Source organism: Empidonax traillii, unplaced genomic scaffold (genome assembly GCF_003031625.1).
Source record: "Empidonax traillii isolate 1590-97213 ecotype Southwest subspecies unplaced genomic scaffold, ASM303162v1 scaffold259:size690984, whole genome shotgun sequence".
Taxonomy (NCBI): Eukaryota; Metazoa; Chordata; class Aves; order Passeriformes; family Tyrannidae; genus Empidonax; species Empidonax traillii.
Genome location: NW_020955452.1, coordinates 417,603 through 486,484, shown reverse-complemented (window position 1 = coordinate 486,484; position 68,882 = coordinate 417,603). Strand labels below are relative to the sequence as shown.

Below are 68,882 nucleotides of genomic sequence, written 5' to 3'. Positions count from 1 at the left end.
ATGGCCTTTCTCCCTTCCCCTCCAGAATGCTCTGGCAAATCCTTCTGGACTCCCCTCATTGTTCCCTCGTGCCGGGTGTTTGTTTGTCAGCACCAGGAAACAGCAGCAGCCAAAGCCTTCGGCAGCTCACAGGGACATCAGCCATAATTTTAAGGTCTGTTAAATATGATTTAAATTTTTTTTTTTTACTCATTAACAACAATTTAGACTGATTCTCCCTTTTCTTTTCTTTTTTTTTTCTTTTTTTTTTCCGGAAACTTGAAGTATGACTGTAATAGCTTTGTAATTTTGGGCTCTATCATTAAAATTAATGATATCCTAATGCTCTGTGTGCACTAGAAAAGTCTGATCAGTTTTTTCCCCTTTATATATCATTACTAATAGAACATTTTAATGGCTGTAATTTCCAGCCCTGTAGATGGAAACCTAAAAATAGGAAGAAAGCCTATTTCATCACACCATGCCAGCCCCTAAATAATTCAATTACATAGACTGGAATATCTGACGCTGGGTGTGTTCCCAGCTGCAGATAACCAAAAGTACTTGATATTGCTTTCAGAATGGGGCTGGTTATTGCAGGGTCTCATTCTCTGCCCCTGGCCAGGCCCCTGCCGGGGATGCCGCTGTGCAGCCCGTGGGGATGCCAGATGCAGCTCTTGGCTGCAGAGCTTCAGCAGCCTCCCCTCCCAGAGCCGGGGCTGGGGGTGGATCCAGGGCAGTAGTGGGGCTTCAAGACTCAGCCCAACTTGCAGTAAGTACAGCCCACCCGTCAGCAGCAGTGCTGCCTGCAGCCAGCACTGGTGAAGGCTTCTCTGCAGATACCTCCGGCTCAGTATTGAACTCTCAGATCCCTCTCGCTGTGTTTTCCCTGCAAGCAAAGTCTGTCTCTCCTGGCTCTGCCTCCCCATGGGGAAAGGCAAGAGCATCCCCGAGACCGAAGCCTAAAGCTCCTCTAAACCTGTGCTAAGCACCCAGTTTATTACTCCCCACGGTTTTTCTCCTGCTGTAGGTACTTCCAAAGCCTTTCATCATCCCACACACTCCCACATGCAGCCAACACATCTCTCATCTTCACCTCACAGAGTTTATCAGAGGCATTTCTGCCATTTATTGGTTTATGCTTCACCCCCACCAGCAAGAGTTCACTATTTAATTCTCACTCTGGGTTTTTTTCTCATCTCCCTTTTGTCTTTGCCTAAGGCTGAGGGATGGTTCTGGTGTGCTTGTTACAGAGCTGGTGTCTCTCTGTGGTGGCTGGAGCCAGCCGTGGGCGGGAGGGGAGGGGTGTCGTGGGTCAGCTTCCTGCCCACACATTTCTCACCTCAATAACTCCCCGTTTGGCTCCAGAGCAGCAGGGTTTCGCTTGGCTCCAAGCAAACAAGACACAGCCATATCATCTGCTGCTTGTTAAATACAAAGCTGAGATTTTCTCTTTTCTAGGTTAGCATCACCTGGGCTCTCCATCCCAGTGGAACTGCGTGGGCAGCCCCAGCCAGGCAGGACTGCACCAAGACCAAGGTGAGATGCTGAATATATTGACTGTTAGATTGCTGATGTTGAATACCTGTTTTATAATCATGGCATGGTCTGAGCTTTTCAGTGGTTCCCCCCAGTTGCCATATCTGGAACATCACCTTCTCCCACTGCACAGGGAGGGACAGCCAGGCTTGGAGGGGACAGGGCAGCGCTGGCACCAGCTCTCCTGGGCCAGCAGGGTTGTCTCCTTTGGTCATTTGAATGACATAGGTCTGAAAATGTGGTGTTGTGGCAGTGGGAGGGGAAGGATTTTCCTTCCTCATGTTCACACTGGGGTGTCCTGATCCTCTTGTCTACCTGCTCCAGTGTCAGCTGCACTCCTTCCCACAGGAGGGTTATCCCACAGAACCAGGATGCCCTTCTTCCCCTCAGGTGCTGCCCATGCATCTCACCCAGGCCCTGGTGCCTGGGCTGCCCATCCTTGTGCTGTCCTGCCCATGGCCAGCAGCCACTGTAAGAGAATCACCCTCAGCACTTCCACTGGCACGTGGCAAACCCTTCAGACACGTGGGCTCTCCTGAGGCTCAGAGGGGCTGAGCTGCCCATTGCTGAAGTAGGTCCAGATTTACTTCCTTAGAACATAGGAATTTCTCATCACACATTCCCCCTCCTTTTGCAGTGGGAGGTTTTCCTACCTGGCATGGAAAAGACATGTGAAGGGGTGCTGTGGACCTGCTGAGCTCTGCAGGTTCTGGGACAGGCACAGGATGGTCGAGCTGGGAGTGTAACACTTCTCCACAGCAATATATCCAGCGTCTGTGTTCAGAATTGATGTGCTCTTCTATCTTAAAAATCCTAATCGTTTTTTATCAGTGGCATCACGCTTCTTGCTGTGAGAGCTGCTCCACTATCAGCTGGAGGAGTGCTACAGTGCAGTAAAAGATACTAGAACATGTTCAAAGGTATGTTTGGCTGCTCCTTTCCTCTTTGGAAGTTCCATTCCCAGTGGGTTGTTGCCTGCAGTTGTTGTCCGCAGGCACTGTGACACGGAGCCAGACACAGATCAGGAAAAGATCTGTTCCCTTCAGAAGATTCCCAGCTCTCAGCCAAGCTCTGTGAAGGTGATTCCCAGGTGCAGGGGAAGGCACTGACTGTGACCCGCAGCAGCCATCCCTGTGCTCACTGTAACTCTCCAAAATTTCTCCCTCGCAAGGGGAAAAAGCTCCCAGGGCGGTGATTAAAGTGTGATCAATCAGTGTCAAATAAAAGTCATCAGAATATGGCTGCGAGGCTGATTGCCTGTAACCAGCATAATTAGACAGCGAGGATTTTCTTTATTTTCTGCTCCTTCAAGAGGGCTAAAAGCCTCCCAAACCGGAGCTCCTGTGACAGCAGCGAGGTGAATTCACATTTGACCTATTGTTCAAGTAAAAAAACTTCCTCAAATCCAACCCAAGACCTCTCCAAAGAACACCAGAGAACCTTAATCCCTAAAATTTGTTGCCATATTTAAGTATGTGTGGTCAGGCTGATTTCAGGGTTGATGGGCAGCAGAGCAGGTCTATGTCTCACCCACCCCATTGTGGTGCTGGCACCACTGGTCCCCAGCCTGGGTGTCCCCAGCATCCCATATCAAAGCTGTCTTCTTCACATCTCCATTAACTCTGTCCTGATTTCCTCAGGCTGACAAAAGTCAGCTGTTTCCATATTCCCTGTCACTGCTGATCTGCCTCCTCTCGCTCTCCAAATCCTCTTTCCATCTCTATTGGCATCAATGAAGCTCTGTTCCCCAGTGCTGCCACCCCCTCGCCCACCCAGTGCTGCCTCACGTTCGAGACAGCTTCACCAGGTCCTCGGGCCTTGGCATCGCCCCAGAAAGTCCTTGGCATCAGCAGAAGGTCCCTGGCATTGCCCACTGCAGGGCCCTGCCTGTGCTGGGATCACCAGACTGCCACAGCCAGCAGCCAGCCCATCCACTGAGTTACGTTCCTAAGCGCTGGGTAATTAAAAAAAACAGCGAATGGAAGTAATTCCCACTTAGGAGGAAGGACCTGCTGGAATTCATGCTGGGAAGGAGGATTCAACAGCTGTGCATTAGCATAATGTAGAAATGGCATGGAGTAGGATGCTATTTTCTCCCCAAGCCACTCAGTGAGCGGAGCTGACTGGAGCTGCCCCCCTCTGCCTCAGGTTTCCCAGTCAGAGGGAAAGGCAGGATAGAGCCCAGGACTGGGGGGTGGCTGGAACCCCCTCAAGCAAGCACCAGCCTTCCTCCAAGGACTCTCCAGTTCGGTGTGCACTGGGAGAGGTTTCCTTCAGAAAGGTGAGCTGGGATGTGGGAGCCCTCTCCAGGGCACCCAGCCCCCCACTCCCCCTGTCCCTGCCAGCTGCTGACATTTCTCCTCAGGCTCTGGCATTTATTTTAATCCATCTCGGGTTTGTTCTTCTCTCTCAGGATTAATGGACAAAGTGGTGAGATATTGCTACAGAAAGGTGAATTCACCCGAAGTGGGAGCCCCTGTGTCAGCCACCACCCATGGGGTGAGAGGGAAGCTGAGACGGCTTTGGCAATGACATGTGAGGGATGTGAAGCCCAAAGCTACTGCAGGACAGCTTTCCATGCCCTCTGAGTGCAGGCAGAAGTTGCCATGCCTGGCACTGGCTTACCTTGAGATGGCATCCCTGGCCTCGGGGCTGCCAGGTCCCCTCTCTCCGCTGCTGCCTGGCACCACCTGGGAGACAGACAGATGGACAGACAGACAGACAGACCGCTCTGTATTGCTCTCCGGGCACCGCCTGGGAGACGAACAGATGGACAGACAGACCATTCTGCATGACTCTCCGGGCATCACCTGGGTGACAGATGGACGGACAGAGCCCTGTGTGTCGAGGCGGCTGGACGCACAGACACCGCTCGCCGGCCGGTGTCCTCCCGGCCACACATCGTTTGCCCACAGGCTCCATCTTGTGGAAGATGTTCCCTCAAGGAGCCGGAGTGGGAAGCCATCCTCTGGCGTGAGAGTCAGTGTTCGTGGGTCCTCTCGGCACTGCCAGCGTGGGGGGTCCGCGTGGAGTGGCCGTGCTGGCACCCACTGACACCCCGGTTACCCTGCTCTGCCTCCGTGGACTCAATACCACGTTCTGCCCTGGTGCGGCTGATAAGAGAAGTAAATGTGGTGGAATTTATTTCAACAGATGGAGGACAATTTTCTTCTCATCATTTATCTGACACCATGACGTTCCAGCTTGCGAAGCCTCGGGCTGTGATGTGGAGCCACCGGGGCTCTGCCAGCAGCGGCACCAGCAGCTCCCGTCATCCAGGAAGAGCAGCCTTTCCCCATTGTACCTCTCAGCTGTGGGATAAAACCGAGTGGTTTTCAGCCTGCTGGATGTGCTGCCTTCATGAGGTTTATTTACCATATAATGTGACACAGCGATTTCACTGTATGTAATTTAGGGACACATTAGGAAGGAATCAATCACGGAAAGCAACGCTTGTGCTGAGTGCTTGGCCAAGGTCCGGCAAGAGGAGCCCTGCTCCCAGCCCTCGCTCCCTGGCCTGGGGTGGTACAGACCCTCAGGAGTGAGGGTTCAGCAGGTGGAAGTGCTGCTGGCTTCATCATTTCTGGCATTCTGTCCCCAGGTGGCCCTTGGCAATCGGGCTGTGCCTGCAGGCTGGGGACATGGCTGGAGGAACACGCTTGGAGACTCAAACTTGTAGGAAAACAAGATATGCAAAACTCTCAAGAGCACATCCAATTTCCACTCATTAAGCCATAATTTCCATCATTTTAATTACATAAAAGGCAGATAAATGGTGAGTGTGCTCCTACTTGTGCCTTTTCTCTTAATTATTGGTCCTTTGCATGGGCCAGTTTGCAATGAATCAGCCTTCAAGCAGCGTTCACTCGGAACATGCTCGGCTTTATTTGAATTATCTTGTTGGCCGATCATTCCCCAGAACATAATAAAACAAACATTAATTACTACTTCAGCGGGTGTAATCTTCTTGAAAGCACTCGACGCTACTCGAATGCCACTGTAGCCTCACTCCCCGCACTTCGAGGCGCGCGGCGAAACGAACTCATCCGGCAGGTCTGAGCGCACCGGCAGAGCCCAGACTGCGGCTTCGGGAGAGGAGGCTTGGAAAACGTGCAGGTGTGCAAAGGGAAAAGCCAAACCTGCTGTCCAGAGAGGATGGAAGGTCCGGTGTCTCAGTGGGATGCAGCAGTGTCAGACCAAGCCTCACTGGACCGTGCCAGGTGCTGCAGCACTCGGAACGTTTTGTGTATGTGAAGTGGCAACTCCAAACCTCCCCTCCATTTCTGGTGGCGTTTCCAGCACTGTCACTGGAACACCCCGGGTGTCGTGGGATGGATGCTGCCCTGGAGGGTGCTGATCCACCTACCGTCAGGATTGGCATTGCTGCTGGTGTTTGTGTTTGTCCACAGGCAAGGAGTTACTTAGCTGGATGGAACGCTGGGAGAGGGAAGAGACACAGCTGCAGCCGGGCAGCAGTATGACATTCTTCCTTTTGGTTGAAGTTCAACATCATTAGACATTCCTCATACATGTGTCATGTGTGGAAATGCCTGTTGAGATCTTTTCCTGGCAGATCTCCCTCCTGCTCCTCCACCCGCACAAACCTGGCCCTGGAGCTTGCTCCTGGGGTTACCCAAAGCTTTAGAGACAAGGGCTGTTTTCCTTGCCCGTGGCCCTGCTGTCTCCATGGTGCATTTCCAAAAGCATCCCTGCGTTTCACTAAATGCAGAGCTGCTGTCAGGGAGAAGGCAGCTGCAGCCTGAATCTTAAAGTCAAAAATTAATTGCAGCTCCCCTTTCCAAGCACAGGCCCGTGACTGTAGCATACATCCAGCAATCCTGGCTCCAGAGGGCCCCTATTCAGGGGTACAACTCAATTGGGTACCAATTCCAGGTATAACTCAAAAAGAAAACAGTTTTCTGTATCTTAAATATTCACTACTGGTACTTTTGAAGTCTCATTTTGCATTTGTGCAAGACAGAGGAATTAAAATATGCTTTAAATAAGAGCATTGCTTCATGTCCTTTAATTACCATCCCAACCATCCCCAAATGGCTGTTTCCCTGAGCAGAGTGCCCTCATCCAAGGTGAAGGGCACAGGGAGCCAGGGAGAGCTCTGGTCCAGCCCCACCATCCTGGAGAGGAGGAGGAGGAGGAGGAGGAGGAGGAGGAGAAGGAGGAGGAGATGCTCTGAGGATAAAGCCATATGTTGCCAAGTTAATAAAAGACCTTGAAAAGCATAAATCCTCGTCATGCTGGCTGCTGGCCCAGGTGCATAATTTCCTTGCCATTGGGGGAGAGCAGGCAGCATCTGTGCAAATCCAGCATTGAACGCTGATGAAAAAGCCCGGGATGAAACGCTCGGTCCCCGGGGACGGCGGGGGAACCCAACCCTCCCCAGCAGAGCTGATGTTTGTGTTGGAGCACAGCCTGGCAGGTTGGAGCGAGGCTTCTCCCTGTTCCCCGTGAGGGAAGAGATGATCCAGCCAACACCCCCCCGGAGTTCCCTCTGAGCACCCGGGTCTGGGGGGCACAGTGTGGTTGGGGCGCTGCCACAGTGTCTGCCAGGAACACGGCCAAGGACCTTGCCTGTGGCACAGATGAAAAGGGCTGCTCCTGCAAAGGGGAAGAAGCCCATGTTCCCAGTGCCCAGAGCTGAGCTGCAAACCTCACTGCTCGGAAAGGAAACGCCTGAGTGTGTTCAGCAGGGTAAGTGTGGAGGGGGGGCAGCAGTGAGGGGTGCAGGACCCCACGGCTCCACTCTGGTGCACTGTCAGGAGGCCCTGGGACCTGCCAACTGTAGGGCATATTCCAAGAAACTGTTTTGTTCTCAGTAAAACAAATTGTCCTTAACCCTCATGAGGCTCAGAAGGAACAGGGAAGTGATCGTGTCTGTGTGACTCGATGCAGTGCAAAGCTGTTTCCCTCCTCATTTGCCTACCTGAACATCCAGATGTACACAGATTAATGAGCATTATGATGAGCCTCATTAAAAGAACTGTTCTTTAGGGGTAAGCATCTTCCCCAGTACCAGCGCTGTGTTCCGTTTGCTCAGTTATTAACTGGTGGCAAACTGAAACTCTCTGTTGTGTTCTGATACGCTGGTGCAGCCTGTCCCTCACCAGATGCTGTATGTGGTGCTGGTGGTGGCAGAGCTGGCTCTGGCTCCCAGCTGCTCTGTAGGGCCCACGGGGACCGAGTTCCCTGTGGCTGCAGCTCCTCCTTGCCTGGGAACAGCCCTATGCATCTGACACTGGGGGAATTCCTTTCACTTCACAGGGCCAGTAAAGATGCCAGGCTTTTCAGGGAAATAAATACCACACTGGTATTTTTTTGCCCTCTGTCACCAATCCCAGACAAGTGTTCATCCTCACCTTAAGCAGGGAACTAGCACCGCATTTCAAAGCCTTATTTTGCATTTTACCATTAAATTATATTAAAAGGGCTTTCAGGTTATCCCTTAAGTAGATGCTTTTCATTCCAGCCACTATTCCCTCCCTTCCAACCAGGCTGCTCTCCCCAGAGCAGGAGCTTCCCTTTCCCATGCAGAAACATCTCCACTGTGTCTCTTGTGCAGATTTCAGGCACCTTCCATGTGATGGAGAGTTGCAGTCTGAGTGACAACCTGTCCCTGTGGGCACCCAGTCCACGGTCTCCCGAGCTTCCTGGCCACCCCTGTGTCCCCTGGGAATCTGCAGTGCTGGGGTGAGAAGTTGGACAGTGGCGTGATTTTGTCCCTCACCTGCTGAGGCTGAGATCCATGTTTTCTGTGTACTGAGGAGAAGAGAGGCTGATGGAATCTGCAATTCACCTGGGGAGAAGGAGGAGGAGGAGGAGGGGGGAATCTAGCTCATGAGCTGGCAGTGGAGAAACCACAGAGCCAGCCTCATTGGCCCCTTTGTGCTGAGAGCACCACTGTTTGGGAGCGATGCTTGGCCCAGGCCCCGTTTGAAATCTCAAGCAGCTTTTTCTTTTACAACAGATGAAAAAACCTCAATTTTCAAGAAGCGCATCAAGCCCTTAATTGGGATTTTAATTCCTAAATGGCAGTGGGTGCCGCAGAATTGGCTCCCCAGGCTGATGTGTGCTGGTTATTAGAGAGCAGATCCCCCGGGCCGTGGCCACGTGGCAGTGAGGCGTCTGGCAGCCCCCAGAGCCAGCACCGAGTCTCTCTTGCATCTGAAAGCAGACGTGAGTGCTACTTATTAATTTGAGTCCACCTCTGAATGCACTTAACGATTCAAGTCCAATTAGTTTTCAGAGTGCCCAGGTAGGAAGTAATCATTAAAAACATGTAAATTAAGTTACTGGGGAGCTTAATAGATTAGTCATTGACTTTCCAGCTTATGTCGGCTCTTAACCTTCAGCTTAAATTCATCACCAGCAATTTCTCTGAACTGGCTACACAAGGTTAGAGCCAGAGGCTGCAGCATCACCAACAGGGGATCTGGCTATGCCATGGCATCTCCCTTGGGAGAAGGTGCCCATGCTGGGGACCCCTCTCCTTCCAAAAGCAGAGACCCCAACTGCTACCTCTGTTTGCAGGGGATGTGCCCAAGCTTGGAGGCTGCCTTGTGGTGGGGGGTGACCTCCTGGGGGATCCCACTCCCCTCGCACCCCCCTCTGCCTGGATCCAGAGACCAAATCCATTTGCTGTGCAGGAATGAGCTTTTGATTAACTCCCAGATCAACGTGTATCTGGAACAGGTGCCTCAGGGATGAGCTGCTGGAAGGGCAGCTCTCTGCCCAGCTCTCCCACTGCTGTCTATCCTGCCAGGCTCTTTTCCCTCCACGCAGCCTCCTCTCCCAGTAACCAAATCTCAGTTTCAACTGAAATTAATGACAGTTCATCTGAGATTATTACTCCTAACTAATTCCCTAACAGATTAGGAGGGGCCTAATGGAAAGACAGAGTCACCTGGGGTGGCACAAGCTTCTCAGTGGTGGGGGCACCCACACCCCCACTCCCCGGGGCAGCCCCTGGCCTGGACCCACTCCCCAGCCTCGGAAACAGCTTTATTACAGCAGGGAAAATGAAGGAAAGATATCAAAAAAGATCTCAAGCTGGGAGCATTTGGAAAAGCTATTTCTAAAATTGCAATTACCAGGAAGGAGAACAAATTACCACTTCAGGGACCGTCGCACATGGAGAATCAGGGCTTTGGGAAATAATCAGAAGAATATATTCACAGAAGTGCATTATTTATATTGAAATATTTTGAAGTAAAGGTCACAAGGAGAAGCTGAAGATTAGTAAATAGGAAAACACGGGGATCACTTTGCTGCCATAATGGTTATGGTCCATTTTGATTATGACTGCATTAGTCACCGAGATGCCTAAGTCACCTCAGAGCAGCAATGGGTGCGGGTGTTGAGGAGTTAAGGAGCAATGGATCCTCCCACATTCCTCAGCTCTGGACCAAGCTGTTGGTCTCATCCAGCTCCTCAGGAGGGCAGGTAAGGCCGGTGCTTTGCTCCTCGAGCCCTTCCAGGAGCGGGTTCCCTGTTCCCTCAGCCCCTGGACTCGGCTCCTGGGACATCAGGGGTCCACAGCTCCTGCTCTTGTGATGATTCTCAAGGACCTCATGTGCATCCCCTTCCTGCTGCTCAGCTCACCAGGTGTCACGGTCTTGGCGGTCATTGATGGCACCAATTGCCCGTGCGGAGGAATCCCAAACACGGTGTTTTTCTCCCCAAACCCAACAGTGTGTGTGTGTGATACAGCAGCTCTGCTAATCACATTCCCTTCCGTGCCTTCAGAGATGACTCCTTGTAAGGCAGCAGCCTCTTTTCCTCCCCTTTTATTATCGTAGATCATTTTTAATGCTGCGCTGACCTGTCAAGCTTCCCCTGGCTCCATGTGAGCTATTACAGAGGACTTAGAACAGATACACAGAGGGAGGTCCTGCTGGGTGGTGAGGCAGGAGATCACAGTGCTGGGATGTCTCCTGAGCCCCTGGGATGCTGAGCAGCCCGGGCAAGAGCCAGGGGCTCACAGTTGCTGCCCTCACACATCTTCCGTGGAATGAGGGAGCAGCCAAGCTGGACTGAGAGGCTGATCCGGCCACAGCTTTGCTGACAGCCCCGGGCTCCTGCCCCCCTCCCTCCACAGCAGCCCTGAGAAAATATTTGCAGTTTATAAAAGCAGTGAAAATGGGATTGATTTACTGTAGCAACATCTCAAAGCATGAAGTGGCACTTTTACACTCGCATCACCCATTAGACATCTGAAGGCATCAGCACAGCCCATTTCATTTTTAAAGACATACAAAATGCTCGGAGGAAGCCATTTGACATCCCCATTCTGGGAGTTGTGATAGCGTGCTGGGAATAATACAAATGCATCAGAAGTCTCACGTCTTGTCGTTCAGTCCCTGTTGTGTCAATACGCTACTTAAGAGCGGGCGAGTGTTGTTCTGTAATTTTCCTGTGTGTCACAGCTGCTGAAGGAGCTGCCCATGGACAGTCCCCCTAAATCAAAGTGGCAACCACAACCACATCTGGTGGGTGCTCCAGTCCCATGTGCCAGGAGCAGCTTGTGGAGGTGGCAACAGCACCCCATGGGAGATGCAGCAGCTCCCTCCATCTGAGCGTTTCCAGAGGTAGAACATTCGAGCAGTGCCTCCCCCAAGGGGGAGAGAAGACACCTTGATCAAGGATCTTTCCTGAAGATGAGCTGTGGTGGCCTCCAAAATCGCTGCCCTGCACCAGGCATCCCAACTGCATCCAGGAGTGGGGAAGCACAGGGTGTGTCACTCCTGGTCTTACATACCCCAGCACTCACCCTCCAGCTCCAGAGCTTTTTCCCAGAGGAAGGTTCATGTTGGAAACATTCACAACTTTTAATGGGATTAATCAATCCCTAGTGCCAGGGGAGGAGCCTGACCATGTCTCTGCACCTCAATAGCTGCGCTCCAAAGCGCTAGTCCTGATTTATTAGCGCAGAGATTTCACTGCCTGGCCACTGACAAATGGCCACAAATTTACCCTTCCCCCACCCAATCAATACCTCTTAATCAAATCCAATCACACCATATTAAATTAAGTGTCCAAAATAACCCCAGAGTGCTGAGGGTGCCGGTGCCGGCTCAAGCTGGTGTCGGGAGCTGTGGGAATTAATCACCTCTGTGCTGCCAGCACGAGGAGCCCGGTGCCTGGCAGGGTAGAAAGGGAGGCTGGACAAACAGGAGCTATCTCGGGATACTTCTGATCGTTGCTCCTGGATTGCTCCCTCACTTCCGCCGTGTTTATGCTGTTTCCTTGCAGCTCCTTGGGGTTTGCTCTATTCAGCTCTCCTGCTTCCACTTAGTTTTAGAGCTATTTCTGCGCATGAATTATTCCCTGACACAGTTTTACAGCCCAGGTTATATTTAGAGAGCTCGTTCATTGGGTGAGGCTCCTCGTTTTCCGTTTCGTTGGGTGAGATCCTCGGATTTCTGTATCCCATCTTTCAGGCTCCGGTTGATGTGCGCCTGCTAATTACATCGTTGGATGCCAGATGAGGCCGAGCTCGCACTTCCTCTGCGTTCTGCAGCGATACTTATTTGTGATAAGGCAGAAGGCAGCCATGGGGAGATGCGTCCCCCTGCGAGCGTTATGGCCGTATCAGCTTCCCCTGCATCGGCTCTGGAAGAGATTTCCAGCATGGAAAGGGAAAAGCTGCTGCAGCGGGACCAGGAGCACTTTGCTGTGTTTCTGTCTATTAAGAGTTTTGGTCTCCACTGCCAGCTCTCTGGGGCTCTCCCTATGACTTTGTGGGGCAGACAGAACCTCACAGTTCCCGGTGTATTCCCTGGGGTTTGTGGTGGTTTATCTCTCCATCCTCACCTGGCTGGACTCTTCCTCTCCTTGCCCAGGCTCTCATTTCCCAGCTGCCTCTCTCTCCTCTGTACCTGGAGATATTTTTAATGCAGCGCTGGGTTTTCCTTCTCATCCTTTTGCCTTCCAGAAAATACTTGACTTTTAACTGCATCATTGTCATTTTCCAGGTACTCCTCTTGCAGGTGTCCCAGCAGCTCTTGAGAGCATCCCAGCAGCCCCCCGCCTGCCTCCCCAGCTACTCACCTTGCTCTGGGTGCTGCCAATGTGCCCCTGCAGACAGCGTGACCTTGGTCCTGTCATCAGTGGTGGCCTTGGTGACCAGCCCCTCTCCTAGAGCTCCTTGCCCCAACCCATCATCCCCGCGCTGCCTTCAGAGAGGACGGCGGTGCCGCTGGAGCTGCGCCAGCTGTGGCAGCTGGAGCCTGGCAGATTTAAAGTCTTAATTGCCTGGATAATTAAAAATCTGAGGAAGTTTCCCCAAAGCAGGAAGCTGTCCCAGCCCAGTTGAGTATGCACCGTGCAGGGCGGTGGCCAGACACCACAGCTCTGCCTTCCCACGGGCCCAGCCACGCTTGGGGACTTCGTTTGTTCCCACTCCTGTGGCTAACACTGTGAGCAGCACACACATCCCTGCCTGCAGCCTCCTGGAAGGGGGTTGCCCTCGTGCTGGAAGTTCCACACTCCTCTACTCCCTCTCTTCACCAGCCCTCTAAGCCATGGGTGAGTCGCTGTTTCCCAGGAGAGTGCTCCATCATCCCTGCTGACAGTGCATCGAATTCCCTGTCATCAAGCAAATCTCATCACGTTCCCTCCTAACCTTTGTGCAAAGGTTGTGAGAAATGCCAGGACCATATTTCACAGGAAATGTGAGCGGTCCCAGGCTCGGGGCCGAGCGGCACAGCCGGCTCTGCCTGCAGTGGGCATTCCCAGCCCTTGGCCAGTGCCGCAGCAGCCACGTGGGGACGGCTGGCAGGGAAGGGACCGGCACTCTGCGGCTGGTTGCAATGGATTAGGAGAGCTGGGCTTGCCTGTGCTGCCTTATCTGCCCAGTAATTGAACGGAATAAGCTCTCTTATCTCTCTGGCCTGGCTTTTCCGTGACAGCCCCCTTATCTCGCAGCCCTTGGAGATTGTGAGCAGCCGTCGAGCCTCTGCGAGGGTACTGCATGAATCCACTCTTGACAGGATTGGGTTTCCCAGCACAACACCAGGACACAGCCCCTCCTCTGCCCCCATCCTGCCCCAGACAACAGGTCCTGCCAGAGGGGCTGTCTGATGGGATGCTCCAGCCGAGTTTGCTGCAGGTTAGAGCTGTGACTCTGAGGTCCTGTCGGAAGGTGGGTGCCTCTCCCCCCAGTGAAGGTGAAAATGACCCCTTGGGAAAAAATACAGGGAACAGATGCATCCCTTGTGTGCCCACCTCTGCTTTGCTTTCAGTTGGCATGTTTCAGTGCAGACCCCCCAGGCCCCTCCATCAAGCAGCTTCACACAAAGATTACAGGGAGAAACGCTGAATATTTGGGGTTCTTTTTTTTGTTATCAATTATTGTGGATTGTGTGAGAAAATAAGTATAAAAGCAGCTGTGAGTGCCAGCAGATGGCAGTGAGAATAGCAGTGGTCCAGAGGGCTCATGGCCAGGCTGCCAGTGGCACAGCTTCTGGCTCTCAGGAGAACCCACCAAGAGAGAGCTCAGCCCCTGGGCTGGGGTGCCCCACAGCCTCCTGCCACAACCAAGCCCACCTGGGGAACCCAATGAAGCAGAATAGGAGCCATTCTGCTCCTCATTTTTACACCCAAAACCTCAGGATGGTTCCCCTGCCCAGACAATACCAGAGGAAACTCTGTCCTGGCCATGGTGCCAGTGGGGGATGTTCCACATCCGCCCGCACCGAGCCGAGTGGTAATTGGGTCTCTCAGGTAAAACTCAGCGATTGCAGGCGGCTGCAGCTGCACGGCTGATGGACCACGGAGGAGACATTAGCATGTAAAATGATGACCATTAACTTAATTAAAGAAAGGACACAACAAGCATCTTGTTCTTGTATTGGAGCTGCTTCTTCCCACAGAGATCGTTGGTTGGGGATTTTGATTTCCTTATGCAGGAGACAAAACACCTCAAAAGCACTGGTTTTTTAAGATCAGGATGAAAACACAGTCATAAATTAGCAGCAGAATAAATGACTTCTGAGCACTGGATTTACATGGGCTCTTCCTTAGGGATGGCTAACCCAAAAAAGCCAGCTCCAGTCCTACCTGCAGGACCCGAGGACCAGCTGGGATGGTGCAATCCTGACCACAGTGTCAGCTCCTGGGAAATCAACTGCACGTCTGGGAAAGCAGTTGGGCATCCCAGCCCAGGAGTACAGCATGGGAAAGTTGGCATATGGAAAATTCTCCTCAAGGATGTCTGGGCAGCATCCAAGGCTGGAGGGATGTCCACAGGTCCCTGGAGAGCAAGCCCTGCTGCCCATCCTTCCTCCTTCCCTCTGCCAGCCTGGATGCCGGCATGGGTCAGCCAGGATGCCGTGGGAGCGGGCAGATGTGCTCGTAATTAGGATGCATCAAATCAGTTAAAGCTGAAAACAAAGAAAATTAGAGAAAATGAAGAGGAAATGAAACGGCTCGCGCAGATGCAGGGGAAATATTTTTAGTCCTTCTAAGTCCATGGCGTCTGTTGTTTGGAAGAGTCCACGCTGAATCCTCCCAGGACTTGCTTCCTTTCAAATGAGGTTGCCATCTCCCAGTGCTGCAATTAGTCGTGTCCGTGCAGCTTCTGTTGAGTACAACCAAAGCACTTAATTTTCATTAAAAAGATGACATTGGGAGCAGTTTTGAAGGACAGGCACAGGCACTGGTAACTGTGTTCCTGAGGATGGAATGGGACACACAGATGCATAAATTACCAGACTCCTTTTCCACGCTCCTTCCTCTGCTTCTCTGCAAAGAAGATTGACTCGATTGTAGGTGCCTCTCTGATATCTCTTTGTAAACCCTATTTACATTTGTGTTAGATAATTCAGTACATCCATAAATTAGTGTTGAACATCAGTTGGTTTTACAGAAGTGTTGCATAATCTCCGCCTCATGGGTGTTCGCGGCCCATCCCAGGATCCCAGCAGAGGCAGGGGAGGCCAGTGAGTGTTGGCAGCAAGGACCCATTCTCCTGCCATCCCCCGGAGCCTCCCATCAATTTATGGCTGACCCACCGCATGCTGGACACTGCCCAAATCTGGAGGGGCATTGTCAACTCCGCTCGATTTAACTCCATAAGGTGGGAAGTGATGGGGCTGCATCCACCTTGCTCAGCAGCACACTGGCGTGACAGCTGCCCTCGCTCTGGGAGCACTTCCCTGCACTGGAGCAATCCAGGGATGCCCTCAGACTCTGGACAACATGCTCCACATCCCATCCCATCCCATCCCATCCCATCCCATCCTGTCACCATACCCCAGCACAAGCCTTGTCCTTGAAATCAGAGCTGGATAAAATAGGGTCATTTTCATTTTTCAAGTTTTCCACATCCATGAAAGCAAAGATTCATGTGGCTGAGCCTGAAGACAAACTGCTTCAAAGAGCAATTTTAATTGAAATTATAATGATGAAAGTTTTGCACCAAAATTGAAAAGTGCATTACTGCATCCCCTCCCTCCTCCTGTGACACATCCATGCAGAGCAGCAACAAAAATAGGGGCCTTTTGTGAGAGTCTCTCTATGAGTGGTACCAGTTGTCTCTGTCCATGTATTATCTTTTTCTCTGTAAAAGTCACTAAGGGACTTCACTGTCCCAATTCTCTGCAGCTTTCCTCATGTCCTTCCTCTCCCTGTGCCCCATGTGCAGTGCTGAGGTCCTGCCAGTGCACAGGGACCCCCCCTCACCAGAGGCTGCACGTCCAGAAGTGTTAAATTTAAGAGGTTTTTAGAAAGGAAAAGGCAAAGATTCTGGGATGGCCCCCCAGGGATGGCTGGATGCCAGCAGGGTCGGGATGGAGCCCCAGGGCTGTGCCCCCAGCTGGACCACTATCAGCTGCTGGCAGGAGCACAGAGCCCCGGGGAGGGAAAAGCTGCTCCGCTCCCCAAACAGAAAACGGCTGCTGGTTCCCCTCTCCCTGGCATTAATCTCTGTCCCTCCTGGGAAATTACGCCACGATAAATCTTTATTTCTCATGATGGCTTGCCAGCCTTAATAACGATTTCGCGGGGGATGGGAGATGCCGGCGAGCATGGGCTGGAGGATGCTCCGCTCCTCCGGCACACACCGACAGGTCGGGACTGATTTATCCTCCTTCCCTGAGCCCTGTTTGTCCAGCTGCCAGGTAGGACCAAGTGAGTGAGTACTCAGTAAATTTAGTTTCCTCTTAATCCTGAGGCACCCCTGCTTTCCTGCAATTTATTCAGTACTCATGTCAACTGAATGGAGTGAAATGTGGGTCTTCAGATCCTCCCCTCGGAAGGGCTGCACAGTCACTCCACGTGTGGGAATGTAGGAATTGAGCAGTGCCAGGGAGTTCTATTGTTTTCTAACTCAATAGGAGCCATTTGTAGAACTGTGCTTATGAATTTGTACTTAGTTCCTGCAGTATGCGACTGGCAAATGTGAAAAATCGAGTTTTCCCTTATTTGTGGAAGTAACTGAATGGCCAAATCCAATTACTCCTGGAAATCGTGCCTCTATGCAGAGAGCAGCCTGAGCTTCTCTCCAAGGCGGAGTGACTGGTGCTCCTCGGGAGCTGCAGGATGCTCACCGTCCTGCACCAGGTCACTCCACTCCTGCTTCTCTCTCACCCACTCCGAGGAGGAGGGAGTTGAGAACAGACATTAAATGCCCAATGAAAACGTGACCTACAGCTGAGGGAGATGAGAAGGAGATGCTGCACAGGGAGAGAAAGGCTGCTGGGTTTCACCCCAGGAGCTGTGACAGCTGTCATATGTCTGAGGAGCAGCCCAGCAAGCCGATGCCAGGCTGGTGGGACCCACCTCCTGTCCCACCTGCCCGGCAGTCGGGGCTCCGCCGGCCCTGCAGTCAGCGCAGCAGAACAGCTTCGGCCCGATGAGCACCAAATGTTTTTGCAGGGAGTTACTATAGAAACTATCTCAACGCCTCTTTTTGTGCAGCCTCGTTGCTGCTAATAAATAGCCTCATTATTTTGCAAAAAGTGCTCGGGAAACAGGGAGCAGCATGACTTGGGCCCAGGCAGAATTAATGGTCGAAAATAGTGGGGCCATTTTTCCCTGTGCCGTGAAAAGCGGGGAGGCCGGGGCTCCATTAGGGAGAGTTATGGCTCATTTCTCTGCTTCTGCTGTATTTATGTTTTATGTATTCAAAAGTGATTTCAGCCACGATCCCAAATTACCAATTCCCACATTACATTAAACGGCTGTGAACAGGAATGCCTCCTGCCTATCAAAATAAACCAGTGAGTGCCGTGCAGGGACCCAGCTCCTCCCCGGTGCTTGCCAGCACGGCTAGAGGGACAGTGCTCCAGGGGCTGCCACGCTGATGCCAGGGGCATCACCAGTGCCTGAGGCAGAGTATCCCTGATTCCAGCCTCAGCAGTCATAGACACCTTCATTTCTCTGCCAAGTGCCTTAAACTGAACCATTTCCTTTTCACTTCAAGCCCCAGTGCTCCTGAGCAGCCCCAGAGAGGATCATTAAAATATTAACAGGAATAACACAATAACAGGAATAACACAACCCTCCAGATAGAAGCCACAGAGTTTCCTCTCCTTTGCCCAGGAAAAGCCGGACGTCCCTGTGATATTCTCATGCCGTGCCTGTTTGTGTCGGCATTTTTGTGAATATCTGAAAGAAAACTAGAACTGATCATGCTGGTTTGCCCCTGGCAGGAGCCACCACAGACAAATAGGAAACACAGCTCTCCACAGCTCTTCTTGGGGATCACACTAATGACTTGCATGGTGTAGACCCAACATCACGATGGGAGGCAGCCAGGCATCAGCGAAAATGATGGGGAATATAATGAATCATTTGTCTTCCCTGAGAAGGGAAGAGTGAGCAACACAGCCCCTTAACTCTTCCACAGCCACCTGCCACTGCTGCCAGTGTTCCCAGGGTCCCTGACAGACAGGCAGGAGGGAGAAAAGGAGCACAGGAGACAGACGAAAGGACATCACCATGCTGGCACGTCCCAGTTTTTAGGATGGATGCAGACTTGCTCTCCAGAACAGCCTGGCTGTCAGCAATTGCTTATTTTGCTGTTAATGATACAGAACCACTTATGGAAAAGGACTTAACTTCCTTGATAATGCTAATAAAGTGGATCTGGCTTTGTGTGCTGCATCCTTCCTCTGCGGGGCTGGAGACACCAGAGGCACACAGGGAGCTGTGTCTGCCACACAGCAGTGCCAGAATCCACAACCCGGGATGGAGCCCGATCCCTGCCCTGGGATACTTTGCACCACGGCACTGCTTCACCCTGGGTGCTGCTGCCTGATGTGACAGACTTCCTCACCCAGTTTCTTGGACAGGGAGGGATTCATGGAGCCCAAGGAGCCACACCATGAACTGTGGGCACAAACACATTCGGGTCGGTGAGGGGCACCCCAGACTGGTGGCAGGCGAGGGGATCGCAGCTACCCCAAGGCTCCAAACTCCCTGAAGGTGCCAGGACTGCTGACAGCCAGGAACAAATTACAGCTCCCATCTAATCAACTCTGCTCATCGTTTCCCATTGAGCGAATTAAAAATCTTCCAGCGGCACACACAAACTGTGGCCCAACCTCGGGCCTGATAAATGTTCCTTTTGAACTTGCACACAATGGGGGAGCTGATTACACTTTTAACTTTTTTTAATCCTATAATTTATTTAAAATGCATTTACTGAAAGAAAAGAAAGTGGAAGATTTTTTTCTTTGTGATTTTCTTAAGGGGAGCTGATGTTAGAGACAGATAATGCAGCGCAGCGAGCTGGTGCTGCTGCTCAAACCGAGTCCTGCAGCTCAGGCTGAAATTCCCAACTGTCAGTGAAATCTGGGATTCAGCTGGGGCAGGAGTTGCCCTGGCAGTGTCCAGCAGCATAACCCCTATTGGAGTGGGCAGGAGGACCAGAGCTATCCTCCACCCAGCTCTGCTCCTGTGCCATCATGGCACTGCCACTCTGCCCGTGCCCTGCCAACCTGCCAGCCCAGCACTCACTATCCCACAGGAGTTTCCCAGCCATGCTGACAGGTCCCATTAGCTTCCACGCTTCCCAAGGGGAATCTGCATGGAACAGCAGAGCATATACACGCCTCTCAGCCCAACAAGCTTCCCAGGATTATTGTTATTGCCATAATTACCAAAGGAATTAGTAATGCTAAGCCATCAAGAGGTAACGCACGGAGGCTAACGAGCCATACAGCACACTGAAATGTAAGGAAGCATTTTTCCAGCTAAGAACAACCTAATATTTATCTGGGATACCCATCCTTGGAAGTGGTCAATGCCAGGTTGGATGGGGCTTGGAGAAATCTGGTCTAGTGGAAGGTGTCCCTTTCCCCTCTCCACGTGGCTCCTGCTGCAGGCAGCAGCCTTAACCCAGCCTCTCGAGCCTTTTGACAACCTCATCTCTATTTGCTATTGACAACATAGCTGTAATTGCAGCCCTTAGCAGAGCAGATAGAGGGAACTCTCCAGGCACTGCAAGGAATAAAGGGCATTGCTGCAACTCTGCTCCAACCATGGCCACTCAGCCCTGAGCCCTGCCCACTCCTCAATGCTGAGCTTCCACAGCCATGGAAAACTCACATGACATCCCATGGTCTCTCTGGTTCCAATGGATACAGGCTGTGGGATTTTCCCATGTTCCTATCTGTGGGATGAGGAGCAGGAGTGCGGTGGATGTAGAGCAGCCACTGCCTCCTGCAAGCCTCAGTGCTGCCTCGCAATCGATACCCTGCCAACAACGATGGCAATAAGTTTAATTCTTGATAAATGGCAGACATAAAACTGAGCTATTGTGTTGCTGAAAGAAATTAAATTAAGGGTGAACAGAAGGGACACATCACTTGGCAGCGTGGCTGATAACGCTGCCTGCTCAGCCAGACACCACCACAGCCTTTTGGTTCCTGACACAGCTCCTGCTGGGCAGGTCCCTGGGTGCTCAGTGTTCCCTAAAACCAGCCTGCCCCCATTCCATGGTTCAATGCCTTTTGTTGCTCTACAGGGAAGCAGGTCTGCAGCCCCCTCAGTATCCCCCTCAGCATCTCCCTCAGCATCCCCACAGCTCCACATTCCCCTCATTATCCCCTCCCCAGCATCCCCCCCCAGCATTCCCTGCATTAGGGCACATCCTGGCACTGGGGCCCCGCTGCCATGTCCCACCCCAGTGGCCACAGCCCCTTCATCCCATCCCCTGGACATGGGGAGAAGGGAGTTTGGTCTTTGCCAAGTTTTTTGGTCTGGACAGCCTTTTCCTTGGGATGGACACTTACTTGTGTCTGATTATTTTTCTCGCTGCATCTGTGATAGACTCCAGGTTTGCTCTGCAGGCACAGGAAGACTTTCTTCATTAGCTGTTAGACTCCAGCTCCCGAAGAGCAAATTAGGGGACATGAATATGCAAATGAATGCTTCTAAACTGATAGCAGCAGCACTGCCTCTGAGGGGATCAAAGCTGGGGTGACATTTCGTTTCCAACTCTTTGCATTTGGGGGTGGGGTTTGGCACTTCCTTTAATTGTTTTTTGCACTAGGGAGAACTAAAAATAAACCTTCTGCGAAGATGTTCTCCTGCTCGCTCCATTGGGTTTGGGTTGGGTTTTTTAAGTCATGTTTGCCCTGTGTTGCCCAGGCTAGCAGCCTTCCACTGGAGGGGCTGAGGCTTTTGCAGCCCTGCAGAGGCCACCCCTGACTGGTCCTCGTGCGGGGCTGTGGCAGTGGCATGAGAGGCACAGGGGACAGCTTGGGGATGTGCTGGATAGCAGAAACTACAAGGTGTCACAGATGGCTTCAGTTCAGGCTGCACATCCCCCAAGAAGCCTTTCCTCTGCTTCAGAGGGGTTTTCCAGTAAGGCCCAAGCCCAGCAGCTTTCCATCCCTGCAGCTGACCACAAAGCCCCAGCAATGTGTCCCACAGCCACCACGGCCACCCTCGTCCAGCACTCAAATGTCCCAGGCTGACAAAAGGGCCAGTAGAGGGGGGGTTGGCAGGCTGAGAGGTCTCTGCATTATCACACCCTCCATCCCCCTGGGGCATCTCCATCTTGGGCACTGCCCAGGTAACTCCTTGGTAAATACTGGGAATCAGGAGTGGATAATATGGAACTACAACAAACTCCCTGCCAGAAGCAGCTGTTGGTTCATGTCTCACCACCCGGGGCTGTAAATGCCCTTGGCTGGCTCTCACCCCACTCTCTGCCAGCCCAGCCTCTGCTCAGAAGTAATTAGGAGATAATTAACATTTGTAGTGAACAGCAGGAAACATCTGGGCCTGATAAGGTACGAGGAGCCCTCAAGGGTGATTAATGGGGCTGGAGGAAGGAGAGCAGTGGGTGGTGTGGCAGAACATTGTGCTGGTGGGGACAGGCTGGGGACTGGAGGGAATGGGATGGGATGGGAATGTCTCTAGCAGATGATCCAGGGATGGGGATGCCTCTTCCCACCCTCCTTCCAAGCAAAGGTGGGAAAGCAGCACCATCCCCTGCAGGAAGAGTTTATCAGTGGGGAACCCATCACTAGGAAAAGACCTGGATTTGAAGGAAGAAGAGGGGGCATTTGGTGGAGCTAGAATTCACTTTGTGTGACTCCCACTTAATTAAGTATTTCATTTGCATAACCCTGTGCAGTTACTCACTTCTGTCATCAAGAAATTCAGCCATGTGCAAACAGTTTGCAAAAACAACACACATAACTCAAACTTCCATTTGTTGTAAGAATGGGTTTACACAATATGGTTAAACGGGCCTGACAGGCAGCCCAGAACCCCCTTCCACTTCTCCTTCCTCTTTCCTTTTCCCCTTCCCCTTCCTCTTCTCTTTCTCTAAAGGGAGGAATAAACTTCTGCATTGATTTCTGGAGAAATATTTGGGATGTTTCTGGTTTTCATCAGCTCCTCTCTGGCAATTTCCTTTCTGACCTCCCTGCTGTGGAGTTCTGCAGTGGAAGGGGAGCCTTGGGCTCACTGCAGCCACTCACATATTATTTCCCTGTGAATCAGTGAAAGGCCAAGCCAAGGGGTCCTCAAGGCCTCCCATAACCTTATTAAACCTTTCCCTCATTCCTAAAGGTGCCTGTGCCCAGGCCTCTCCAGCCTTTCATGAGCAGCGTGTGGGTTTGGATTATGAAGAAGCCAAAAATACAGCTGTGCGCACACAGAGACATATTTTTAGGGCTGTGCTGACCTTCTGCAGTTTGCTGCTGTCCTCCCCATGTGACACCAGGAGAAATATCCCTGGTGACACTTGGTGGCCGCACGAGTGGCCCGTGAGCGAGCAGCTCCACACGTGTGGGCTCAGCAGCCAGTGCAGCCAGGAGGGCTCAGTGCCAAGGGATGCTCAGCAAACACAGCTGACATTTCCCAGTGTGACATTAATAAAGGTGGGCTGGAGCAGGGCAGAGCTCCTGAGGCGCTGGGGAGAAGCCAGAATGTCCCTGAGGAGGGGGACTCTGAGGTCCATCCCATCCTGCCCTGCTTGTTCCCTTTCCCACCTGTGCCGGAGCGATGCTGAGTCCCCGGGCTCCCCCCAACCGCTGTGTGGACACACAGCCCTGCTCCAGCCTGGCATTTCTGGGGCACCCACGGCCACCTGAGCAGTGGCTGCTGAAGGAGACACGTGGGCCTGGCATGGGGAACAGCATCCTCACGGGCAGAGGCTTTTTGCCAACATCAGAAAGTTTCCGAGGTGTTTGAAAAGTTCTGATTTGTTAAGCGTGAACAGGTCACGTCTGCTGCTCCCTCTGCCAGCCCAGGTGGCTGCTGCTGAGCCCAGGGGCTGGGGGGATTTCCAGCCAGCCAAATGCCAGATGTTGATGGCCCCTGGGGTAGCTCCCCTCAGTATACACACCACAGACAGTTTGTCTGACCATGATCCAAGAGGCTCTGGGAAGCCATTGGATGCATCCCCTCTGTGAGCATCCCCTGGGATGCCCCAAAGCTGTGCAGTCAGGGTTGCTGCTGCCCCAAAATTCCCCTGCGAGAAATATTAGCAAAAAGCAACAAACCTCCTCTTGCCTTTGACCTCCCTTCAGCTGCCAGAACCATAAGACCAGCAATACACGTGTGGTTCTTATGGAGAGAACAATTCCAAGTGTCTATAAATACCCAGGAAGGTAAATGCATTAACCTTATCATGATCCCAAAGTGTAATTACATACAGCCTGGCTCCCATGTAAATTAGTACATTAATAACAATTTTGCTCTGTAATGACTGTTGTTTCTTAGATCTCGCAGCTATTTGCCCATTCAGTCACACATGTTGAGGGCATTCCCACCACCATTCCCACTGCTAGAGCAGCTTTGGCCAAACAGCTCCAGGCAATGCTCAGGAAGCCTGTGTGCAGACTACAAAGTCTATTCACAGTTTAAGTAAAGATACAAACAAACCAACCTGGTCCTAGTCCAGCCAAAGAGCTGCTTCCCAGCAGAGGAGAAGAGTTTCTTCTGGTCAAGCTCCCTGAAGAGCTGAGTAGGATCAGCTGCAGTGTGGGAGGATAACTTACACTGGGAGCCTGTTCCCAGCACCTGTGGGATTCTCTGCTGTGTAACGAGGCACCAGGACAGGGGAACCAGCATGCCAGGACCGAAGCCAAAGTCTGCCAGCAGCAGCACGTGGCAAAGGCAGTAGCAGAGCCGCTGGATGCTTGGGGACCCCCAGGTTCCCCTGAGGGTCATCCCCAGGAGGGGGCCTCTCCATCGACTCAGGAGGAAGAAGGAACATCCACTTGGATCTCCATGGAAACCAGGGAGCAGTGGGGAAGACTTTAATTTGAAGTGCTGATTCGGTGGAGGCCCTGGGAGCCACGGGCAGGAGATGAGCTGCATTAAGGAGCAGCAGGGGTGAGATGCAGCTCCAAAAATGGGTGCCAAAAGAGTATCTGATACCATTAGGCTTGAAAAGCTGCTGTGAGAGGCAGGGAGCTGAGTGGGGCCAGTGTGACGGCAAAGGATTTATTTAATTCATTTGGCCCCTTTTCTGTGTGCCAATTATCCACGGAGAGATTTTGTATCTCTTTTTTTTTTTTTTTTTCTGTATTTGCTCATTAATTGGCAGCACAGGGGCAGATGGTTGGTGCAGGCAGAGCTCAGAGCATCCTCCTGCCCACGCCCCTGGGGAAGGCAAACCCTGACACTGTCCCCACACCGCAGGGACCGCAGGCACCAGCACCTCCCGCTCCCAGCTCCCTCCACACCTACTGCAGAGGGAAACAGAAGGCTGAAGCCTCCGAGGCTTTTATTGCAGGACTTTTCACTGACTGTAATTACTGAAGGATGTTTCCCCCGAGATAAGATCGGTGTGACATTTGCGCAGCTCACACCCGCCAACAGATTCCCAGGCACAACAAGGGCTCCTGCGGCAGGAGGCAAAGCCATCGTCCTGGGGGAGCCGGGGGGCAGCTCCCTCCAAACTCCCGGGGATGAGCACAGGCTCAGCCAGAGAGGGGAAAGCACAACAAGAACCCAGTGCTGATCTGGGCTGGGAGGTGAGGAGGGCTGCCAGCACCACTGTGCCCCTAAAATCGAGTCCTCTCTAAGCAGGAATTTGGGGTGCATTTTGATGTACCCCTCTGAGCACCTCACGCCAATGAGTCAAGTGATCTTCTCCACAAACCCTTCCTCATCATTTGATGGGATCTGCTGCAGGAGCAGCCTCAGCAGAGGGGCCTTCATTGCCTACAGCAACCCCAGGGTTTATTTAAAACCTTAATAGTCTTTGGAAATTACAAGCAAACACTCTGTGTTGACCTTCACTAAGGTGGCCGCAGCTTCCCACCTCCGTACAATAAATCAGTGGGTAAATGAACACAGAGACTCAATTCGTCATCAAATGTCAAGCCTGAGACAGAAAGATGGGAAATGATTTAAAAGCAACCAGCAGTTTAGAACTGCTGCAAATTTCTCATTATGGAGCTGCAAATTGTTATGAAAAACTAATCTGTGTTCAAACTCTGGTCTGGAGCTGAAAATTGTGAAAAGCTAATCTTTGTTTAAGCTCTGGTCTGCCCAGAGTAGCCGAGGCCCCTCTCCTTTACCCCATGGCTGGGGTGAGTCCCATCCAAGACCCCCAAAAGTCTTTGAGCATCACCACCATGACTGTCCCACTCTCCCTCAGACCCAGCAGGACTCCATAGAGTGGATTTTGAGGTGTGTTTGTAAGCACCATCGCAAGGTGAGCATCCCTCCCTGACCAGCCACCTGCCCCATGCAGGGGCCACTGCCACACAATTTCACCACAGTGTGATGTCACCACAGTGCCCATCACCTCCTCCCTGCAGGACCCACCCAGGGAGCGAGGACATGCTTTGCAAAGTCCTTCACATCCCCTCCCTTGCAGCTGAACAGGAGTGCAGCAGCCGCAGCTTGGAGGCTCCTCATCCCTCCTGCCAAGCTCCTTTCTCCAGAGATGCTCATAAAATGCATTTCCTCCAGCCAGAGTCTCACTTAGGGAACCTTTGCCTGGGCATGATTGAGTGCCCTTAATATAGTCGCTCTCGCTGTAGAAAGGATTCTGAGCCTGGTCTTTGACAGCCTTGATCTTAAAGAAATCCATTAAGAGCAGCTTTATCTCCGGGTTTTGTAACCATTAAATCAGGTTTTATCAAGAGGGTGACGTGCTTTCAGGGAGACAAGTGGGAGAAACGTGGAATAAACCTCCCAAAGTCCCATGCTGGCACTGCTGTGCTGCATTTGGGTGACAGGGAAATAACCAAGAGGAGGGCTGTCAGTGGGGCAAGGCCCCCAAGGTGATGCAGCCACCCTCTGCATGGCCAAGCCTCTCCAGCAAGTCATAGCACCCTTTGCTGGATCCTACTGTGCTGCTTCCATGTGCCTCAATCAGCTTTTGGTTTGGCAGAGATGCTAAATACCCAATTCAGCTAATAAAGATGCCCAGTAATGTCATATTACAGGGCTGGCGAGCTCCCAGCAAATATTATGGTGAGGCTTTGTTTAATTAGAGCCTTCTCAGGCAGTCACAATTTCCTCCTCACAATGGGGAAAACAAGCTGGGTTTAAAAGTTTGGGCTGGCGGTGAACCCTGCTGAGGCTCAGGCACCCTGGAAGCCAGCTTCCCAAAGGGCTTCAGCTGCTGCATGAGCTTTGCATCCACCTCCTATGTTTCTTTTTCTTATTTTCTCATTACTAGCTGCCACTGTTCAGTGGTCCCTCCCTGCCCCAGGTGCTGCAGGAAGGTCTCCCCCCTCTCCTTATTCCTCTGCTGCTGCCCCAGCAGTGTTTCACCAAGGCAGCAACACTCTGGTCCCCAGAGGGTCCCATCTGTGTCTGCTCCAGGAGGGCACAGCACTCCCAAGAGTCACTGAATCCATGGAAAGGCTTCCCCATCCTTTCCCTCCCTGTGCACCTGGGTGATGAGACACAAGCTGAAATTTTTAGTGCAAATTAATCCTGTCATAACTGGGATCCAGTTTCCTTCCCGATGTGAAAGCAAATGGGAAGAACACACCAAGCTGCATGCCAGCCACGGGTGCTCCGAGTTCACTGTCATTCGTGGGGATGACTTCATGAACAAGGGGGAGCCCAGGAAGCTGCTCCCACGCTTCCCCATGTTCCAGTGGGCAGCAGCAGCACTTCCAAGGGCCCTGGCTGTAATGCCAAGCAGCTGGAACATAAAACACTTCCATTTCCTAAAGTTTTATCAGCTTTTCTTAACACTCCTTTTCTTAAGCTCTCTGGATTTTGGGCCACAGCCGTGTGCTCCAGGGGAGCAGGCAGCACTCACCAGCTTAGCTCGAGTCCCTGTGTTGGCATCCCCTGAACGCTCAGCCCATCATTCACCACTCGAGCTGCCTCTGCCGCGGGTACAGCACCAGCTCATTCATAAGCCTCAAGAAATATCGTTGTGTGAAAATGTAATAAAAATTATTCAGCTAATCTACTTTAATAACACAACTTCAGGGCCTCTCTGTGCTGCAGACAGTATAATCAGTTCTAAAATATGAGCTGTCATTTCCCATCAGTGCGAGGGAGGCAGAGGAACTCGGCACCCGACTTCATCGGGGCCACTGATTCACCAGCCTTGGGTGGATTCGTGAAGAGCGAGGCAGCATCTCCAGGGGTGGTGGGCTGCTCTTCCCACCATTCCCATTCACAGTCTCTGTCCTGACCTCCAGGATGCTCCAGGGAATGGGGGTGACATAGAGAACCTCCATCACTGACCTCTACAGGACAGGGACACTGCAGATTTCCACCTCCTCCTGAAGAAAATGCTGCTGCACTCTGCCACTTGTGCACAGCAATTTTAATGGATCAAGGATGAGTAAAAAATATTAAAAAATCCAAGAAAACCACTTCAGCGTGTACAAAACTCACTGTGGAATCCAAAATGCTTTAAAAATATTCCGCAGAATCAAATCTGCAAACTTTTTAAGTTAAAAAAAAGACTCCGAAGTGCCCAATATATTGTCATGTTTAACAAAAATAAAGCTCCTGTGGTTGTAAAGTGCTGTAACAAACACATCCGCTCTCCCCGCTCTGTGTGGATGGAGCCACGTGGCACCGCTGGCACTCAGGGCAGTGCCCAGGGATCCCAGGGACAGAGAGAGCCCTGGTTTGGTGAGGTGACTATGAGGGGACCGGACTCATCACCCCCCATCAGACAACATGGGCACCCCCGAGGGGGCACTGCTGGTGAAGCCACAGCAGCTGGTGCAGGAACCAGATGGGCTCACTGGTAAAGGACCTTCACGCAGAAGGTCTCCTCATTCTTGTCCTCGTGGTCGTTGATGTGAATCAGGATCTCCTCCTCCCCCACGGCCTGGCTCGGGGCGAAGCGCAGCCCGATGGTGTAAACTTCCCCACCAGCCACCTGTGGGACAGCAGGGGGGGATGCAGCAGCAGGACCTGGCCAGACCCCCTCCCCTGCCCACCCTCCCCAGGCCAGCACGGCCCTCCCACAGTGGCACACCCAGCACCTGCCACGCAGCCCGTGGTCCAGCCCCATGAGCACGGGGGGCTGGCAAGGGGGAGTACTGGCAGCAGGACATACCTCAAAGGAGTCCTCCTTGAACTGCAGCAGGTCGGGGCGGTTGGTGCACAGGAAGTAGAGCCGGGGCGAGGGGTAGGGGTTGGTGTAGGTGATGCGCTTGTTGCAGCCTCTCCCACCTCCTGCGGGCAGCGAGATCTCAAAGGCCTGCGGGGGAGCAGGAGCCGTGGGGGAGGTGGCACAGACAGCAGGGTGGGCAGCAAGAACAACGGGCGCTCCCCCCAACCAACCATGGAGAATTGCCTCCCGCACACTGCCTTCCCTCCCCTCCCCTCCCACACCTCACATCTGCTCAGCCAGCCGGCAGAAAGAACCCACCTTTGAGCAAAAGCAGCAGCAATTAATTACCAGCCCAAAGGATGAAGGGCTGGGAGAGCCGAGGAGACTGGTCAGTTCCTTCTCCAGCTCATTCATGGATGTCCACGGGGACAGCCATGGCACTCCCTCAGATAACTAGATGGACTCAGTGACCTTTAAAGGTCCCTTCCAACCCAAACTACCCTGATTCTCTAACATCCCACGGCACCAGCAGCATGTGGCAGGACACTGGGGCATCAGTGTAAACGCCAATCTGAACCTCTCTTGATACCGAGGGGTTCAGGAAAATATTTTTAGAAGGAACACATTAGCCAGGAAATGTAATTTTCTGTCTTTGAGGCAAGACCTCCGCCAGCACAGCGCTAATCGAAAGCAGCATGCTACAGCTCTAATTTCACAACCGGGAATACATCCGAGCTGCTGCTCCTCAGCGTGGGGCTGCCTCCAAAACAGCCTGAAAGGCATTTTACCAGGGGCTTCAGAGAGATCATTCAAGTGCCCGAGGGCTAAATGTATGCTCAGGGTGGCAAGTGCCAAAAAACACACAGATGGAGAAAGAGGAAGAAGTAGAGACAGCCCCAGGTTACTGGCGGGACTGTGACCACCGATCCGGCACCATCACCATGTTTCTCACTCGCGAGAGCCACTGTACCTTGGAGATGAGGGGCTGCCTGCAGGACAGGCAGAGCAACCAGGAGGACACCAGCTGGTGGTACTCCACGTCCACCAGGTTGAGGTAGATGAACTTGCTGCCCGCCCGCCGCGGCCTCACACCAATATACAGGTCCTGGACGCCGTTGGCGGGGAGAAGGAAGGCACCTTTTGGATCCACCTGTGGAACAACACCTGGAGGTACAGCCACCCACAGCCAATCACAGCCCTGCAACGTCCAGCTTGGAGCATCAACTAGACCCAACTGCTCTTAAAAAACTCATGCCCTATTGAATCCCACTTCCAGGAATCCCCTGGAACTCATTCATGTCGGGAAGGACAAGAGTCGCTCAGGACAGACAGCGCCTTCCCAGCCAAGGGGTTCCCCTTCACAGGCTTCGTCTGGGGAGCCTTTGCCTTTTCTTTAGAGGATGGCAATGGAGTTTTTGTGTCCTTTATTATTCACATTTGCAATTGCGGCCAAACGAATTCTAAAGAAATTGTGAGTCTTCAGACGGTCTCATTAACGCAGATAATTTGCCCTCTGGGGTTTCGCGCCGATGATCCTACACATGACAGCTCTAATCAAAAGATAATTATCGCAAACGCTTTACGGCTCCAGCTTGTTCATAATTCTGATTGGGCTGGCATTCCCTTCTCGGAGGGGATTTCAGCCCCAAGCCTGCTGCAGGGGTTACCTCCAGCTCCTGGGGGTGGGAGGTGAAGGCCTGCACCCTCCGTGGGGCTGCGGTGCCGCGCAGCAGCAGGGAGAGGCGGGTGAGCTGCCCGGCCGTGCAGGTGACATCCAGGCGCTGCAGAGAGTGCAAGTAGAACTGCCAGATCTGGACAGGTGCTGCCAGCCAGGCGTCCCTGTGCATGGACAGACAGAGCTCATCACACATCACAGGAGTCAGCATTCCCCAGCCCTCTGGGGGCAGTGCTCCCCACCCCCTTGAGGTACTGCTACTTACGTATAAATGGCAACAAAGAACTTTTTGATCTGTGGACTTGGTCCTCCGGCTACTTTGAGAAAGATGTCCTGCGGCTCGCCAGGCCCCTGCACCAGAGCATCATCCCAGCAGCTGACCCCGAGACCAGGTAACAGGGACCCCAGGGCTGTCTTCCCATTGACACAGGAACCCACCACCAACCTCCTTACGAAAGCAGATGCTTTCAGCACCTCGTTAAACTATGTTATTAGTTATTATATAGCTTGGCTGAGCTCTTCCCCTATTTTTAATTACAGAAGAGGATACAAACGACTATCGCATTCCAGGTCTGCATCTGTAATCAAATTTTGGCAAATTTTCTGCAAGTTTTCTAACAAGCCCTAATCCAATTACCATACTAACATATTTCCGCAACAGCAATTAGCAACTATCCCTCGTCACCATCTGCGTGGACATGCCCAAGTTTATTTTTCCCTTCCACCACCCCCAGCTGCAGAGCCAGCCCAGGAGAGCCTCTCCCTCGAGGAGGGAGCAGAGGGGCGCAGGGCAGGGGCACGGAGCTGCCCCAGCACCCCCAGCAGGGACAGGCTGTGCCGCTCACCCTGAGGACACACCGTCCCACCGCACGCTGCCAGTGGATACCCTGAGCAGAGGGAAGGTCTATCCCAGCACAACAAAAGGCTGCTTTTCCCCAGCATCTGAATCATCTGGTACTTGCTCAAAAGCACAGGAGAGCACAGGCTGCTGCGCGATGCGATAAGGGGCAACGTTCAGCCTCCCCCACCAAAACAATGCAGCTCCTTTTGATTGCGAATAAAATGCAATTCCTGTTTCATCGCTGCCAGTGTGTCACTGCCACGGGCTAGTACTCGGGGATGCTCCATATTTGCACCCACGCTGGCAGCTCCCTACCAACCAAAACAACCCGCGGGAGAGGGATGCAAAGGACGGGGATGCTGAAGGGTAACATACCAAGCTTTTGGTTTCGCAGATGATGTCGGGGTCGCTGCAACGAACAAACATCTCAGGCTGTCCTCCCGGTACCCCCACCGGTGTGCCTGCGGACCAGGACCAAGGGAACTGATTGAGCCTCTTCTCTGCCTATGCTGTTCCCACGTGCCCCACACAGCCGTACACAGAACCCCTCATGCTGGGCTGCCAGCAAACCACAAGGGTGAACTGGTGTGGGGAATCGGGGATGACATTAATGGACGAAGGTGGATGGAGAGGAAGTGAGGAACCCAGTACTCTGAAGGGGGGAGGAAGCAGCAACGTGCTCTCTGGATGCTGCTGTGTCTCCAGGAAGGCCCCATGAACCACAGATGCTGACTAAGAGAGAAGAGACTGTGCCCTGACGGGCACACCACAGACTCACCAGGGAGGGTGTGCCAGGGTGGCAGCCGAATGGTTTTCTTCAGGAATGTGAGCTCCGGGTGGTAGAAGCGGAAGGTCTGGTCCACCACGTGGGGCTGTGGCTCCACCTTCACCCGCAGGAGCGCAATGGGCTTTCCCCCGCTCACCTGGAAGGAGACCTGTCCCAGGGGCCGTTGGGAGAGGGATGGGGTTCTCCAGTGATGCTGCTCCACCCACACAGCCCCTTGAGCAGTGTTTCACCTGGCTCCCTAACCTGGATGAGCTTGGTCCGCCCGGTCCCGCTCTTCCCAAGGGAGGGGGTGTCTGTTTTGGCACTGGTGCCCAGCCCAGATGGCCCCTGCAGGGTGCAAGAATGGGTTGCCTCAGGATGCAGCATCGCTGTGGCTGCACAGTGCTCTCTGAGGCCATAGCACACTCCTCTGCATGGGCAAATACAGCCAAGGGACACTTTCTTGTGGGAACAGCTCAAAACAGGGGCCCGTGCCTACCTGTGCGGCAGTGACAGCAGGGTCTGCGGAGAAGGTCTGGTATTTGAAGGGGATGTGCACAGTCTCACTGGGACGCAGGTAGACCTGAGGCTTGAGGTCATCACGGAGATGGAACATCTCCTCCTCCACTGGTGTAACACTCTTGGTCAGCTCCTTAAAGTGGCGCCACTCCCTCGGGTCCAGTATGACACTGGGAGAGCGAGCAGCAGAGGTGAGGGCTGGCTGGAAGCAGGTCCCACCCTGGCATCACCCCATATACACAGGGGTGACCCCACTTTGACCCCCACCTGAGCTCAGGGTGGTCCACCTCGATGGTAACGGTGTGCTGGATGCTGTACGGGTTCTTCAGGGCAAATTCGAAGAACTCGGCCGTCCCCAGCACGGCGTGGACAGTGCGGGTGGCCGTGATGGCCTGGCTGAGCATCTGGTAGATGCTCTCGCCCTTGATGTGATCCCGGTAGGAGTCAATGACCTGCAGGTCCCAGGCACGCTGCTTCGGCCAGCCCTGCCAGGAGGGAAGGGACTGTAAGCCTGGAGCCCCCACGGGGTCCCCGGCCCCTGTGCCCTCCTCGTTCAGCCACACCAGCACCGCGTGCCACAGCCGGTGCCAGGGGGTGGCCGTGGCCTCACTGGAGGTGCCCAGGGGGTGTCAGGCTCACTTCTGGCCTGCGACTGCGCAGGGCGGCCTCCAGCTCGCCGTCCACGTCCACCAACCTCCGCGCCCGCACCGTCCGCCCGCCTGTGAGGAGAGAGAGCACCGTGGCACCAACGAGGGACCCCCGACAGTGCAGCCCCAGCACCCCGGAATGTTGCGGGGCCACGAAGGGGAGTGCTGACCCACAGCTGGCAATGCAGGGGCAGAGACCCTGCCCACCTGAACCCACGGCGGGACAGGCTGAACCCCATCCTGGCAGCACTCACCCCTGCCAGCGTTCAGGGAATGCCAGCTGCCAGCTGGAATGGTGACAGTGCTGTCTGCTGCAGGGACAGTGCGGGAGTGGGATGGCAGCTGCCCCGAGATCTCCTCACATGGGTGACCTGCCATGAGCAGAGACAGGAGTGAGTGGAAACCATCCATTTTCACTGTTATAAAATCTACTGCCAATTCTTATCTCCCTGCAGCTCAGTTCAGTCAAGTTACACAAGCAGGAGGGAATATCTGGAGGCCAAGAATGCCCTGAGAGCCCCACTGTGCTCCCCAAAACCTGTTCCACCACACAGCCACCTGCCCAGCAACAGAGTGGCACTGACAGCACATGCCCTCCCGAGTCCCTCACTGGCTCCTGCTTTCATTTCTGAGTTCTCCCTCCCTGAGCTGTGGCACTGCCACCAGCACGGCTGCATGTCCCTACTCCCACAAAGGCTGTGCCAAGCACAGTCAGACAAGGCTCTAAACCCACTGGGTATTTAACCAGCTTACACATCCTGTCCTCATCCTTTGGGCAGGAGGACCAAGCTTTGCCATCCTGTTTTTAACAATATTTGGAAATTTAAAAATAAAAAAGACGATGGGAAAAGCACCAATCAAAGGCAGCTGCTGTCCTAGTGCAGCAGCTCTGCTTCCTCCCTCCCTCTCCTTTGGCGGGGTGCAAGTTAAACCTCTCCCTGGGTTGTGAATCTCAGATTCTCCTTCCCAGGAGCTTATCACCCCTTTGCAGGCAAAGTATGGAAATGACGATTTAAGATATCTTATAGGGAGCTAATCTTTCCTCTGAAGATAAGATTTTAAAACCTGGAGTCACTGCACATTTATAGGACATGAAATTAAATATATAAAATAAAAACAGCCAGCAGGTTCTGGGAAGGACGATGCCCTCGACAGGCTGGCTGTCCCTCAGGTACAGCCCCATGCACCGTGTGTCCCACCCAAGCCCCTGGGCTGTGTTGGCAGGGGGCTCTCACCGACGTTGGCCAGGCAGAGGTGCAGGCGGCCCCTCACAGCCACGCGGACGCCGAGGGGCCGCAGGGCACCGTGCCGCAGCGCCTCCCGGCCCAGCACCGGCCCCTCCGGCTCGTACTCCGTCGTGGCCACCTCCAGCTCATGGTAGGTCCTGACGGCCGCCTGGCCCCGGCGCAGCAGGGGCTGGGGACAAGGGCGAGGACAGGGAAGGTACAATGAGTTACTGGGTAGTCTGGTCCAGGGGGTCAAGGGCTCTGGGTAAGGATGCCGCCGGATGTCCTGGCTCTGGGAGGGTCTAGTTCTAAAATACTGATGGAGTTCCAGGGAAGGGGAAGAAAGTTAATGCTTTGCCATCACTATGGAAGAGAAGACACAAATCCCACAATTAGGGCTGACACCAGACTGAGTTATACAGAGGGGCTGACTGGATCTCCATTACTGAGGATGTGAGGACAGGACAAAGGCATCACAACACGGGACGAAAGGGAGAGCCACGCTGTTCCCTGGCCCTCTGTACAGGAAGGGCGGTCCATCAGCATTAGGAGTCACAGAGGCTCAAGGACAAAGACCTTCAATCTAACCAATACCTCCAATTTAACAGCAGCGGACCCAACATGGAGCAGGGAGTCTCCATCCCAGACGTCGATCTGGAGGCTGTGCTCGGCCAGGTACCGCAGGAACCAGCGCTGCTCTCCAGGCCGCAGGAAAGCCGGATCCACCATGTACTTCAGCTGCAAGCCCGGGGGTCCTGCGAGACACCACAACATCACAGTCACGGTGCTTGGTGTGGTGGGAGCCGGGCAGCCTCCACGTGCACCTCAGCCCTCCAGCACTCAGTGACATACCTCAAACACCAGACATTTTGAACGTTTTTCACAGGGTGCAAACCAGCAGAGGTTTGCCATTAACAGACACCAGCCCCTCCCTCAGCCTGGAGGCAAGCCCAAATCTGCCCAGCTAAGAGGAGCAGCCACACAGGGATGCTAAAACCAGAGCTTACTGGTGCTGAGCGTCCCGTCCTCGTTCACGCGGACAAGGAGCTGTGCCGGCGCGGCCAGCCCGGTCACCGACCCCCCATCCGTGATGACCAGCTGCAGTCGTGGCGTGGTGACCGGCGGGAAACGGTAGAACTGGAAGGTGAGGAAGATGGTCCTCGGCCATGGCCCCTCCACGCTGCCCTGGGCATCCCTTGAGGGGAGGGGTTTGGGTTAGCTTGTGGCGCTGCCACCCCATCACAAGCTCCTCATGCATTTGGCACATGCCAAGAGACAGAAGAACAAGAGAAGATTGGCAGCATCACAAGTATTTGGACTTCTCTGAAGACAGCAGCCATACGGTTTGCCTTAACTTTCCAAAAAGCTTAGTAATTCCAGCTGTCTCCTGCCATATGCTGTGATGGAGGCGCCCAGCGAAGGCAGTGTGTTACCTTCTCACAGCATGCTGCCAGCCATGGAAAAAACAGAAGCGGGGCCTTATCCAGCCAAAGCCACCCCTCGGGTGCCAACTTTCCCAATTGCATTTGCATTTCTGGAGAAACCCTGCATTAACAAGTTCTGACATCACATTGTGGCTCAGGGATCCGATTTTAAAAAAATGAATTATGACTTAAGAGTGCCTGGAAAGGACAAGAGCGTCATCATAAAACCCTCTGGGGTTTGCCTCCATGGTGGATGCTGGAGGAAGAGGCACCTCAGCAAGGACTTCTCCTGCCCAAGCAGGGAAGCAGGTAGGAGTATTTGGGGGAAGGACTCTGTCCAGGAGTCCCCCGAGATCTGCCCACAGAAGGCACCACCACAAGCTGCCATCCCACCTGCCAAAAGCCAGGAACTGCAGGATTATTTCATTGCCTTGCAGAGGGTCAGCTTCCTCCAGCCGTGGGTTGAAACTGCCTAGCTCCACCGGCTCTGAGATTTCCACTGGCTCCTGGTTGCGGTCCAGGATCTCCGGAAAGCCAGCGGCATGCAGGCGTGCCAGGGAGGCACGGGACAGTGACACGCAGGAACTGAGGGATAAACAGGGGTGAGCTGCACGGGAGTGGCTGTGGGGACCCTGCTGGGCCAGGTGATGGGGACACAGGAGCCTGGGGAAGGGGAGCTGAGCATCACCTGCCTGCCTGCAGACCCACAGCAGCCATGGGCACCTGCAGCGGGGTGAAGGGCAGTGCCCGCAGCTGGTCGCTGGCACCGGGCTCTGCGTCCAGCGAGCCAAGGTCGGCCTCCAGGTGGGTGATGCCCCCGTCCTGTGGCGGGGTCTGGTCCTTGCCCCGTGGTGAGGCCACGAGCTGGGACACAGACAGCTTGAGGGAGAGTGACAAGCATGAGCGCCTGTAGCCCCGGGACAGCTCCCCGAGGCAGCCCCCCAAGGCAAGGTGGGCCAGCAGCCCCTCCATGCTAAAGGAGCTCAGCTGCCACGTGTGCCAGCATTGCCAGTCCACCAAGAAGCGGCGCAGCTTGGCCACGTGAGGGTTCACACCTCTGCTGCCATTTCCCTGCTGTTCACTCCCTGACAAGGAGGGATAGCAAATGCAGCAGGAAGATCAAACTGCTTAATGTGGCCTTATGAGGCATTTCATTTCATCAAAAATATTTGTGTGCATTGATTCCTGCATCAAGATACAAAACAGCATAAAGAAGGCTCTTGGCATTCATAGCTCTCCTTAAATCCCAGCAGTTCCACACAAACTGTGTGTCACTGTCAGCACATACCAGGGACAAGAGGACCCAGCAAATCTGGGCTGCCAAAAACCAGAGCTGCCCTCACCAACACTCTTGGGGTGTGAAAAGAGCTCAGGGAACCTCCCCCCACATTTCACAGGCAGGATCTGTTTTGCTGCATGGAAGAGGTGGATTTAAGGACATTTAGTGTCCTCTTGGCCGCAGCAGACAGGAAAACAGGCAAAGGATGCATGTGGGCCATCCTGGGAATGCCACTACCCACCACCCAGGTCCGCTGGTGCCCGTGGCACTTACCCCTGGTCCCCGTGGGGAGCCTGACACTCGCCGTGGGGCTGGCACTCCTGTGGAGAGGGACAGGAGAGAGGCTGTAGCAGAGCTGTCACCCCCAGGCACCCACCACCACCGAACGCCCCCATCCTCCCAGACGGCCCTTTTCAATTTTGGGGGTGAAGGCAGTGCAGCAAAGCTGCTTACCATTGCTCAACCACCTCTTTTGACTTATTTATCCAATAAGACTGATGCCTGAGGGTTAACATAGCACGTCTCCAGATCCATCCGTTATTTTGCTGGGAATCAGGCTAACTCTGCTGCAAACAGCAGCTCCTCCATCCTCTGACAGTGCCGCGGTGCCCAACGGCCACACAGTGCTGCCTAAGTGGGATGCTTAATGAGACGTGAAAGTTTTAGGATACTTAAGGTTTTTGTTGCATCTCTGTTATTTCTTGTCACTCCCTTCATCTGTTCGTGCATTTGTGCCCCGAAACAGTGGGAGCTTTATCATGTTTATATTTGGCTGCTCACTGGCGCCGGCACAGCTGAGCTCGAGGAGCCGCGGGTCCTTCGCAGCAGAGCGGGGGCACAGATGTTCCATCTCTGCATCCACGTGATGCTGAGACCTTATTTTCCTTTCCCCGCCACGTATATCCCAGCTATTCCATGCTGGCTGCTGTGCAAAGGAAACCACCCCATCTCTCTCGTGCCTAAAATACTGTTTCCTTTCAGTTGGGAAGGTTTGGCCTGTGGTAAGGAGAGGATGGATGGATCCGTCAGCGTCACCAGCAGCTGAGGGGGGCAGAAGAAGCCCTTGACCTCCCCTGGGCCAGCATGTTTCCCAATGGAACTCTACAAAAAAGTGAACCCAATGGTCTCTTCAGCAGCTTGGGGTACAGGCTGGAGGGGCACAGCTCCAGGACCACTGCTGCACTTCCCAGGCTCTCCGTGGTGCCACAAGCCTTCTGAAGACAGGGAATTGCCATGCAGCTCATCCTTGAAAACTGCCCTGCTGGAGGTCTCTCCTTGCCAGGCACAGCCTGTGCCCCCAGTCCACTCCCCAGGATGGAGCACATCACACCAGAACCAGGCTAGAAGCCCACCATCAGCACTTGCTCCCCTCTCCCCTCACCACACCACAACTCCATCAACATACCGGCCACCCCCAGCTGAAAGGCACCAGGAGAACCTTCCAAGCAGCACCAGGAAAGTACCAGCCATGACGCAGCCCATGCTACAGGGAGGCAAACCCCATGACATCACCAGACCCCCGTCATCTATTCCCAAAAGACTTCCTCTACAAAGTCCCCTCCAGTGGCAGTCTTGGTTCCTTGCTGTCAGAAAGACAGGATTTGTCACAGCAAACCCGTGGTGCCACTGCCATCTTGTGGAAGGCACCACAGCATCAGAGCTGCCATGGAACAGGTACCTGCTGCAGTGGGCATCACCCAGCCTGCAGGCTGGCACCGAGTGGCTGACCAGAGAGCTGAGGGAGCTGTAACACTGAAATGCTGCCAGGTGTCTGGAGCATCACCCTGAGACATCTCTAGGACTCCAGCAGGAAAGGCACTGCAGAGGAAAGGGGAGTTTGCTTCCACCAATCACAAAAGGGAGATGAGAGGAAAACAAGCCAGAGAGGATTTCCAGGAGCCCAGTGCATGGACACAACCTTGTGCCCAAACCCACAGCAATTTTCCTTCTGTCTCCAACAGAGCAGACAGGTGCTGGAACCTCGACCACTGGCAGCCCAAACTACAGACAGATGTACCCGTGCACCCAGGCAGATGCTGCCTGCTCTTCCCCAGCCAGGCACCAGCACAGCCCGCACACGCCCATCGAACCCAGCCTGCTGTCACCCCTCCTCAGCGGCAGCACAAACAGATTATTATTCTTCATTCTTTTCCTCGGCCTTTAACTGACATCCCTCCTGTCCCCATTATCTGGAAGGACTCAAGAGGCCAGAGAGAGGTGCAGCAGTACTGGGAGTGAGAATGTGCTGCTGGTGTGGCTGCTGTCCCCACTGCCATCAAGATGACCTGGAATGGGAGTGAGCTGGGGCAGTGCTAGCAGCCCCTGGGGATTCTGCACATGGCTCAGCAATACTATCACAGGGGAATTTTGCAAGTTAAAAAGTCAGAGCTGAATTCAAGTCGACAGGAACTTGATTCACTCCAGTAATTCATAACTAGCTCACTGAAACTCGCTGAAGTCGTGTTTTCTCTCCCAAGCAGACACCAGTGCCACGCTCTATATTTTAAATGTCAGCAAGCTGGAAAACACTCACTCAGCGATGGCGTAGGAGGCTGCTCTGACTCGTCCCTGTCTTTACATAGGATCTCCGCAGCAGTTACAAGATGTTCTTCCGAATCAGTAGAAACACGGAATTGGACAGTCCCAGACTCCACGTGCTTCCCCTGGAATTGAAAACTAAATGCTTTCAGACAGCACGCTACATGCAGCCTCCCTCATACCTCTGACAGCGGCTCCCTCGCCCTGCAGCACGAGCAGAGCTGCCAGGTGCCAGCAAGCCCTTACCTGCCGGGAGCTCCTGCTGCTTGGGGGCATCCGGTAGACCAAGGCTTGGCAGGGACCACGGTGGGCACCACCACGCAGGGGCAGGACCACCTCCGTGTCAGTGGTGCCCGAGCCGGGGCTCCAGACAGCCCAGCGCACCGAGCGCATGTCGGCCGCCTCGCTGCGGGCACTGCCGGGCACGGCCTGGGGGACGGGGGAGCACGGTGAGTGCCAAGCAGACCCACCTCACCACCAGGACCAGGGAATGGGAGCTGCCAGACAGACACTGGCTCTCATCTCCCACCACACCTCCCCACACCTGGCTCTGGTGTCACAGAAGCCACTGCCTTCATCCCGTTCTGGAGACATTTCACTTTCCTCTAGAGCACCTAATCTCTCTGTAGAGAGCACCTAACTAGAGCACCTAATCTCCCTGTAACCCCTTGCTCAAACAGCAGCATGAAGGGATACCTGTTTGACCCCTATCCCTAGCAAAGGGGAAAGGCTTCCACTTACCTAGTACCTCCACAGACTCCCTCAAATCAAAGGAGAGGCACAGAAGCAAGAGAGGTTTCTTCCAGCACCCACCATCCCCCTCACAGCTAATTATGGCGTGGAGAACAGGACAAGGTGATCAGCTCCACAAGCGGCTTTGGGATTAACTGCTCTGCCCCAGGGCTGTGCCACAGGAACCTGCTCTGCCACTGCCCCAGCCAGTGCTCCCAGCACAGCCAAATGGACCTGCCTCTGGAGCTCTGAGCCTCTGTGGGATGCTGGGCTTCCACTTTCCAACAGAGCTGGACTCAACAAAATTTCCAGCTGCAAGGCTCAGTACAAATCCCTCTGGTCTGGCACACATATCCCACTTTCAAAATACCCATTTCCCTCACTTTGGCTCTGGCCAGCTCTAACAAGAGACATTCACTGCATTTTCAGCAAATATCTTGGCAGGATGATTAAAGCCTCCCAACGAACGCTGGGCCATCAATTCAACCAGCCTGGAGCCAACGGCTCCAACAGCACAGGGTCTCTGGAGAGGACACACAGTGCTCACTGAGCTGGGTTTAACCTGCAGAAAGGTTAAACTGAAATGCAAGTAAATGATCAGTAAGTAGGTAAAAGTGTATTGACTGCAGAGACCAAGCTCAGAGACTTCTCCTGGCTTTATGGTTTGAAAACTTCAGGCTGGAGCACCTGGAAAAACGTCAGCATTCAACGAGGGGAAAAAAAAAAAAAAAGAAAAAAAAGTGGGAGGAGTTAACCTCTTTTCAGCATAAATGTTAAATTCTAAAGAGAAACCTTTTTTATATTAAAAAAAAACATGAAATTTTCCAAATTAGCTTGCCAGAACACTACACACTATGGGACTGCTGCAGGTTACATTCCTCCATCTACACGGTGGAGAAATGCAACCCATGTAATTAAAATGATTTAACAAGCCCATTCGCAGGGTATTTCACCCAGTGCTGCAGAAAACACCCAGGCACTTTGTAGGGCCCTTCGTTAGGCAGCGCAGCCATGCAGCGAGGAGCTGCCGTGACCTGCAGGAGCAGGATGGCAAAACAGGCCGAGGAAGGAGTTCTGAGCAGGGCTCGCTCCTCCAGCAGCATATCTGCTCTTCCTTAGAGGATGGAGACGAGGCACATGCACACTCAGACCTACCTTCCCACCGGCTCTCCCTGCGCTGCACAAGACGTATTCCAGCTGGAAGCAGACGCTGAAGGCCGGGTGAGGGACCATTTCACTTAGGTGGATGCGGCTCCTCAGCACCAGGGCTTGACCTGCATCCCTGTGCAGGATGAAGAACTGGCTGTGGCAGCATCCAGTGCAGGAGAGAAGCTGCACCAGCAGCAGAGGGCTGTCCCTTTACCTGGCTCTGGAGCCGGACGCCCCCCGGCAGCCGCCTGGCACCGCCTCTGTCTCTGGTACCAGCACCGCAACCTGCGGCACGCGGACAAAGCGCAGGCCGTTGTGGACACCGACGTGCAGCCGCCGCTCCCGAACGGCCACCTCTTCACCGTCCGGCATGGCGTTAGCCTGTGACAGGAAAGCTGGCACAGCTCAGGCAGCCAGGTGCCGTGGGATGGCACAGTGTCAGTCCCCCAGCAGAACAAAAATTGGAAACTCCGAGCGAAACAAATGTACAAGTATCATTTATCTGACTTTTTCCACCCCACCCATAAACAAGGCAGTGGCATTACCGCTCTGCACTGCGCCTTCCCCTGACCTGACTGCATTGGCAGCACCTAGAAACATGGAATCATGGAATGGTTTGGGTCGGAAGGGACCGTAAGGTCATCTTTTTCCAACTCCCTGCCAGGGGCAGGGACACCTTTCCCTAGACCAGGTTGCTCCAAGCCTCATTCGGTCTAGGCTTGAACACTTCCAGGGATGGGGCAGCCACAGCTTCTCCGGGCAACCTGTGCCAGGGCCTCCCCACCCTCCCAGTACGTTACTTACCTGAAGTAAGCGATCGCTGTTCAGGAAGTCCAGCAGTTCCTCCTCAAATTCCTCCAAGGAAGGGTACAGCCGGACAGACAACTGCTCCAGATAGCAGGTGACCGCCTTCATCAGCCGGGGCTTCTGGAAGCAGTCACCTGAAAGACAAAGCGGTGGCCACAGGTTTCCCAAGCAAACACAAAGCCACCACCACTGTGCTGCAGTGCCACAGTGGTGGCTCTGCCCACTCAGCTTCCGAGCACAGGGCTGAGCACCCGCGGGGACTCGGCTGCTTTGGAGACCTCACTCGGCTTCAGAAGCAACAGTTAAGACCCCAAAGCCATAAACAGTGGGTTTTCCAGGCGGGAAGCTGAAGAATAATTCAGCTGCAGAACTGTGAGGAATTTTTATCCTCTGAATCTTCATCTCACGCATTTCAATTGCAGCAGCTCAAAGGGCAATGTGCCATAGGGAGAGATTAATGAGGGCTGAGCAGGCAAGAGCTCATCCCCTAAACCTGACAGACCCCAGCAATCCTGAACCTACCACCAAGGAGTTTAAACAAGCTGCAAGGCCTGTTCCTAAGACTCTGCTGAATGACTGTAATTAAACCAACCATCACTCATCCCTAGCAGCAGCTTCCCAAGAGCGAAGCAATTAACGGACAGGGAACAGACTGAGCCATTTTGAGCTCTGAGCGTGAGGGCTGAGGCCTTGCACAGGGTGGCCTTGCCAGGAGGCAGCCCTTGCTAGGAGGCAGCACTGCAGAGAATCCAAGGGTGCTCCCAGAAATCCCATCCCAGCACCCTGCCTGCAGCCTCCTGGGGATCCTCTGCCTTCAGGAGGAGCAGCGCAGGCAGAGGGAAAGGGAAGGAGCCCTTACTCGTGTCTCCACATGCTGGCAGCAAGCCAGGAACCGTCTGCAGCCCAGATATCAGCAGGTTTTCAGGAAGGAGGTGAAATACCATCTCCAGGGGCTGGTGGGGCTTCAGGGAATACTGCAGGTGGCTCTTCTCCATCACCATCAGGTATTTGTTCTCTGAAGAAAAGAAAAAAACCCCAAATGACCAAGAGTGGAGAGACAGCTTCATAGAGCCAGTTTGAAGGAATTATTACCTGTGAACACATGTGCTAGGAGCAAAGGAAAACCTGGGTTTGCCCAGCCAGGCTGTTCCCAGCTGGCAGCACGGCAAAAGTACCAGGGCACGGATCACATCTCACATCAACCAGACATGCATGACACACATTTGGGTAAGAGAAGCCCCCAGGAAGGGACCAAGATGCCACATCTGGCTTGCTGCTTACTTTCTGCAGGGTCCTGGAAGTGTGGGTGCAGTAGGGCACGTGGCGTGCCATGGTACAGCTTCAGCCTGAAAGCAGAGAGCGCACATGCAGCAGTCAGCAAATCCATGCTGAGGCACATCTCCATCCTCCATTACATCTCCATCTTCCATAAGGCCCCTGCTCAGCCCCCACCTAATCTGCAAAAGCCCTGTCCTTTAGAGAAGGAACAGGCATTCCTCCCAAATCCATCACTGCTTTTCCCCAGAGTGAAGAATTCCAGGTTTCTAAATGCTGTCTTTGTTTCTGCAGCCCCAGGACCACCCTTTCTTCCCCCAGAGCAGCCATGCACACAGCCACCCCAATCCTAGCTTGGCCTGTCACTTAGCAGCAGGGGAACCTACGCTCTGTCCTCAGTAGCTGGGTCTGTCGCCTCGGATCCGCCACGGAAGAGAGGGATGATTCCAAAGCCACAGGAAAGGTGCTGAGAGCCCTCATCCCCTTTCTTGGCCTTCACAACCACTTCCACAACAGCAACGATGCCAGGGTGGTTCAAGGAGGTGTGGAAGTAAACAGTCTGGGATGGGAAAAAAAAGATTTGGGGTATTCCAGAGCTGGCAGCAGCAGGGGCAGGCAGAGCAATGCCTGTTGCACTGGGACAGTGGCACAACCAGAACATCCACTAAAACTTCCAGACAGAAGGTCACAGCAAACGATCTCAGACACTACTAAGAAATCTCAACTCCTTAAATCTCTAACATTATTATCCCTTTTTTAAAAAACTTTTTTGTTGTCATCACTCATTGTCGAGGGTAACTCACAGGCTGCAGATGCCAAACGAGCAGGGCTTCGATGCACCCTGACCCTACAGCATTAGAGCCAGTCAGAGAAGCTGGAAACCCTCCTGAAATGAGGAGGGAGATAGGGGTGGTCTGGACATGAGGGCAGGAGGGGACGGGACACAGGTCGCCTCCCCAGACAGGATTTAAAGCTAGATTAATCATTCTATTAAAAACTCATTACTGCACTGTTGGAGAGAAAAGATTCACTGCAAACACAGGCTGTCAGGAAGGGATAACAGAGAGAGACATTCCCACATCAAGCCCGGGACATAAATTGTTATTCCATTAGCCTTTATTGCAAGGTGCTGCTTTAACAACCTGACCTCTGGTTGCAGAGCAAAGCTCGCTCTGCAAAGGCAGGGGGCTCCTTACAGCAGGTCCCATGTGCCACTGAACACACACAGTGGTTTGTGACAGGGCCCTCCTCTCTCCTAAACCCTGAGGACAAAATCCACCACACCTGCAGACCCTGATCCCTGCCCTCCAGCCATCCTGCTCTGGCAAGGCTGGTGAGTGTGCAGGCAGAACCTCCACCTGAACTCCTCACAACACTGACCTGCTGATTACTGTGCAGCTGAAAGATCCCATCCCTGTGCCGGACTCCAAGCCCTGCAGCTGCAGGGACAGGCAACACAATTCAGCCACCACAGAGAGGCTGTAACACAGTCCCCCAACACCCCAAAACTCCTCACAGCTTCTCCCAGCCACATGGTAAACACCAGGGAAGCCTGCAGACACAGGGAATGTGTTTGGAAAGGCAGCTCCTCCCAGCTTTCTCCACAGCTCTCTCTGCCCTAGTTTTAATCCATTCCTCTTCAAAACAAGCTGGAGTGGGACAGTACTGAAACACTTGGGAAAGAAACACACACGTCAACATCCCTCAATGCTGCTGGCAATGTAAGTGAAGGCAGAGCATAGCACCAAGCTGTGCTTCACTTCACCTGCGGCGCTGAGGAGTGGAAACAGGAGCGATGAACTGGAAAACGTGACATCTCGGCTGTGGGTCACGCCACGGGGCAACAGGATTTCCCTGGCAAGGGGCACCTTGGTTTGCTGGTATCAGCAGCTGATGGAAGCCCAGCTTTGGAGGAGTTTAGTTCCCAGACAGAGAGAAGTGGTGTGCTGGAGGGTAGGCAGCTGCTCACTCCCCTCCTTCCCACTTGTGGGGAAACACTGCTCTCTGCTGCCGGCTCTGAACACAGCAGGTGGCACACGGTGACACATTGCTGCTCCCATGGTGGCACCAGCCCCACGGGTAACCCAGCACCCCCATTTCCCCATCCCAATAAACCATGTGTAAAGCGGGAAGCGTCGGGAGGGAAAAGGGTTTGGTGCTGCGTTTCCCCAGCCCCACAGCAGCCCCCTACCTCGCTGAACGTTGCCCTGGACGAGCGCGGCGGGGCAGCACGGGCAGCCTGCCAGCTGCTCCTCCACGTCCTCCCAAAGAAGTGGTGGTAGGTGGCATCGAACAGGGACAGGCGCAGCTGGTACTCGGCTCCCTGCAAGGCACAACACACCGGCACTGGGGACGCTCAGGGACACGCCAGCTCTGCACCCTCAGAGCTCAGAACACGCTTTGGTGAGAGGGGACAGATAATTCCCGTTTTCTAAGGGATGCCCAGTTTGGGCACACGGCCACCAACACCTTCATGCATTGCTGAAGGACCTGCCTGGAAGCGAGAGACTAATGGAGCAGAGGAAAAGTGGGAAAGCTGAATGTTAAGCACAGAATAAAGGGGCAACAAATGTTCAAGTGCTAATGGAGATTTTAATTTAAATATACTTAGTTAATAAAAAATAAATGAAAAATTAATTAAAGGCTAACTCAGATTTGCAGATGAGAAGGCATGGGATTGAAACACAGCCGTGATTTGTGTTTCCAGGAGATTTCCAGTTAGTTCCCCCTAAAAACACCTTGTTTTGAAAGCCCCTGCCCCTGGGAGGTTTGGCCTGCACACACAGCCAGGAATGCTGAAAGGGGCTTAGGAAAAAGACAGTGATGGAACAAGGGGAAGGGGTTTAAACTGAAAGAGGAGAGGGAAATTCTTCCCTGTGAGGGCAGTGAGGCACTGGCACAGGTTGCTCAGAGAAGCTGTGGCTTCCCCATCTCTCCAGGATGGATGGGGCTTGGAGCAACCTAGTCTAGAGGAAGGAGATGATCATTAAGGCCCCTTCCAACCCAAGCCATTCCATGATTTCGTGAATTGTGGGACTGGGCAAAAGCCACGGGGTCAGCAACACACTGCCAGGGTCCTCCCGCAGGGCTGAGCCCCCCTACCTGGGCGAGGGCAGCGCCGTGCAGGTACTTGAGGACGCAGCGGAAGGCGGCGGAGCGGGGCGAGGGGCGGGCGCGGCCCCGCTGCGGGTGCGGCGGGAGCGGCGGGTGCTGCCGGAACACCCGCTCCCACTCGCCCATCGCGCTCCGGGGGTCGCCGCTGCCTCCCGGCGCCGGCTACGGCGGGCGCGGGGCTGGAACAGCGGAGGACACGCAGCCTGCGGGAACACGGACCCCGCACGGTCAGCGCACACAGCCCCGCACAGCCACGCGCACGTGGGTGGGGACGCGCTGCTGCTCACGCCCGGCCCGCCCCGCACCCGCCTGGGGATGCACACACAGGTACAGCCGGGGCCGGCCCTGGGCCCGCCCACCCACGCACCCATGGGACCCCCATCCATGGCACCGGGACCATCCCGAAGCACTCGCACCCCCCCGCTCACTCACCGCGCCCCGACGCCATCTTACTGGGCCCGACCAACCGCGCGCCGGGCCAAGGGGAGGAAAGGACACGCCGCCGCCGCTCACCGCTCCGCCGCCCACCTCCCGCGCACCCTCGCTTGCGGGAAGAGGAGAGATACAGAGGTGCAGCGATATCGGGGCGATCCCGCAGAGGCGCGGGATGCGGCAGCGAGGCGGAAGCGGCGATGGCAGCATCGGTCGCCCCCCCCCGGCAGGTGGTCGCGCCCGGCTCAGCTTCGGGTTACTAGGGCGATGGTGCCGCACCGAGCGGGGCGGGGCCTCGGGCTGGACCCGGCCGGCACCTCAACCAATGGGGGAGGCCCAGCTCTCTCGTCATTTGCATGCGGCACGAGAGGCGGGCGGCGTGGCCAATGGGCGGCGGGCGGGGCGGGGCCAAGCGGGGCGGGGCGGGGCCGCCCCCCACGAGGGCGCACGGCGGAGCGGCGGGAGCGGCGGACGCGGGGCAGGTGCGGGGGCGCGGGGGGGGCGGGGGGGGCGGGGCCGGCACCGGGTGATGGCGGGGGCGATGGGACCGGGCAGGGCCCCGGGCAGGGCCCCGAGCAGGGCCCCGAGCAGAGCTACGGGCGAGACCACTCCGCCGCTCGCCCCTCCCGGCTCTCCCCGGTGCGGGGAGCCGGGCCCTCGCCCCGCCGCCGGCTCTCGTCCCAGTGGGTCTCTGGGCTGAGCGGGGACGGGGGTGGTTGACCTCCGTCCAACGGTGGTTCGTTCCCTCAGCAAGGAGAGGTGACCCTGCGCGTGATGCTCCGGTGGCCTGCGGCCTGTCGCCGTGCACCGGGAGCGGCGGGGCTGGAGCCCCGATGACACGGCGTGAGTCGCCGGCAGCGCTCCGGTGACTCGAGAGTGGGAATGTTGGATTTTCCCCAAGCATCGTCCGGTTTCCTCGTCAGAGGGGGCCAAACGTCAGGGTTTCTTCAGTTTCCTTCAGTCTCCTGCCGTTCCTTGGTCCGTCCCTTGTCTGCGTTTGCAACGGTGACTGGGGCTGCGGGTGGAGGGAGCTCCGAGCCCTGTGGAGAGTCCCCGGTCCTCTCGCAATCCGTCCGCAGCCACTGCTCCCTCGCCTTTTCTTCTGCCGGGCTCGAAGCTCTCGGGCCTCTGGCTCAGCAGCCCGTCTCCAGCTTCCAGTTTTTGAGGCTGTTTTCCTTGTGATGGGAGACCTCCGTTGGTCCCCTGCCCACTCAGCCCGTGGCTGTCACGTGGAGCTGTTGTGTTTTGTGCCAGTGTCCTGGGACGGTTCACACAGGCACTGCGGGCTTTTGTCCAGGTGAGACATGGTCCGTGCCTCTGGAACCCAACCCGCTTCCCAAAACCACAGGTTCCCTCCCAAAGCGTCGCTGGGAGCCAGGGTGCAGTGCAGTGGGTGAGTGCCACAGCAGGCTGGGTGAGATGTATCCAGTCTGTCTATAATAATAATAATGGCCAGTCTTCGCGAACGAAGAACCGGGGAAGGTCTTTCCACCTTCCAGCCTGTGCATTGGGTTTTTTAGGTGAGACACAGTGTGCGCGGAACTGAGCCCACCCTTTAATCCTGAGGTTCATCTGCCGGGGCCAAGCGAGCAATCCATCTACGTCCTGAGGACCTCGCTGCCAGTCTGTGTATATCACATCCGTATACAGCCTTGTTGCATATATGCAGTGATTTTTCCAGCTGGTGAGCAGGAAGTGCCTCTGCACACAGCTGCCAACAGAAGATTTGGGAGGGCTGCTGATTTTAATAGTTACTATTCTTGTTTTGATGAGGAGGGCAGGAGGGCTAACCATCACCTGCTCTTGGCGTGCAGGTCTGCAGGTAGGATGCATGACAGAGCAGGAGCAGAACAAATTGGCACATGACTCCCACCCTCTGCTGGAGGAGCAAAGCCACTAGTGCTGGGAGCATCTCCATACAGGACAGGGTTTATGGCCTTCCCTACCTGTCACTGGCTGTTCCTGGAGCTTCTGTGGCTTGGACAGCAGGCAGCCTGCTGGGTTCAGCCACTCCGGCAGTGCCAAGTGGTCCCTGTCAGTGTCGGCATGGTCTGGAGCAGGCAGCACGCTTGTTGGCCCCATCGCTGCCAGGACCGTGCTGGAAGGGCAGAGAAAGTGCCAAGATGCTGCCATGAAGCTGAGTATGACTTGGCTGAGGGAGAGGAATCATGTTTTCCTAATTTATAAGCGCCAGAGCACCACTGTATGAGCAGTGCGTCCAAAACCCTGACCCCTTTTGCAGGCTTGGCATCTAGTTTTCCTGTTAGATCCAGCTGCATCAGTGTTGTTGTCGCTGCGGGAACATTGCGGGGACCAGCCTGCTCCAGTTACTGGGGTGTCTCTGGGGGGTGGGAGGGAGGGGGTTTGCTCGAGGTGACCAAAAAGCCCAAGGTGCTGAAAGGGAAAGGGTGCCAGCCGAGGGGGACGGGTCGCCGGCGGCGTGACTGACCCCGGTGCTGGAGGCAGCTGGAGGCAGCCCCGCAGCATCACTGCCGACGCTGTATCTGATTTTTTAAGAAAAACACCCGGCGTGATCTAAGGCAGCGATGATGCAGCTCCTGCCCAGGCTCCCTGCGGCCCCGGACTAGCCTCCCCCCGCCTGAGCTGCGCAGGGGCGGTCGGTGGCAGCCGCTCGCTCGCCCACGCGCTGCCGGTGCCGGGTGCGGCACCGACACGGTTAAGGCACCGGCGGGATCGGGAGCCGGCTGCAGCCACCGGCGGAGGCAAACTTGCCGAGTCAGGATGTGAGAGCGGCAGGGACGGCTCTGCAGCATCCCTGGGTGCTACCGCATCCTGGGGCGCGGAGGGCTCGGCTTCCCCCTCCGCCAGGCGCCTTTTCCCGGGGACGGAGCGGGAATGGGGTAGGAACCGTCATCCGCTGCGTTTGCCGCCGGCTGTAGCAGCTGCTCTGCGCCGGCACCGGCGCCGCTTCCCGAGACGAGCGGAGCCTGCAGCTCGCCGGCAACCGGGCGTTGACTCCTTTCTTTATACCTCCTGACCTCGCGTCTCCCTCCGTCCGAGCACCGGAGCCAGGTAGGTGCGGTGCTGGGTGCGAGTGGGGCCGCGGCGGTGGCTCGGCCGTGCCTGGCCGACAGCCACGGCTCAGAGGGGAATTGGCAGGGTCACACATCGGGGACGCGCGGGTGCTCGGTATCCTGGTGGACCCCAGTGCTTTGGCACTGGTGTACGTGACGGCAGAGCCAGGATAACCTCGGCTGACGAGCAGCATGTGCTTTCGGGCTGTGTCATTGACTCGGCAGCCGAGCAGCGCTGGTGTCGGCGGTCACGGGCGACCTCACGCACCCGCCTGCTGCGTTGTCGCGATGATGGGCTGGTGAAGGCGCCGGAGCCCAGCAGCGCGGTCGGAGGGGCCCGGCGGGCTGGGGGACGCTGCGCCGCAGGAGAGGCTCCCGGGCCGAGGGAAGGGGCAGGGCTGCTGCTCTGCGGATCCCTGCGGCGCCCGTGCAGCCGGGGGGGCCGCGGGACCAGCGCGGGCCATGAGCGCAGGGGTGACGGCAGGAGGTGCCGAGGCGACAGAGCAGGGCAGCGTGAGTCATTGGGCTAAAGTCACCTTCCCCGTGGCGTCGGGAGGGGAGCATTTGCTGCAAACACCGTGAAAAAGGGTCAGAAATATGGGGACAGGCACCTGGTGTGGGGAGATGCTCCATGCCACATTCCCTGCATCCCTCGCCTGAGCAGCTGGGCAGGATGCTGGGGTGCCCAGGGCAGGGGTCTCCCAGGGCCTCACCCTTGGGGGATCAGGCTCATCAGAAGCAGTGGTCTCGTCCTTACATTCTCATTAATTCCAGGTGCAGTTTCACCCCATCCTGCTCTGATAACAGTGTGTCTGGGAGGCTGCAATCTGTATTCCCCCCCAGGCTGGCCCAGCAGACCTTTGGCTCCTGGGGCTTCCCGGGCATAAACCGTCAGTGTCGCAGCGCCATGCTCTTGTGCCCCATCGTGCTACCAGGGACAGGGATGGAGCCCCGTGGGAGCACAAACTACAGGGCTTCTGCACTTTTCATCTGGCTCCTGGTTGCATCCTGCAGAAGAAAACACTTTTCTTCCTTTTTAGGCTGTTGTCCCGCAAAAACTACCGCAGTTGAGGGCTCGCAGCTGAGCTGTGCTGTGAGGAACCTGCAGGTGCAGGAGCTGTCTCAGGGAAGCACCAAACTGCCAGCATGGACTGGATTGGGCTTTTGGCAGTGTCTTTGGCTTGGAGAGCTCAGAGGGGTGCATAGGCCCCCGAGACCAGAATGCTCCAGCTCCTCAGGCTGCAGAACCCTGAACTGTGTGTCTGTGGTCCAGCCATGCGTCCCAGCAAAGTCCCTCCAGCACTGCTGGAGACTTGCCGGCCACTGCGCTTAGTCCCTGCAGCATTGCTTGGGAGGCAATGGGGAAGGGGCATCAGGTCCTGTTGAAAACAGAGAGAGCTGAGCTCCTGGCACCACAACCCCCACGGGATGCAGAAGCAGCCTATCCTGAGCCACTCAGGAGTCTGGGACTGTGGCACACAAGCAAGGAGCTGCATGGCTGCACTGAGGCATGGGGGGCCAGCTGTCCCCCCTGCAGGCATCCCCCAGCTGCCCTCAGCTTCGTTATGCCACCACTAACGAAGTGATTCTGAGCAGGCATGAGCAATTGGGACGGTGTCCAGCCGGTGGCTGGCACTGCCAGGCGAGGCCGTGGGAGCTGCAGAGCCAACAGGAGCAACCCTCAGGAGAAGCTGGGGGATGGATCGCAAGGGCTCGGGGGGCTCGGCAGGGTCCTGGCTGTGGGGCTTGGCAGGGTCTGCTCCGGGCGCAGGGCAGTGCTGCATGGCGGGGAGAGAGCAGCTCCCTCCTGACCTCTCAAAAATAAACCCTGCTTAACTGAGCTTGCCTGCGCTGGCCCCGGCGCGGCTGCAGCCAAGAGAGATTCGTTCCTGTGGCGCTCGGGAAAGAGCGATGGGGATCTATGCCGGGGCCGCAGCGGGGCCGGGAGCTGCGGTGGGCGGGCGGGCGGCTCCTCGGGGACGGGCTCGGCTGCCGCAGCCGCTGCCATTGGGCTGCGTGGGCTGCAGGGGCTGCGCCGGCATGCAGGCACGCCGTGCTGGGATGCCGGAGGGATGCAGGATGCAGGAGGGATGTAGGATGCTGGCACACTATGCTGGGGTGCAGGAGGGATGCAGGCATTCACTGCTGGGAGGCAGGCAGGATGTGATATGTAAGCACACTATGCTGGAGGGATGCAGGATGCAGGCATGCTGTGCCAGGATGCTGGAGGGATGCGGGATGCAGGCATGCTGTGCCAGGATGCTGGAGGGATGCGGGATGCAGGCATGCTGTGCCAGGATGCTAGAGGGATGCAGGCATGCTGTGCCAGGATGCAGGAGGGATGCAGGATGCAGGCATGCTGTGCCAGGATGCAGGAGGGATGCAGGATGCAGGCATGCTGTGCCAGGATGCGGGAGGGATGCGGGATGCAGGCATGCTGTGCCAGGACGCAGGCGGGATGCGTGCCAGGACATGAGCACACTGTGTAAGGCCATGCTCCCGCTGAGCCCGGGGCAGCCAGGAAGGAGCCTGGAGATCTCTCAGACCCCATCTGGGTGAAAGAGCAGCTGGTGACCTGTAGCATAAAGATGGCATCTCACCAGCCTAAAGAAAGATAGGATAAATTTAAATCCCAGCCCCAGTTCTGTAGGGAAGTGTCATCATTTTCTGTGATATTGGAAACTGCTGACAGTGTTGCGGGAACAGGAGCACAGCTCCCAGGGAGTCGTGCCAGGTGCCCCTGGCATGGGGACAGGGACAGGAAGGGTTGGGGGTGCCTGGGGAGTGAGGCCTCCCTTTCCCCCAGAGTTCCTGCATCCTTGCGCACACAGTCATTTATGGGCTGCGGTCAGAGCTGGGCTGCTTTCCTCTTCTTGCAAAGGACCCCTGGGGGTGCCTTCAGGGTTTTCAGAATGTTTTGTTTTTCAGGCCTGCATTTCTCCATCATTTCCTGAGATCTCAGGACCCCCAGAAGTTTGGGGAGAACAGCCAAACTGAGAAGTCAGGGGCGCAGGGCTTGGGTGAGATTGTTTGGGGATCAGCAGCAGGTCAGGGTATGAACTCTGGGGTCTGGGGCTGGCAGAGCTTCTGTGCCCGCACCGCTGCCCATGCCACATGCCCTTCTGGCTCACGAGCTTCTGCAACAGGAAGTACCTCACGCGCGTGCCCCAAAAAAATTCATTTCTTCCTTTTTTCTCTTCCCCTGTGGCAGGGGTGAGGCAGCGAGTGGCTCCGGGGAGCCCAGGGTGGCTCCATGTATCCCGAATCCACCACTGACTCCCCAGCGCGACTCTCGCTGCGGCAGACAGGCTCCCCAGGGATGATTTACAGGTAAGGGTGCGGGATGGGGTGGTGGGGCTCTGTGGGGCTTCAAACACAGGCCTGTGGCATCCCAGAACCACCATACTCCCTGAAATTGCCCTGACACTCCAAAACCACCCCAGCACTCTTTGTGCAAAAACTTCCAGGACAAAAACCCCACATGGTGGCAGCAGCAGCGTTTTGGGGTGCTGGTGCCAGTTATGGGCATAGTAGGCACTCCTGGGGTTGTGCCAATGCCCACTACACTGTGCCTGCTGTGATGTGACATGGGTGGGTGTCACTGACCCTTCCCATGGCCATTGGCTCTGCTGCTCAGTCCTGCTCCTTCTTTCTAATGGGGTTTGTGGCATCTTTCTTCTCTCTCCCCTTTGCTGTCGGAAGCGCGAGATACGGGAGCCCCAAGCGCCAGCTCCAGTTCTACAGGTAACCCAGCCCTTCCCCCTCCCCAAAATCTACAGGTGTCCACAGCCCCTGGCCATGCCTGGGTGCTGCTGGCACAGCGCTGCCTTACCCGCTGTGCTGGGGTCCCTCTGCGTGGGATGGGCATCACCGGTGTGGCACCACCTTATCACCTGCTCACGGGTTTGGGATCGTGGTGTGGGGACCCCACTGTGTGGCTCGGTGGAGGGCACCATCCTCGTGGGCTGCCCAAGCAACAGAGTGTAGCTGGAGAATGAGTGGGGAGGGGTGTGGGGGACATCCTGCGCCGATGCTGTGCCTGGAGGAGCCCACTGTCTTTTCCCAAGGGCAACTCCAGGAACCCAGCCAGCTGCTTTGCTGCTCCTACCATTAGGACCAGCGTCATTAAGTGGTTCAGGAGGCAACACTTGCCCCCACCACCCTTTTACCATCTGAAGTGAGGGCAGCTCTTTGCCCATGCACTGTGCCAGCAGCTGCTCCAGTGCTCCTGGAGCCTCAGCAGCCTTGGTAGTGTGTGACTGGGTCCAGCCCTGCCACCATGGGCAGGGGGCTGCCCCCTGAGGGAGCCGTGGGCCCCAGCTCCATCCCGCACATGGCAGGAGGAGGTGAGGCTGGCAGGCACCGGGAGTGACGCTGTGAGTGAGTGATCCTGTCCCAGCACTGCCACCAGCACTGCCGAGCCCCAGCCACAGGCAGGTTTTGGCTGCCAAACTGGCCTGAACCTCTGGGCACATCTGGTGCAAAAGGCTCCCGAGGCTGCCTGGCAGGACCCAGCTTGTCCATAGGCTGCCTTCAGGGAGCCTCTGCCAGCGTCCACCACCCAGTTCCATCTCAGGGCTCCTGCCCTGAGTCCTGCCACTGCCCAGCTCTGGCCCTGCTGCCGTGGGGACTACAGGAGGGGTGTGTCTGCCACAGGGACTGTCTCTGCTCCCTGATGACCCCAGTGTCCAGCTGGCCCCACTGCCCCATGTGCCGGTGGTGCAGAACCTGTCACCGCAGGGTGAGGGGTGGCTGCGGGCAGGGGCGGCGGTGCCAGTGTTGCAGCAGCACATTCGAGGCTTTTAGCAAGGCGCCATGAATAATTTAGCTCCCCTATGCAAGGAAGAAAATCCCCTAATAGGGCTAATGGAGCGCGGTGAGAAGCCATGCACTGGGGGCCCGGCGTGGCCGCCAAGTGCTTTGGACGCCAAGCGTCGACACTCCCCTAATGCAAAACAACGCGACGGCCGCGGCTCTTATATCTGCCCCGGGGCAGCCTCGCCACCCAGAGCTGCGCTGCCGCTGAGCAGCTTCCCTGGCGCGGTGAGTCGGGGCTGGCGGCGCGGGCGGTGAGTGGGGATGGGCAGAGCAGGCGGCATGCGGGAATGGGCACTGCCACGGGGCAGCCGCTGCAGGCAGCAGGGAAGATTTTCCATGCAGGGCTACTTGGGATTTGGTGGCTTAGAGTCGTTTTCTTTCGGGGTTTGGGATCTTTCTGGCTTTAGGCAGGTTGGTGGCTGCCAACAGGTTCCCAGTTTGGCAAGCCAGGCTGGCCAGACGCCTCTCTGGGCAGCTGCCTTACCCGTCACCCACTTGTTGTGCCCCCGATGCTGCTAACAGTGCCATTGTCCTGCAGAGCCTGTGCCCTGTCCTCATTCCTGCTTCTTCCCTACCAAACAACCTCTCCCGCTTGGGCAGGGCGCGGCTTGTCCTCGGCAGCTCCTGCAGCCCCACTGCCACTCGGGATTTCTGCTCATGATGGGCTGTGAATGCTCCTGCCACCTCCACACTCTCTCTGCCATTCTGTCCCCTTGCTCTGCTGAAAATCGGGGAGGTGTCGAGATGGGGCGGCCGGTGGATTCCTTCCCTATTCCTCAGAGCAGCCCTGCCCAACCCCCTGGCTCCGCTTGCTGCATCCATTTTGCTGCTGTAGAGCAGTGGCGCAGTCAGCTCGGGCTTCTCCTTGCCACTGTCGGGCGAAGGGATCCCACCAGGCCAAGGGATCCCACTGAGATCAAGGGGATCCCACCAGGTGCCCACACCCAGCAGGAGCCACTGGTACTGCCCTGCTTAAAACTACCAGCCATGGAGAAGGGCTGGTGCCAGCAGTGCCAGCTTTGTCTCCAACTTTGAGGTGTGGCAGGAAGAGGCTAGTAAACAGGGTTTGGTTTGGCTTTGCCGCAGCTCAGGGAAATATCCCTTTTCCATGTCTCCCTGCATTCCCAAGGCCTTGCTACAGAGCAGGAGCACAGAGTGCTCTCTGGCAGCACCGGGTGTCACAGGAGACCCCCAGGATTTGGTCAGCCCGGCCAGCTGCTGCTCCGTATCCTCCGTGTTTGGAGCCTTCGGAGGTCACAGCACCAGGGAGCACTTTGGTTCCTGCTGCCATCGATGTGAACTTCCCAGGGAAAGACAAAACCACGGGTGGGAGCCTGGCTGGAGCCTAATGCCAGTGCATTCCCAGTGGCTGCTCTGGTACCCATACCACGGTTTTGGCCCTAGTCCCCCCTCCTTTCAGACACTGAGAACAAGAGACACTGCGGAGAGTGGCACAGAAATTGATGTCAGTGCCCTGCTGGTGAGGTCCCAGCCGTACAGGCGGTGAGGACTCTGGTGGGTGAGATGCCCACCCTGCAGCAGGCTATTTTCAGCAGCTGCACCAGCTGGGAGGTCGCTGTCGTGGTGGAGGGGAAGGAGTTGGCTGGCGGTGCATGTTGTGGCAGCAGGATGCAGGCATGGCGAGCACCTGGTGCCCACAGCCCCTCTGCAGATGCCCACCCTTCCTGGGGAGCCCCACAGGGACTTTCCCATCCTGACTTCTCCTGCCCACTGGTACACAGTGCCAGATTGTCACCAGCAGTAATTTTGCCACCACTTGTGACATCTTGACCAGCTCTCCACATCCCTCGCAGGGGTACAAACCACTGCAAGCTGGAGACCAGCACAGACAGGGCATGGGCCACGCTGCTGCAACGTGGCTCGGGGCAGCTGTGGTAGGCACTGCTGCCTCCTCAGCCATGGGCTGTGCCTCATTTCTGTCCTGCTCCTTCTCCCTTTGTGCTTCAGCTCCCATGTCAAGGCTTTGCTCTGCTGATGAGACTGGCTTTGCCAGGGTGCCAATGTCCCTCCCCGTGCTGCATGTCCTGGCAAGGGCAGGTGCCACCACTCCAGCAAGGCAGTATGGGCAGAACTCTTCCCTGAGTGGCAGTGGAGCCCATGTTGTGCTTTCCCAGCTCTCTCTGTAGCACCACGGAGTGGTTTGTGGTGTGGCTGGCCAGCAGAGCCCGTGCTTGGGTGGCGGGATGCTCTCCATGACCTACAGTGAGAGCCTGCGCAGCGTGGCCAGCCGACCCACTCCTGAGTGGGGGCTGCCCCCGGCCCCCCGGGCGGCCGACGGGCTGGAGCTGCGGCGGCTGCGGGACGTGCGGGCGGCAGCGCGGGCGAAGACACTGGAGGAGTTCCTGCGGATGCACGGGCTCTCCCTGGCTGACAGCACTGCCCATGCCACCGGCATGAAGTATAGGTAAGGCAGCGCCGCGAGGGCAGCGAGGGCCGAGGTGTAGAGACGGTGCAGGGGATGCTGTGTGGTGGTGGTTTGACACCTCCCTGGGAGAATGGCTCTCACCTGTGCTCGCCTCGGCTTCCCTGTGCCTCGCCAAGGCTGGGAGGAGTCGATGCTCTTGGCACGGTGGGTGATCTGGTGCTGCACGTGTTACCCAGGTGGCAGCCAGTCAGTGCTGTTAGCGCTCACCTGTTTTGTGATCTTTGAGCTTCTCACCTGACATTCCCATTTGCTGTTTGGGTGGTTGCATCTGCAAACACCTCTGTGCTTTAAAGACAAGACAGCTAGAGCAAGCAGCCACTGAAGGGCTGTCTGCTTCACAGGTGTACATCTCTATCTGAGGGGTGTACGTCTGCAATCTGACGAGTGTACATCTCCACTGGCCGGGTGTGCGTCTCCCCCTGACTGACAGCTGTGCGTCGTGTAGCGTGTGCGCCATAAATTTTGCATGTGGGTCCCAGTGCAAGGTGTATCAGGATTTCAGCCGGTATTTGTCCTTCTTTGGGAATTTGTCCTTCTTTGGGAATTTGTCCTTCTTTGGGAATTTGTCCTTATTTGCCCTTCTCTGGGCGGCCGCAGAGGCAGCCATGGCCCCTTGGAGCAACGGGGCTGCTCTGTCCAGTGCACCCCTCCCCACTCTCCCCTGGTATCACGGGTCGGGTGATGGGGTGCAGGGCCCAGCACCGCCAGTAACTCAGCTCAGGATTGGTGAGGGGCAGCAGGGCTGGGGACAATGGCTGTTCCCCCTGTGCAGGGGTGCCCCTCATGCCCCGCTGCAGTGAAGCGCCCAGGAGCTGGCAGCTGCCGTGCCGCACTGTGCCGAGCCATGCTGCACCTCAGGTCAGGTTCCCCTGCGCTGACAGTGACCGCGGTAACATTTACACAGTGGCAAGAGTGCATCAAATATTCATGGGGACGTTATTTATTGATGGGAGCTGCTGGCACAGGCACCCCCAAAGGTGCTCCTCCTTTGCCCATGTCCGCACTGCCCTCAAAAGTCTATGGGATTTCTCCTCCTCAGGAGGCTGCTGACTGCTGTCAGGTCTCCCCCCGCACCAGAGCCGGCGCCGGCGCCGGTGCTGGTAGGATTACCAGCTAAGGAGCTTTGCGGCAGAGGCAAGCGGAGGAGATTACAAGATTTCTCATTAGGTTGGAGGCGAATGTGCGTTATTTCCCAGAAGCCCCGTTCCCCCATCTTGCCCTGTCCTGAGGGGCAAGGTGGGTGCAGGCAGGTGGCACATGGCCCCAGCTGCAGGACAGTGCTGTAGCTCAGTGACTCGTGTCCCTGCTTTGGCAGAAGATGCTGGGCTGGGGTTCACCTTGCTCCGCTTGGCTTGCACTGGGCAAAATTTGGGGGATATGCTGTTGCGGCCCTGACCCCAAGGGGGACAACCAGTCTGACTTTGGCATAGAGCTGGGCTCTGCTGCGGGAGAGCCTGCAGCCTGCACCCTTGCCCGGCCGTGGGGTTGGCAGTGTACACGCAGCGCTGCCAGAGGGTTTGGTTTCAGACCTGTGCGAGGGGATGCTGTGCTGCGGTGCGTGGCCGGGGGGGAGGCAAGGAAAGACCCCTTCACCGCGTGGCCTCAGCCCCCCGCCCCGTGCCCCAAAAAAAGGGGCTGAGCCAGCAGCCGCGCCCGCGGGGGATGCCCAGCAGGGCACAGCGGGGTCCTGCCCCGCCGAGGCTCCTCGGGAGACCTGGGCGACGGCGCTGCCCTTCCTGCCCCCACCTGCCCGCGTGCCGCTCGCTCGCTTCCCGAGCTCATCAAATATTGAGGGCAGGAGGGCTGACGGGAGCTCCGCGCCCGCCGCCCCGCAGCCCCCCGCCGTCACGTTGGCGGCGCGCGGGAGGAGCTCCCGCCTCGCCCGGGGCGCCGGCTAAATTTAGGCAGCTGGCGCTGCTGCCCGGCGGAGCAGCATGCAGGTCTCCTTTGTGTGCTCCGAGCACAGCATCAAGAGCCGGAGCGCGGAGGACCGGCTGAACCGACAGAATGCCGGCAGCCCCAGCCTCGGCACCCGCGGCAAGTTCCGCGCCGTGGCCATGGTGGCCCGCAGCCTGGGGCAGCTCTCGGTGCAGAACGCCCCCTCCTCCAGCGAGTCCAGCGTCAAGCACCCGGGGATGAAATACCGGTAGGAAAAACGGGCTCTGCTGGGGCTTTGCCTGTTTCTCACCGGGATCGGGGCGCCGTGGGGGGGTATGGGGGCCCGCACTCCCCTAATTCCCGGCTCGCGACCGGCTCTGTCGTTTCTCGGCGCTAGAAGTGCTGACCGTGCGCCTCCGTGTGCTTCCTCGCTGTTTGCTCCTGTCCCTTCGGGGCAGCCTTGATCCAACCGCGCGTGAAACCTTCAGGATGGGGGGGGAGAAGGGACCCTAAAATTCAGGATAGGATTAGCAGCATCTCCAGCGCCTGCGGAGCCGGGTGGGTTTGGAAGTCACGGCAGCGTTAATCCTTATGGTGCTGCCAGAGACTTAGTACCCTGCAAAGCGAGCGCGGAACCCTAAGGTGGGATTTGGGTCTGGCTGCCCACGGTGGACCTAGAAATGAAGGGTGGTGTGTGGGGTGCCCCCATCCAGCACCCAAGGGATTGATGCACTCCACGTCCCTGGCTCTGGGGCAGAGCACTTGGGGCTTCCCCTTCCAAATCTTAGGGTGCACCCCAGGTGGGGCTGGGGCTTCCCCCAGGTGAGCATGCACCCCAGCACAGGGCAGGCCCCCCCCAAGATGAGTCTGCACGCTACAGTCCAGCTGCCAGCAGCCACGTGCCCCCACTGTAGCCCAGATGTGCCGGCTTTAGGCACAAAGCGCGTCAGAGCGCTGGGGTGAGCCCGGCTGTTCCCTACCAGCATCATCCAGGTCAGCTGAGTCCCTCACCTGGGCGCTGGGGAGGGTGCTGGGGTTGCTCCGTCCAGCTCTCCAACACCAAACCTTTGCGCTGGTTGCAGCAGCGCTGGGGCCGTGGGCAGTGGCATCCTCAGGGCTCAGCACTCCTGCCCCACTGTCACATCCCCATCCAGAGGGACCACCCTCTCCCAGGCAGTGGGTGATCAGCTCGGGGGTCCCCGCTGGTGGCTACTGAAGGGACAGTGATGCAGGGGGTTACTCCAGGTGAAGGGATGGGATAGGAAGGCCGTGGCACAGTGCAGGGGGATGCCTGGCCTTCCCAAGTTCTGCCAGTGTCTCCACTGGGCAGCTGGTCAGCACACTTCTGAGCTGGAAAACTGGGAGCAGTGATAGCCGCTTGCCCAGGAGGACCCTGGGATACCCCTGGAATGGCATTGATGGGTCCAATGCTGTCCAGTCCCCGCGGTAATCCCCGTCATCAGAGGCTTGAGCCACTGCTACCCCAGGGCCATGGCTTCTTCCTGCCACACAACGCTCTAAAAACACCACAGGGCCGGGGGAGCCCCCACACCTCCAGATGTTGGGCAATAAGACAGCAGCATGGAAGGACAGTGCCCCAACTTGGCACAACCAGTGATTCCCTGCCAGCACGGCCGGGCCGTGGCTGCTCCTTGCCCGGCTCCCGGTGCCCGTGTCGGCGGTGCCGGCGGTGGCAGTGCCTCCGGTTGCTATGCGACACCCGCGCGGGCGAGCTGCCGCGGCTCACCTACACTTTATTTATTTTAACGCTCATTTCTCGAGCCTTTGTCATTTTTAACAAGTAACTGGCTCTCCATCACTGTGGCGAAGGCGTCTGCCAGCCCGACCCCCTTTCCGAAAGCTGTTCTCCAGTTCCATGTGCTGGTCAGATTTTCTGGGGTGCTCCATTTCTCCAGGATGTTGCTCCACTCCCAAGCGCCCTTGCCCTATTGTCACCTATGCAAGTCGTGTGCTTCCCTGTGCAGCGATGCAGAGAACAGGCACAGTTCATACCATGTGTGGGATGCTTCAGTCCTGATCCACCACATGGTAGCTCCCTCTGCTTCCCGTCTCACCCTCCTGTGCCAGCAGCACTCTCAGGGCAACCAGACGCCCCAGGGTGTTATCACAGGGAACTGCTTAAACGGGGTCACTGCCTGCTGCCCCCCCGATAACCCTGCCAGGCATGGCACCACTATGCCAGTGAGCTGTGGGATGCCTGGCCTGGGATGACTCTTTAACTGGTTGCAGGGAGACCTTTTGTGGGACTGTCCCAGGTGGGGATGGGATGGGGAGCAGGGACCACCGCCACACCTCCCAGCCCCCATGCCCAGTGCATTCAGTGGCACGCAGGGTGCATGAGATGGCATTTGGGGGCTTTCTGACTCCTTTCCTGATACTCTCTGTCTTCCAGGAACCTTGGGAAGTCTGGACTGCGCGTGTCCTGCCTGGGCCTGGGTAAGTGCCAGGGTTTGCCGCAGCCCCTCGGCATCCCCCCAGTCCCGCAGCAAGTGCCGGTGCTCCCCGGCGAGGGCGGCGCTCGCCTGCCCCAGCGATGTTTGCGCAGGGAAGGAAAGGGTTTCCCTCGGCCCCGGGGCCGTTTTGAGTCACAGCCCAGAAATTGTCAAATTATTTTCTCTCTCTCTGATGCGATAGGAAGCGACTGGGCCGCGCTGGGAGCGCCGCGATGCACGCGGCCTGGCCAGCTGTGACCACCACGTGCCGGGGCTGTGCTGAGGGAGCCAGGGTGGGTGACCGGGGGCTCAGCGCGGCGGCGCTCGGTGTTCACCGCGTTCACCGTGCACGCACCCTCTCTCCCCTGCAGGGACATGGGTGACTTTCGGAGGGCAGATCACAGATGAGGTAAGGCTGTACCGTGTCTTCCTGTCCCTCCCCAGGCTTTCCCTGGTGAGTGGGGAAGGGATGGGGCCGGCACAGCTGCGGCTGTGGTCTGGGTGCACGTGGCATGCCAGAGCTCAGCAGCGCTCCGCACACGCGGCTGTGCCCCGGCTCTCAGCCACCCCCTTCGCTGACCCTGCTCTTTCCTCGCAGATGGCGGAGCAGCTGATGACTTTAGCTTATGACAACGGCATTAATCTCTTTGACACAGCAGAAGTCTACGCTGCTGGCAAGTAGGTACCCTGCTTTGGCAGTGGCACCCCACGACCCAGCCCCCTGCACCTCCAAACCATGGCAACACTGGGAATCTTGTGGGTTTGCTGGCTGCAAAGTGGCTTCTAGGACGGGGCTGTGAGTGCTTGATCAAAGTGGGGTGGTCATGGTTCTGGCAGCCCCATGCTTCCTGTGGTGGCCTGTGCCATGCAGGCACAGCCGTGCACCTTACCAGCACAGTGAGCAGTGGCTGTGCCCAAGGCACACTGGCCTGGGGCATCACTGTTTGTCCATGCATTTGTTTAAAATTAATGAGCTTGCACATCAGGGGTCAGCTCTGCTCTGGACGCCAAAACCAAGGGGCAGACAGTGTCCCCAATGGCAGCTGATGTCCCCTTCCCTTGCAGGGCCGAGGTGGTGCTGGGGAACATCATCAAGAAAAAAGGGTGGAGGTAAGCTGGACATCATCCCCGTTCCGCAAAGCCGTCACCACAGACCTGGTGGCCTGGGGAAAGCTGGCAGAGCAGCCCTGGGCAGGAATGCATGTGGGCAGGGTGCGCAGGTGCCACCACCAGTGACTCTCTCTTTCTCCCTGCAGACGGTCCAGCCTGGTCATCACCACCAAAATCTTCTGGGGAGGAAAGTAGGTAACACCCACCCTGCGACAGATGGGCTGGCACGGGCCAGGCTCTCACTCACCTTTCCTTTTTCAGGGCTGAGACAGAGAGGGGCCTGTCCCGAAAACACATCATAGAAGGTAGGCAAAGGTAGGGCTGGGGCTGCTCACTGGGCACTGCTGGCCTTGGTGCCAGGCTGTGCCTCGGCAGCCACCTCACTGCTGGCAGCACAGGGCACAGCGTGCCTGACAGCCCTGTCCATGTGGCAGGTCTGAAGGCGTCGCTGGAGCGGCTGCAGCTGGAGTACGTGGACGTGGTGTTCGCCAACCGGCCCGACCCCAACACGCCGATGGAAGGTGGGTGTGTGCCGCGGTCCCACAGTCCTTCCTGCCGCCTTTCGTCGCCGTCGCGGTTGGTTTGCGCCAGGCTTGTGTTTCAAGGGCATTTTCCCTCCTGAGCAGAATCCGCTCCTCCGCCACCACGGTCAGTCCGTGCCATGATCATGCCTCTGCCGCCCCCCGCCCGGCGCCAGGACCCCCTCAGGCCATGGTGGGGCGGGTTGGGGGCACGGTGGCAGGTCGCTGCTCCCATCCCAGCAGCGGTGACTCCACTCTCTCTAAATCTCTCTTTTATCACCAGGGGACCCATTTAGTTCCTCCAAGTCCAGGACTTTCATCGTAGAAGGTACTCCCTGCCCGCACTCTGCCCGCCAGCCGCTGCCTGTCCCAGCGGCGTTTCCTGGGGCAGAGCCCTCACTCCTCTGTGACCCCCATCCCTGATCCCCCCTCGAGCAAACCCCGCCGTGAGATGCAGAGGCAGTGGCAGCAGAACACAAACACCCCGTGGCCCTTCCTTCAGACTGTCCTGCAGTTAAAAGGAAAAAAGCAGAGAGGGTCCTGCCCCTCCAAGGTCCTGCCGTGGGACTGCCTTGGCCCATGCCAGGGTCTGTGGCAGGCTCTCTCCTTGCTGGGGCGGCTGTGAGCATGCTGGGGTGTGTGCCCCAGTGCCGGCTGGGCAAGCCCCGTGCCCCTCGCTCTCCCCGCTGCCCACCTTTGGCTTCAGGAGCGCATCTTGGCTTGGTCCCAGCCTGCATGGCTCAGGGCTGGCTCCCCCTAAAACTCCCAAGCCCCTTGCACGGGGTCCAGGCTTCCCTCCCTGGGTCCCCGTGCACGGGCGATGCATCAGTCCCTTCCTTTGCAGCGGTGCCGGTGCTGGTAACCCCACAAGGTGTGGGGCCACTGCCAGGACCCTTGGGCTGCTCTCCATCCCAGGAGAGCCCCGGCACCACCAGCATGTCAGGTTGGCTGTGGTCCCCGGCACATCCTGAGTGGCTGCTCCCTCTGTTCCCGTCCTGCTCCTCTGGACACAACCCAGCTCCCGCCACAGCGCTGTGGGAGCGGGATGCTCACCAACCATCAGCGCGGTGCAAACCCCCTTCTGCTGGTGCAGCCCCTGCTAACCCCTCCCGACCACTCTCTCCTTTCCTCCCGGCAGAGACGGTGCGAGCCATGACCCACGTCATCAACCAGGGGATGGCCATGTACTGGGGGACCTCGCGCTGGAGCTCCATGGAGATCATGGTAGGGGCCCAGGGGACCGGGCAGCTGCAGCGGAGCAGCCCCAGTGGTGCCGCTGATGCTGATTTAATTAGACAGCAGCTTTTGGGAGTGTGTGCAGATGTGCTTGGAGACTTAATCGGTTCTTGGGGCAGCTGCTCAGGGCTCAGCTGGGGGGCTCAGCAGGGGGAGCGGCGTGGCACTGAGGGTCCCAGCTCTTCTGCAGGAGGCATACTCGGTGGCCCGGCAGTTCAACCTGATCCCGCCGATCTGTGAGCAGGCCGAGTACCACATGTTCCAGCGGGAAAAGGTGGAGGTGCAGCTGCCTGAGCTCTTCCACAAGATAGGTACGGTAGTGGAGGTCCCTCCCCAGCCTAAAAAGCACAATGCTCCCCATGCCCCGCACTGCAGAGACCAGGTGCTGTGGTCCCTGAGGGAGCTGGGGGCAGCAGCAGCATCACCCCCAACTCTGCTCTGTTCCCAGGCGTCGGAGCCATGACCTGGTCCCCACTGGCCTGTGGCATCGTCTCGGGGAAGTATGACGGGGGGATTCCCCCCTACTCGCGTGCCTCGCTGAAGGTGAGCCACACCGGGGCCAGGGGGCACACTGGGATGGACAGAGCTGGGGGAGCAGGGCCTTGGGCCTCACAAAGCAGCCCAGGGTGTTTGGGGATGCCCTGCCTGCACAAGGTGCCAGTACACCCCAATCCCCCCATGACGCTCCTTCCTGTTTCCCCAGGGATACCAGTGGCTGAAGGACAAGATCCTGAGTGAGGAGGGCCGGCGGCAGCAGGCGAAGCTGAAGGAGCTGCAGGCCATTGCCGAGCGCCTGGGCTGCACCTTGCCCCAGCTCGCCATCGGTAAGAGGATGGGGGACAGGGGGTTGCTGTGGGTGACACGGGGGCAGCCAGGCCATGCTCAGGCTCTGCTCTCCCTCCTCTCCAGCCTGGTGCCTGCGCAACGAGGGTGTCAGCTCAGTCTTACTGGGAGCCTCCAATGCTGACCAGCTGATGGAGAATATTGGAGCAATACAGGTCAGTGCTCCCAGCGGGAGTGACGTGTGCCCGGAGCGCTCGCTGCTGCACCGCGCTGGGCGGGGACAGAGGGTCGTGAATGTGGCTCCATGACAGGTTTTGCTTGTCACGAAGGCAAGCGGCAGAGACGAGGCTTTGCTGGACTGAGGGGGCAGGGTTGGGCCCGACCCAGGCTCTCCCTAACTGGGTCAGCCAGCTGGCAATCTGGGGTTTGTGGCACAAACACAGCGGGGTGGAGGCGGTGAGCACGGCACGGCCGCGTCCCACTGCCGGCTGCGTCCTCCCACGCGCACCACAGTCACAATCCCAACTCCGTTGTCCCGGCAGGTCCTTCCAAAGCTGTCGTCTTCCATCGTCCACGAGATCGATAGCATCCTGGGCAACAAACCCTACAGCAAGAAGGACTACAGATCCTAAGTGCGCCCGAGCGTGCCGCCTGCCGCGCAGCCCTCGCCGCCCGTTCGCTTGCTTACGCTTTGTTGGAGCAAAGTGGAGAGTGTGGTTTGCACCACGAGCGCCGAGAGCCAGCGCTCCTGCCCGCGCTGCCCCGGACACGGCGCCACGGCTGCTCGGCCTGGCTCTGGGGCACAGGGATGGCCGGCGGGGCCCGCGGGACACGAGCCCCAGCCGCCCGGCCGCCCTGCCTGCAGCCGGAGCCGCCGCGGGGCCCGTTGCATGCGTGGCTCCCGCCCCTGCGTTGCCGGAGGTGGCGGGCGCGGGGTGCACGCGGGTGCTGTATGCCCACGAGGCTGACAACACGAAGCTGTTCCCCAGCCCTCGCCTCTGCCCTGCGCCGCCGGCACCGCCAGCCCGACACCAGCGTCGTGGGGCTGCGGTTCCTGGGGTGGGGGGCAGGATGGGGTGGTGACAGGGAAGGGGTTTCCTGTGGGAGAAGCCCAGGGTGCCCCACTCGAGCGTGGGGCTGGGCTCTGCTGCAGGGAGGGGCCAGGCCAGGGGAGTGTGTGTGGGCGAGTGTGTGAGCGTGTGTGTGGACAGACACACGTGGAGACACGCAGGGACATGGACATACAGACGTACATTTGCAAGCAGCAGCTGTGGAGGTGAACACGGCCCACAGGCACCTTCAGATGTATCTGCACGAAGCTACTGAAATACAGGGGCCTCTATACACACACCCACACCCACTCATGACAGGTGTGTGTACACACACACACAGGTAGGTATGTATGTATATAGATATGTATATAGATATGTACATATGTGTCTGAAAATTACATATAAAATGTACACAAACACCCACGCAGACAGACACGTGTACTTGTGTATATACAGACATACATAGCTCGATGTATAGATCAATATATGTAACTTAAAGATGTGTACACATCCATGTAAATATATTGCTGTAGCAGCATCCACGTTTGTATGGATATATGCACACATATGAAAATTACAGATGCGTACATAAATGTGTATATGCAGATATATGCGTAGATATATCTATACCCATACCCAACTCCATAACTAATACTCATCTTTCTATAAATATATGCTGTCTATATATGTGGAAACAGATATTTGTGATTTAGATATAGCTATATATATATATAGCTATATATAGATACATATGATATAGATATGATATATAGCTATCTGAGATACAGCTATAGCTATGTATATCTATCTCTTTATAGCTCTTTGTGTACTCTGTGCAGAACATTTTTGCCAATACCTATATCTATCCACATACATATAGACACAGAGAGTTCCATCTATCTGTGCACACACAAATATAAAAACTAAATGTATGTGCAAGCCCTCAGCTCTGTGCACAGTGTGTGTGTTTCTCCACTGCCTGTGTAGCCATGGCTGCACCTACAAGCCCCCCATAAATGTGTGTGTGTGCATGCAAACACAGAGGGTCTCTCCCAACCCACACAGGACATCAGAGCTCTCCCTCTCATCATGGCTGGGGTCTGTATGCACACCCCTGCCCCATACACCCTTAACACCTTTGGGGATGTGGATTTACCTGCAGCTGTACCCACACACCTTTATTTATACATCTGTCTACAGAACTGCACTGATGGTTTTGTGCAACAAACACACTCATGTGTGAAATCACAAATACAAATGTGTATCTGTGTAGATACAAATGTGTATCTCTGTATACACGTGTGTGCTATCTCTATCTAGTACAATCTATATACCCCTAGCTGTATCTATATCTACCCCTCTGTATAAATATATAAAAATTACAAATACACGTGTGTGTCTGTGTATATACACACACAGCTATATATCCATACAGAGATATGAAGATATAGAGATATATCTACATATGCATGTGTGTATATATACACATATAAATTACACACATTTATGTATGTACATATACACAGATACATGGATGTGTATATACACCTCTGTAAATACAGATCTATACATCCCTACCTATGTGTAGATCTATGCCTATATACATATATATATATATACATATCTACCCATACCTATATACATATCTACCCATACCTATGCCTACGTATACACACACAACCATATATTTAATTATATATGTACACAAACACACATATTAAAACTACAAATGCATTATTTATACATGTATAATATACATGTATATTATTTACACACGTATCTATATTATATATAGACACACCCACATAGACATAGCTGCAGCTAAACAAATCATTATATCTGTGTACACTCACATAAAGATATATATGCACAAAATATCTAAAAACTTACAGTCCCATGTATATCTACACGTGTGTGTACACAGATCTACACATGCTATATATGAAGAGATACAGTCATATAGGTGCAGGGGATGCAGATGTATGTATGTAAGTTTATGTGCACTCATATAAAAATGACAGTATTTATGTAGATACACACACACCTCTTCATGGATGTCCATCCGTGTTCCACGTGTGTCCATGTGCACAGGGTGTGTGGGAGAGCTGGGGCTGGGGACAGCACAGCTTCTGCCACTGACAGACCCTGTGGCTGTGTGTGTACATGTGTGGGTGTACAGGACTGGCTGCACGTGTGTGGGTGAGCACACGTGTGTGTACATGTGTGTGGGTGAGCACACGTGTGTGTACATGTGTGTGGGTGTGCACACGTGTGTGTTTTGTGTACATGTACGTGGGGGTGTGTACACGTGTGTGCAGGATGACACAGGGACTGCCACTGCAGCCAGACCCTCCCAGGGCCGCCCCAGCCACCCCCCCGCCAGACTCCACAGCATCCTTCCCAAAGGATTTATTAAAACACAGAGAACAGAAACCAGGACACACGGAGCACAAAGCAGATGTGGGGGCGTTGCTTACAGCTGGCGGTGCCACCACGCTCGAGGTGTCCCCGCCCCAGCTCCAGCCATCCCTTCCATCCCACCCGTCCGCCCCACGCCCAGCACACACGGGCCCCCAGCCGTACCCCCGCGGTGCCAGGGCTCCCACGGGGGCAGCAGCAGGTGTGGGCTCA

The 68,882-nt window shown here is 55.9% G+C and overlaps 2 protein-coding genes across 8 annotated transcripts; one reads left to right on the top strand and one right to left on the bottom strand.

Annotated features, from left to right (window-relative positions):
• Positions 1 to 28,174: 28,174 nt before the first annotated feature.
• On the bottom strand, positions 28,175 to 47,005 carry NPHP4 (nephrocystin 4). 3 transcript variants are annotated; one of them, XM_027889366.1, is made up of 29 exons: positions 46,920 to 47,005; positions 46,476 to 46,690; positions 45,565 to 45,696; positions 43,760 to 43,932; positions 43,380 to 43,444; positions 42,958 to 43,113; positions 42,096 to 42,232; positions 41,506 to 41,672; positions 41,298 to 41,424; positions 39,657 to 39,839; positions 39,406 to 39,535; positions 37,146 to 37,192; positions 36,282 to 36,472; positions 35,987 to 36,178; positions 35,177 to 35,364; positions 34,764 to 34,924; positions 34,179 to 34,359; positions 33,198 to 33,314; positions 32,936 to 33,015; positions 32,564 to 32,781; positions 32,277 to 32,466; positions 32,042 to 32,125; positions 31,790 to 31,946; positions 31,387 to 31,472; positions 30,436 to 30,521; positions 30,163 to 30,334; positions 29,466 to 29,645; positions 28,499 to 28,642; positions 28,175 to 28,318 (listed from the first exon to the last, which is right to left on the bottom strand). In XM_027889366.1, exons 2-29 carry the CDS (start codon positions 46,611 to 46,613, stop codon positions 28,178 to 28,180), a joined length of 4,023 nt encoding a protein of 1,340 aa, XP_027745167.1. In that variant the 5' UTR covers positions 46,614 to 46,690; positions 46,920 to 47,005; the 3' UTR covers positions 28,175 to 28,177. The 3 variants fall into 3 exon arrangements, with proteins under 3 accessions (XP_027745167.1, XP_027745168.1, XP_027745169.1); XM_027889367.1 differs by lacking the exon at positions 35,987 to 36,178; XM_027889368.1 differs by lacking the exons at positions 43,380 to 43,444; positions 43,760 to 43,932; positions 45,565 to 45,696; positions 46,476 to 46,690; positions 46,920 to 47,005 and having other exon boundaries at positions 43,010 to 43,094.
• A 344-nt stretch (positions 47,006 to 47,349) lies between these two features.
• Positions 47,350 to 67,639, top strand: KCNAB2 (potassium voltage-gated channel subfamily A regulatory beta subunit 2). 5 transcript variants are annotated; one of them, XM_027889325.1, is made up of 16 exons: positions 47,350 to 47,401; positions 53,166 to 53,284; positions 53,657 to 53,698; positions 61,510 to 61,553; positions 61,921 to 61,958; positions 62,148 to 62,227; positions 62,615 to 62,659; positions 62,806 to 62,850; positions 62,921 to 62,964; positions 63,094 to 63,180; positions 64,319 to 64,404; positions 64,607 to 64,727; positions 64,865 to 64,959; positions 65,120 to 65,240; positions 65,326 to 65,414; positions 65,742 to 66,187. In XM_027889325.1, the coding sequence occupies exons 2-16, from the start codon at positions 53,208 to 53,210 to the stop codon at positions 65,829 to 65,831; spliced, it is 1,104 nt and encodes a 367-aa protein (XP_027745126.1). In that variant the 5' UTR covers positions 47,350 to 47,401; positions 53,166 to 53,207; the 3' UTR covers positions 65,832 to 66,187. The 5 variants fall into 5 exon arrangements, with proteins under 5 accessions (XP_027745126.1, XP_027745125.1, XP_027745127.1 ...); XM_027889324.1 differs by lacking the exon at positions 47,350 to 47,401 and adding an exon at positions 49,560 to 49,952; XM_027889326.1 differs by lacking the exons at positions 47,350 to 47,401; positions 53,657 to 53,698 and adding an exon at positions 49,560 to 49,952.
• Positions 67,640 to 68,882: the final 1,243 nt, after the last annotated feature.

Bases quoted from the DNA above. Each gene is read 5' to 3' on its own strand.
- NPHP4 (XM_027889366.1), bottom strand. From the start codon at position 46,613: ATGGGCGAGTGGGAGCGGGTGTTCCGGCAGCACCCGCCGCTCCCGCCG. The intron at 43,445-43,759 runs GTAGGTTCCCCT...CTCTGCTTTCAG, and splicing joins CCAGCTACTGAGGACAGAGC to GCTGAAGCTGTACCATGGCA. The intron at 30,522-31,386 runs GTATGTTACCCT...GCTCTGGTGCAG, and splicing joins TCTGCGAAACCAAAAGCTTG to GGGCCTGGCGAGCCGCAGGA.
- KCNAB2 (XM_027889327.1), top strand. From the start codon at position 56,977: ATGCTCTCCATGACCTACAGTGAGAGCCTGCGCAGCGTGGCCAGCCGA. The intron at 62,228-62,614 runs GTAGGTACCCTG...CTTCCCTTGCAG, and splicing joins GAAGTCTACGCTGCTGGCAA to GGCCGAGGTGGTGCTGGGGA. The intron at 65,241-65,325 runs GTAAGAGGATGG...CCTCCTCTCCAG, and splicing joins CTTGCCCCAGCTCGCCATCG to CCTGGTGCCTGCGCAACGAG.